Source organism: Ascidia mentula, chromosome 5 (assembly GCF_947561715.1).
Source record: "Ascidia mentula chromosome 5, kaAscMent1.1, whole genome shotgun sequence".
In the NCBI taxonomy this organism is placed as follows: Eukaryota; Metazoa; Chordata; class Ascidiacea; order Phlebobranchia; family Ascidiidae; genus Ascidia; species Ascidia mentula.
In genome coordinates this window covers 19294265-19350142 of record NC_138570.1, presented here as the reverse complement: position 1 = coordinate 19350142, position 55878 = coordinate 19294265, and the positions used below count along the sequence as shown (strand labels likewise).

The window sequence follows — 55878 nt, the reverse complement described above, 5'->3', positions numbered from 1 at the left end:
CCCAAAAAGATGCAACACATAATTCTAACCAAAATCACAAATAACGCAAACGCATATGGGTACTTTATTCAAGCAAATAAATAACAAATGGTTTTGTACTGATAAGTGGTTTTGTGTACAAAGATTTGATGCTGCAGCTCAAGTCGTCCTTAACTATAACTTTAGAGTCGCTTTGTGTAATTGACCGAGGTGTGATTTTAAATCACCAACATTGAGTCATTAGGAGAGAATTTAAAAAAAAATAGAGAAAGAATTTGCACGTTTCACTGCATGACCGCAGCTGATCGCACCTGGTGGTGATGCGTTGAAATAGTCGCATACGAAGATAGGTGTGGAGAATCAGACTGTGCAAGATATTTGTACGTGTGTTAACAAGTTTTGCGTTGGTTGAATGTAAGTTGTCCTCGTAGAGCATGGACAAAAAAGTTTAAAAACCCAACACAGTCTCAATCGGTTACACTAATTCAAAAAAGTGTTGATAATCTAGTGCAACCGGTCGTCTAATCCCGAATAATAAACGAACCAATTTATTCTTTTCACACCGGAATTTGAACCTTGGATATCTTGGCCACGAGTCGCGATCAGGTTTTATTCTAAAGATGGGCTTTTTTGGACCACACGGGGATGTGAACCAAGGATATCCAAGGCACGAATCCCGATGAGTTTTTTTTCTTGGTACGCGGGTCGGGATCTTGGTTAATGCTGCCAATCACCGGCCCTACTAGGAAAATGGGTTGGTCGAAATCATGATTGACCAAAAATCTCTACAACAACATAAACGATAAAAACGAACGAAAAAGTTAACAAATTTTATTTTTTGGCATGTCTTCGATTGAGTTAAGCAAATAAAATATATTTGGATGAAAGAAAACAAGAACGAAATATCAGAACTAAGAAACGTGGAAACAGACATTCGAAAATGCAAATGTAAAAATATCTCTTCCATATATCCTGACACACCATCCCACAGACCCCTGCTTGGAATCACTAACCCGATTCAGACGATTCAGACATTTGGGTTACGAGGGAGAATTCAAACAACATAAATTCCCATTTCCATTTTAGAGTCGAAAGTTTAAAGTCGTCGAAGTTTGGAAAACAACCAGAGAAATATTACGACATCACATTTGTCCGCAATAAAAATCTCCAACACCTCCAAGTGACAAAGCAGCTAAAGAGAGCTTACCGCTAGGATGTAGTACAGAGCCAATCAGTATTTTCTGTTGGAAAAACGTGTTAACATAAAAGTGAACATTTCTTATTGCTAAGGTTCGCCATAAGCTTTTCGAATCATTTACGAATCATTTTATTGAAAACCAGTAGATGATTGCTTGTTTATGATGTTTGTTATGTAGTAATATTATTGATATTTTTACTCTAAATTCATCCCCGTCCTTATTGTCCATGTTGTTGTTCCCACATTTGTTTACATTGTGGCGACTACACTGTTCTCATGTGCATCGAAGCGTGACATTGCCTTTTTCTCGTGTCGCGGTTGTAACTTCATACACGCGTATTTGGAATTGGTCCCCCCCCTTCTTGACCGCGTAACACTTTCAATGAAAACATCGATATTTGGTATTTGTTATTCTCAGTCAGCATTATCACCGTGACAGGTGTGTGATGTTGGTTGGTAACAATTTGATTGATTCTCGCTATTTATGTTGGTTAAATTACTTGAGGTGAGTCTTTTGAGAAACCTTAGACCAAGGGTGACGCTTGGCACCGAAAACCTGAAGGTTAATCCAGCGTCCCCCTGCCCATACTCTCGCATTCCCCATCTTTCTATTGCTGAAATACTTTAGGCAAAATAAACCAATGAATGAATAAATGAGTGAATGAAACCTTACCAGCGCAGCAGCAGAATGCAACATTTAAACAAAATGGAAGCAATTCATATCGCCACCGATCTAGATCAATTGTGTTTGCGAGTCCGCCAATATATGGTATTTTCGCAATCTGATTTTGCTTCATTTAAATTCTCTGACTGACATTTTACCCACATTTAACGTGATTTTGTGAAATCACGTTCGCGCAAGGTTGTATTAAAACTTAAAGTTTCGCAAGTGTGCAAAGTTAAGAAGCAACTGATACAGAATATGGTTTGACAATCAACATTCAACAAAAATAACAAAAACAAATAATTTTATTTGGCGTTAATGGCTACCATAAAAAATAGCTATATATAAGCATTCAAAATAGCATGGACGCTGATGAAATCACAAGGTTATGAAGTGTGGGGTCATGTGAAGGTCACACTCCTCACGGAGAGTTGCAGTCTGTTGTAGCATCGCATACTCAGTTACACTGGGAGGTGATGGGTTGCGAAAGACAACATAGGACGACACGGTTGCAGAAGATTGTAGAAAACACAAAGAAAAAATTCTTACACATTTTCAATAATAAATCATAACTATAAGTGAAACAAATGTTCATTATGACGTCACAAGCTCAGTTGAAGACGTTATTTCGTAGGATATTAAACATCTATTTGTTTCAATATCGCAAGTCACTGTTTGGCCAACGCAGCTTCGTTTGTTTTCAGATTGTTTTCACTTGTTTTAATCACTTTCACCCTTTCCTCTTCAGTGCAGAAATCTTCGGCCATTCGAAAAGCTTGGATTGCTTCCCGGTAATATTTGATTGCGTCACGAAACCGTCACTTTTTCGCGCAAACAACACCTAGGTTGTTGAGGAGGCGTCCGTATACTTGGTGCTTTACTGAATCTGCTCCAAACTTTCTCCTCATCAGCTCCAATCCTTCATTGATGGTTTCTTCCATCAATTGCCAGGAGTCGATTAAATCAAGACTCCGTTCGACGGCATGAATACATTGGGCCACACACACAGTGCGTAGTTTGTCATCAACGTTTGCTAAGTTCTCTATTTGTTGGCGAATGTCCTTGATCAAAGGAATGACGTAATCACCGACAATGGGCTTCCTTGTGACGTCACTTTCCACCATTGCTTTGTTTGTTTCTCTGAATTCCTTCGCACATTCCATCAAACCTTTAGCTGCACATTCGGGGTTGGGATTCTTGGCATAGAAATCTGTTGATATTTGGAAGAACAACAAAGCTTCAAGAAATTTCTTCTCATTTTTGTTTTTGTTTGCGAATTCCCGTAAATCTTCAGCCGTGGTTTTAATTCGAGCTTCAATCAACCGAGAGAGTTGCTGCTTCGTAAAGTTTGCCTCAATATATTTTCCATCCTTCAGCTGCTTGCAATACTTTTCCACCAGTTGTGTTTTGTCGTTGGTTTCACCTAAACAAACAATAACTTTTATTAATTGTCCAGTGATTGGTTTTTGCATCTATCTAAAAGTAATGTTTCGTTATGGCAATATATTGTATGACGTAATCATATTCGACTGTCAACAAATCCTAATATTCACGCGTTGCTTTAAAACAAATACGTTTCGGGAAACAATGCATGTTCTCGCATACCAAGACACGAGATGAAATCGAATCGAGTTTGCATTAGTGTTCACCTGTTTAGGCGTTGCTAATAAGTCCATTGTTGTAGAATAATGACCATTATTGTCATTGTTCATGCAATAGGCCACAATCATCCCAGTCCCCATTTTACTGTAAGTGTGCATTAAGCAAAGTTTTTCTTGTCATCACTATAAGCAGTTAAAGATAATTTGCTGCCATAATTTTGCGGAAGAAATTGACCGTGCTTTAATCTGGGTAGTTGTGTTTGACCTGGCTGAGCTAAAGGTTGCGCACCCCTGGTTTAATGGGTAGAACTGTACAACGGTACAACGGTGTGCGAAGGGTCGTTAGTTCAAACCTCGCCTGCCTATTTTCAATTTACTTCGGCTTTGTCGGAATAAAATGTTTTGGATATTTCCTTAATGTGATGCCAGTGAACCTTTCAACAAACTGTATCTGGGTTCATGTTAAAGTGCTTTTTGTGAGATTGCAGACAAAAAATGATTTGTTTGCGACGACACAGAGGAAAATGCTTGGAAATATTTTAATAATAATTACACTGAACCACTCACCTTGCTGTTGAAACACTTGCTCCAGTGTAAAATGTGTGACGTCACCTGTAAAAAAGTAACAATTCATTAATCGCATGATGGCGCATTTGAGACAGAAAGTTTTTGTCCTAAAACACTGGTTAGGTAACATTGCTTAAAGCGGTAGCACTAATGAAAACCATTATACCCAAAGTACAATATGGTCTAAGGCTATTTTGCTGCACACTATATCAATGTAAGTTGCAAATTTACATTGCTATCTAAATTGTCGTGACTGTAATGTTTGTTGAAATGAACAGTTGAATTTATTGCATGATGTAATAAAGATTAATTATAGCAAGAGCCAAGGTTGGTCTTGCAGACTCAACAAGAAGATAAGTGAAATTCCTGCAAAGCGTGTACCTTGTTGTCTTGGCAATGAAGTTACATGCTGTTGAGTGGATGACATTTGTACTTCAGATACATCGTGTTGTGATTGACCTTGTTGGTTGTCACGTGATGTACTAGGAAGGTCACTGCTTCTTTCAGAGTTTCCGGCTAATACAAACATACAAAATAAACATTACCCACAAAGCACTGAAGCAAATGTAGTGCATTGCTTATGACAAACATCAACAACTAATCACATGTTTCAAAAATCATTTTTACCTTCCGACGAATGAAACTTTCCAGTGAGCGTAGAAAACTGGTGAAGCGGAACGAGTTGACCCTGGTTGGTTGAGATAGGGTCGTTTAAATCCATTTGCCGCACAGAATCTGTCACGTGTTGCAAGATATCAGCTGGGTTTTGCTTGTCTAACAAGCGTTGATATCGGTCGCGAACTTCTCTCATAGGAGGTCTCTTCTTCGGATCCTGATCCCAACATCGTTTCATTTCTTCATCCATCGTTGTGAGGATTTCCCTGTCACCGTCACCCAAGCTTGCTTTCAACTCTTCAATCTCATCACAGTCGGGTCTCTCTCCGTTGATGATTGCAATCCACAGTTTATTTGCATCCAGTGGTGGGTAGGGAGATTCACGGAAGATGAACATGTGGGTCATCACTCCAGTACTATAAACATCGTGTTCTTTCTTCGGTTTCATAGTCATTTTCTTGAGTTTTTCTGGTGCTGTGTATTCGGCAGTGAATTGGATTTTATCACCTTCGACTGGAGCCCGAATGGTGGTCGAACCAGTTACTGCGGCCAAACGAGCGCTGCCAAAGTCAACCTTTGCATGGAGATCGTGGGTTACAAGGATATTTTCGGGTTTCAGGTCATCGTGAACCAAAGGTTTCTCTGGAAACTCGTGGAAAAAAACGACTGCATCCATGGTTTCTTTGAGCATCCGAAGACGTAGAGGAATTTTGATGTCGAGGCTGTGATCTAGGAGTAGTTGTCGTAGATTTCCGCCAGCACAATATTCTGTGACCAAACCCATGCTACAAGACAGCATTGTCCAACCATATGTTCTGACCACGTTTTCACATTGGGCGGTTTGAAGTTTCCCAAATTCGTTCAGGATGCTGCAATCAATATTAATTGCTGGTATATTTCATGAAGACCGTAAACTGGTAACATTGTTTGAATGAATATATCTTTATCCTCCATGTATTACACAACTTGTTATGTCACCCAACTGGCTGTGACCAGCTTACAAATGGTAACTACCCGTATTACCATCAGCACCTGCAGGTTACTTTACTACTTACACACACTTATTCACTTACGTGTTCTTAATAAGTCGCATGTCTCTTATTCCGCCTTGTGCAGTCAGAATTTTCACAGCAACTTTGTTGAGTGACTTGTGTTCACCCAAAAACAACAATTCCAAAGCTTCCACCACCGACAACAGCTGACCTCGGGTCGCACATAATCTCACCAGCATTAATCTCACGCATCTGTGACGAAAACAGCTTTTGCATTAAATCACCGCTTGTACATGCTGACCTCAATAGTATTTACCTTGCTCATATTGCATACTTTGCTCATATTGCATAAAACTCCTACCTTGTTGTGGCTGATCATGATTTTGTTTCAAGTTTGTGCTTCTCAATTCACTTGATTGGAAACTGCTCTGCTACTGTCGGGTACTATGAAATACTTTCCCGTGGACTGAACTCTGGTAAAATCTCGTAACAAGATCATTAAATGTCTTCCACGTCATCCCACCTATTGTTCAAATAACGGAAAGCTTTATGGTTGCGTACAACTGTTTGCTTTCTAGTGACGTCGGAATTTGTGATTACGAGCAGGATTTTTTCGGAATTCGGACACTCTTGTGAATACTTGATCAGAAGCAAAATCTTCGAACCAGCAGAATTTTCCGTTTCTAGTTTGACAACGGATGTATGATCCCGAAAACACACAAATGCAAATATCAACAACAAGTCGCTGGCAATGAAACGGAACTTCAGATATGCGTGTGTGACATTTTGTCAGTCTTGTTAAATTAGTCAAATATATTTCGGTTTTTAAAAGCATCATCAGTGTCTATAAAAAGCGTACTTGGAGATCCTATTTATTTTAACCTAATTTATGCTTTGCTTTTTACACTGATGATGCTTTAAAAAAACCTAAATATATTTGTCTAATTTAACAAGACTGACAGATTTCAGCCTGAAACGAAAGTTTCTTAGAGTGTATATATTTAAAATAAGGTGGAAATCGTCAGGGCAACTTGCAACAGAATGGGAAATGATTCCCAGAATCAATTCACAAGGATTTATTTTAAACTTTACATATTTTAAATGGATAAAAAAAACACAGAATTTGTCCCATTGGCCATAAGGAATAAACTTTGATGCTCTAAATTAGGAATCTTTGTTCACAAGCATTAAATTCTGTATGCACTGGAAATTATAGCACCTGCGAATTAGAGAACACACAAGTACAAACATGGATATTTATCCACATGCATTGGACAAAAATTGAAGAAAAACATGTTTTGTGCAATGAATTCTTGTGACCAAATATTTTTTATTGTTTGAAAAGTGAAAGTCTTTTACAATACCTGACCTAAAGTTGTTGCTGGGAGTCGTAAACCAAAGCCACAAAACTTTTAATTGTGAACCACAAGCGTCATTCGTTATGTTTAAATCGGGTTGGATTTTATTGCGCTCAAATTTATCGGCAATAAAAAGTCGTCAGACTGGTTTAAACGGATTTCTATGTTTGCTTGAATCCTGGTTGTTTTGTGGAAACAAGACTTTATCCCACAGAGGGAAGCTAAAAAACTTTTCTACCTAGAGTCTGAAAAGAGTTTTCGTGTTAAAACCAGGTCAATAAAGTTCGCAGCAAGAGGAATATTTAGGCGTTGTAAAATCTCATTTGAACTCCGGTGTTTGATAAGCTTAACAGAAAGATTTTGTTTGGCAATTTTAAATATTGGATGCGCCCACATGGCTTAGGTATGCGAAACATCAGCAGGTTTTATACATGGTATTGTTCCAACACTTGCTGTGACAACCGCAGCCTATAAACATTGTTCCTTTTACGCAGTTGTTTATATGCAAATCAAAAAAGTACAATATTTTAAATCAACAACTTGTGTTTATTGGCATGTCTTCGATTCAGTTGAGCAAATAAAATATATTTGTGTGAAAGAAAACAAGAACGAAATATCAGAACAAGGAAACGTGGAAACAGATCAAGAGGAAAATATTCGAATATTTAAATGTTAAAATATCTCTTCCATATATCCTGGCACACCATCCCACAGACCCCTGCTTGGAATCACTAACCATGTTTACACAACGATTCAGAAAGTTGGGTTACGAGGGAGAATACAAACAACATAAATTCCTATTTCCATTTTAGAGTTCTGTCGTCGAAGTTTGGAAAACAACCAGAGAAATATTACGACATCACGTTTGTCCGCAATAAAAACCTCCAACACCTCCAAGTGACAAAGCAACTAAAGAAAGCTTACCGCTAGGAGGTAGTACAGAGCCAATCAGTATTTTCTGTTGAAAAACGTGGTAAACACATAAAAGTAAACATTTCTTATTGCTAAGGTTCGCTATAAACTTTTGAAAGGAATCATTTTACTGTAAACCAGTAGATGATTGCTTGTTTATGATATTTATTATAAACTGTGACTTATTATTAGCGTTGTTTTTGACGCTAAGTTTACCCGCTTCGTTTCATTATTACGTACCCCGTCCTTATTGTCCATGTTGTTGTTCCCACATTTGTTTACATTGTGGCGTCCACACTGTTCTCCTGTGCATCGAAGCGTGACATTGTCTTTTTCTCGTGTCGCGGTTGTCACTTCATACACGCGTATTTGGAATTGCTCCCCTCCCTTCTTCTTGACCGCGTAACACTTTCAATGAAAACATCGATATTTGTTATTCTCAGTTGGTTGGTAACAATTTGATTGATTTTCGCTATTTATGTTGGTTAAATTACTTGAGGTGAGGAGTCTTTTGAGAAACCTTACCAGCACAGCAGCAGAATGCAACATTTAAACAAAATGGAGGAAATTCAAATCTCCCCCGATCCCCAATCAATTGTGTTTGTGAGTCCGCCAATATATGGCATTTTCGCAATCTGATTTTGCTTTATTTAAATTCTCTGACTGACATTTTTCCTACATTTAACGGTGATTTTGTGAAATCACGGGGTCGCAACTTAACGTTTCGCAAGTGTGGAAAGTTGAGAAGCAATTGGTACAGAATATGGTTTGGCGATCAACATTGAACTGAAATATTAAAAACAAATGATTTTATTTGGCGCTAGTGACCACAACATAAATGAACTATGTACAAAAAATTCAAAATATCATGGAAACTGATAAAACCACGTGGTTATGGAGTCCGGGGTCATGTGAAAGTCACACTCCTCACGGAGAATCGCACTCTGCTGTAGAATCACATACTCAGTCGCACTGGGAGGTGATGGGTTGCGAAGACAACATAGGACGACACGCGGTTACTGAACAGTGCTACAAATTTCTACGTCCGTTTACAAATATTGCATTGGTTGAACGTTAGTTGTAGAAGATTTTAGAAAAAGCAAAGAAAATATTCTTACAAATTTTAAAGCTAAATCATTGATACATCTGATATAAATGGCCATTATGACGTCACAAACTCAATTGAAGACCGTATTTTGGCCGATATCAAACATAATTCCATTTGTTTGAATATCACACAGTCACTGTTCGTCCAACTTTCCTTCGTTTAGTTTCAGATTGTCTTCACTTATTTTAATCACTTTCACTCTTCCCTCTTCAGTGCAGAAATCTTCAGCCATTGGGTAGGCTTGGATTGCTTCCCGGTAATAATTGATTGCGTCACGAATCCGTGATGTTTTCGCGCAGAAAACACCAAGGTTGTTGAGGAAGTGTCTGTATACTTGGTGCTTTACTGAATCTGCTCCAAACTTTCTCCTCATCAGTTCCAACCCTTCATTGATGGTTCCTTCCCCCAATTGCCAGGAGTCGATTAAACCAAGACTCAATTCGGCGGCATGAATACATTGAGCCACACACACAGTGCGTAGTTTGTCATCAACGTTTGCTAAGTTCTCTATTTGCCGGCGAATGTCTCTGATCAAAGGAATGACGTAATCACCAACAATGGGCTTGCTTGTGACGTCACTTTCCACCATTGCTTCGTTTGTGTCGTTTAATCCAAGCGCACAATCCGTTAAACCTTCAGCTGCAAGTTCGGGGTTGGGATTCTTGGCATGGAAATCTGTTGATATTTGGAAAAACAACAAAGCTTCAAGAAATCTCTTCTCAGTTATGTTTTTGTTTGCAAATTCCATCAAATGTTTAGCCGTGGTTTTAATCCGAGCTTCAATCAACCGAGAGAGTTGCTGCTTCGTAAAGTTTGCTTCAATATATTTTTCATCCTTTAGCTGCTTGCAATACTTTTCCAACAGTTGAGTTTTGTCGTTGGTTTCACCTAAACAAACAATAACTTTTATTAATTGTCCAGTGATTGGTTTTTGCATCTATCTAAAATTAATGTTTCGTTATGGCAATATATTGTATGACGTAATCACATTGTCAACAAATCCTAATATTCACGCCTTGCTTTAAAACAAATACGTTTGGGAAAACTATGCATGTTCTCGCATGCCAAGACACGAGGTGAAATCGAATCGAGTTTGCACTAGTGTTCACCCGTTTAGGCGTTGCTAATGCGTCCATTGTTGCATAACAAAGACCATAATTGTCATTGTCCTAACAATAAGTCACACTGATCTTTAACTCCATTTTGCTGTAAGTGGCATTTGTTAAAAGCATGTGTTGCCACTGAACTTTTTAAAAAAACAGCATCTGGGTTCATGTTAAAATGCTCGTTTTTTGTGAGATTACAGACAAAATATTGTTGTCTTTGCGACAATTTGGGACGGAGGAAAAATGCTGAAAAATATTTTAATAATAATGAAACTGAACCACTCACCTTGCTGTTGAAACACTTGCTCCAGTGTAAGATGTGTGACGTCACCTGTCAAAAAAAACAACAATTCGTTAACCGCATGATGAGACAGAAAGTTTTTACCCTGAAGCACTGGTTTGGCAACATTGCTTTAAACGGCAGCACTAACGAAAAACCAATATACCAATGTTTTGTTACTATGTTGGATTAGATTCAGTACGAACACAAAGTCAATGCATGTTACAAATACACAATGCAATTTGAATTGTCGTGGTTTCAAGGCACGGCGAAATAAACAGTTGAATTGATTGCACGATGCAAGAAAGAATACTTGAGCCTCTTGCAGACTTAACTAGACGATCAGTTGAATTCCTGCAAAGCGTGTACCTTGTTGTCTTGGCAACGAAGTTACATGCTGTTGAGTGGATGACATTTGTACTTCAGATACATCGTGTTGTGATTGACCTTGTTGGTTGTCACGTGATGTGCTAGGAAGGTCACTGCTTCTTTCAGGATTTCCGGCTAATGCAAACATACAAAATCAACATTAACCTAAAAGGACTCAAGCAAATGTAGTGCATTCCTTACAACAAACATCAACAACTAATCACATGTTTCAAAAATCATTTTTACCTTCCGACGAATGAAACTTTCCAGTGAGTGTAGAAAACTGGTAAAGCGGAACGAGTTGGCCCTGATTGGGTGAGATAGGTTCGTTTAAATCCATTTGCCGCACAGAATCTGTCACGTGTTGCAAGATATCAGCTGGGTTTTGCTTGTCTAACAAGCTTTGATATCGGTCGTGAACTTCTCTCATAGGAGGTCTCTTCTTCGGATCCTGATCCCAACATCGTTTCATTTCTTCATCCATCGTTGTGAGGATTTCCCTGTCACCGTCACCCAAGCTTGCTTTCAAATCTTCAATCTCGTCACAGTCGGGTCTCGTTCCGGCGATGATTGCAACCCGAAGTTCGTTTGCATCCAATGGTGGGTAGGGAGATTCACGGAAGATGAACATGTGGGTCATCACTCCAGTACTATAAACATCGTGTTCTTTCTTTGGTTTCATTGTGATGTTTGCTAGCTTTTCTGGTGCCGTATATTCGGCAGTGAATTGGATTTTTTCACCTTCGACTGGAGCCCGAATGGTGGTCGAACCAGTTACTGCGGCCAAACGAGCGCTACCAAAGTCAACCTTTGCATGGAGATCGTGGGTTACAAGGATATTTTCGGGTTTCAGGTCATCGTGAACCAGAGGTTTCTCTGGAAACTCATGGAAGAAAACGACTGCATCTATGGTTTCTTTGAGCATCCGAAGACGTAGAGGAATTTTGATGTCGAGGTTGTTATCTAGGAGTAGTTGTCGTAGATTTCCGCCAGCACAATATTCTGTGACCAAACCCATGCTACAGGACAGCATCGTCCAACCATATATTCTGACTACGTTTTCACATTGTGCGGTTTGAAGTTTCCCAAATTCGTTCAGGATGCTGCAATCAATATTAATTGTTGGAATATTGCGTGAAGACAGTAAACTGGTAACTACACACTATACATTAGTCAAAATTATATCTCATCCTCTATATATAACAACTTGTTACGTCACCTACACAATATACAATGGTTAATAATTATGTCTCATCCTGCATGTATTGCAACTTGTTACGTCACCCAACAGGCTGTGACCAGCTTACAAAGATTAACTACCCGTATTTACAGTCACTTACGTACTTGTACTTTGCATGACTACTTACAAACACTTATTCACTTACGTGTTCTTAATAAGTCGCATGTCTCTTGCTCCACCTTGTACAGTCAGAATTTTAACAGCAACTTTGTTGAGTGACTTGTGTTCACCCAAGAAAACCATTCCAAAACTTCCACCACCGACAACAGCTGACCTCGGGTCGCACATAATCTCACCAGCATCAATCTCACGCATCTGTATAGCAAATCATTGAAATATTGTTTCACCTTAGAAAGCTTAATTAAAAATACAAAACCTAATCATAAATTGTGTCTTCGGAAAACACTTCGCACTTGTATTAGTTCGATAACGATTGATAGCGTGAGATAGTGGGTATTGTCAAACATTCGACTAATGAAAAACTTACCTTGCTTTTGGTTGACATTTTCACATGCACTTTTCTTTCCTTAATTCAAATACTTTTTGTCAGTGAAATACCCACAAGTGAGTTGTTGTAATTTTACTTGTTTGCTTCTACCTTCGACCACAGTAAACTGAGCCCAAAATAAGTTGGTTCCTCTTTGTGGTTGAACGTAGGGCGAATGAATGGTTACGGTTGGGCGCCTCGTTATGATTCTAAGGCAATTTTATTTTTAATTATAACCCGATAAACACGCCCCGAGTCCTTTATATGTCGTCGATACCTTTTTCATCGATAACGCACGAGTACCGTCTTTACCGAATATCGATAACTCGGTGTCGAAAACCAAGTGTTCGGAGGAATTTATTTTCCGGAAAGTTAAGATTTGCATGAGACATTGAAAAATTTTTACAAAAATTTGTGTTAATTGACTTCTGTGTTGCTCGTGTACAGCTGAAAATCTTGCTTCAAATATCAACGTGTGGCTACGTTATCACACTTAAAATTTATCATTATTGTGTGTTTTTCAAAACTGTCGCAAATGGACAAGGGTTAACATATTTTTTATAAATGTCACCTCACAAACGTTAACAAGAAAAACGTGGAACAGCAGGAACGGTTTTGTTACGTGGGGAAACTTTAATCGAGTGTTTGGCAGCGGTAGGATTATACTGGGTGTAGCTTGGAGGCATTTAATTTGGTGAAAAGTAAACGATTTTCTCATTCTTTACATACAAGTTGTAGATTTGCTTTGTTCACTGCCCTAAGTTGGTTCCGTAAATCCGTGAACGAGGCGAGTCAAATAGTTCCGGGGATTCGGATGACTGCACGTTTATGTTGCCGCACGGCTATGTTGATGGTTGAACGCTCTATACACAGGTTAGGTCGGCTGTTAAAAGACTTACGGTGAAGCCGAACGTAAGCAGTCGCTCGCCTGATGTGAACAATTCATGGAACGATAAAAATCAAAGAAAGCAATGCTCTTTCAAATTAATGTGGCAGGCCACTTAAAAGTACATGTTTTCTGACGCAATTCTTGGTAGCTTTTGAAGTGTCGACAACAAAAAGCATTTTTTTTTGTATAGTAGATATAATGTTTTGTGGCCCATTGCATTATTAGAGAATCAAAAATCTGTGATAAACAGTCTTAAACGCATCCCAAACAATCAAGTTTAAACCTTTCAACTAAATGATTCAGTACTCACCAAATTTTATTCCCCTAGTGATAAACACTGTAGATTAACGATTTGCATTTTCGCATTCATATTGGAATGTTCCATGGTTATGACTCAGTCTAAATTAAAGATTTAATCTGTCTCAAGATAGGTATCAAAAGTGTTAATAATTCCCCTCATAAATTAGTTGTAGGCATAATTCAAATAATTACTTCCAACCATGAAATCCGCAATGAATAGTTACCACAAATTGAAATTAACAATTTCCACATTACTTTCTGGTTAGTTTTTATGTCAAAAAACAAAATCAACAGACTGTGCATAAAAATACAGTCAAAACACAATTTGTCATAATGAACCCACAATCAACCTGACAATACTTGAAATTTACTTTTTTGACCCATTTTGTCACCTTGCGAGCAAACGAAACACCTAGATCAGCCGCTAGGTGGCTCCCACTAAATGAAATGAAATGCGTTTATTAATCTCGTGGTTTGGAGGAGACCCACTCTCCCCAACTTTGTTCGTGCTCTGCATTGAATGTCTAGCAACAGCGCTTAGATAGGGCGACATTGAAGGCATACATCTCCACGACAAAGAATATAAAACATCCCTGTTTGCAGGCGATGCCATTGTTTTCACAAAAGGTTCGGATACGGATTTTACTAAAATCTTTCAATATTTGGGGGACTTTGGTGAAATAACAAGGTAAATATGGAAAAGTCCGGTGCCTTTTTCGTTTGCCCGAATCGCTTAAACCAACATAAACCCTTTCAACAGAATGGAGTTCAATGGCCTTCAGGCTCTATTATATATCACCTTAGGGTGAAAGTACCGCTCAGAAAAACAAATAAGGATACGGAGTGAAATTGAACAGAAATTTTTCCCGGCTCAAGAAAGGCAAACATAATTATGAACATACTGCTATTTTTGTTGCCAGACATACTAATTAATCGGAATTGCTCTTTTGGCAATTTATTTCTAAAGTGTTTATTGGAAACCAACGTTTCGTGCAGAAGAGCAATTCCGATTAATAATTATGAACCCTTGATCTACCAGAGTAACAACCCATCTCGGTAAGATAACAATAGGGAAGAGTCTTATTATACCCTTATTAACTTATAAATTCTGTTATCAGTCATCATCACAAAATGTTTTTGGTACATTTTATATGTAATGTGAATCGTTGATTGTTAAGTTGGGTTACAAGGGAAGATACAAACAACATAGTTTTTGTCGAAAACCTCCAATATCACCAATCGACAAAAAAACTAAAGAGAACTTACCGCCAGGAGGCAGTACAGAGCCAATTATGATTTGGTGATGGAAAAGCACGATGACGTAATATTTCTTCAGTTATTTTCCAAATTTTAACGCAATGGCGTTTGGAACAAAGTGAAAAGGGAACGGTTCATTTTATTGTAAACCACCAGTAGATGATTGCTTGTTTGTGATGTTTGTTTATATAGTAATCTTATCGATATTTTGACGCTAAGTTTATCCCCTTCGTTACGTTATTATGTACCCCGTCCTTATTGTCCATGTTGTTGTTCCCATATTTGTTTACATTGTGGCGACCACACTGTTCTCCTGTGCATCGAAGCGTGACATTGCCTTTTTTCTCGTGTCGCGGTTGTCACTTCATACACGCGTATTTGGAATTGCTCCCCCCCCCTTCTTGACCGCGTAACACTTACAATGAAAACATCGATATTTGGTATTTGTTAGTCGGCATTATCACTGTGACAGGTGTGTGATGTTGGTTGGTAACAATCTGATTGATTCTCGCTATATATGTTGGTTAAATTACTTGAGGTGAAGAGTCTTTTGAGAAACCTTAGACCAAGGGTGACGCTTGGCACCGAAAACCTGAAGGTTAATCCAGCGTCCCCCTGCCCATACTCTCGCATTCCCCATCTATTTATTGCTGAAATACTTTAGGCAAAATAAACCAATGAATGAATGAATGAGTGAATGAAACCTTACCAGCGCAGCAGCCGAATGCAACATTTAAACAAAATGGAAGCAATTCAAATCGCCACCGATCTAGATCAATAGTGTTTGCGAGTCCGCCAATATGTGGTATTTTCGCAATCTACTCTTGCTTTATTAAATTCTCTGACTAACATTTTTCCCATATTTAACGGTGATTTTATGAAATCACGGGGTCGCAAGGTTGTATTAAAACTTATCGTTTCGCAAGTGTGCAAAGTTAAGAAGCAACTGCTACAGAATATTGTTTGCCGATAAACATTGAACTAAAATATCAAAACCAAATCATTTTATTTGGCACCAATGACTACAACATAAATGAATTATGTACATTACAAAAAAAGCATGAAAACTGATAAAATCACGTGGTTATGGAGTCTGGGGTCATGTGAAGGTCACACTCCTCACGGAGAATCGCACTCTGCTGTACAATCACATACTCAGTCGCACTGGGAGGTGATGGGTTGCGAAAGACAACATAGGACGACACGCGGTTACTGGACAGTGCTACAAATTTCTACGTCCGTTTAAAAGTATTGCATTGATTGAATGTTATTTTTTGTAGAAGATTGTAGAAAACACAAAGAAAAAATTCTTACACATTAACAATACTAAATCGTAACTATAAGTGAAACAAATGTTCATTATGACGTCACAAGCTCAATTGAAGACGTTATTTCGTAGGATATTTGACATCTATTTGTTTCAATATCGCAAGTCACTGTTTGTCCAACTTTGCTTCGTTTATTTTCAGATTGTTTTCACTTGTTTTAATCACTTTCAGCCTTTTCTCTTCAGTGCAGAAATCTTCTGTCATTCGGTAAGCTTGGATTGCTTCCCGGAAATATTTGCTTGCGTCACGAATTCGTGATGTTTTCGCGCAAACAACACCAAGGTTGTTGAGGTGGGTTCCGTATATTTTGTACTTTACTGAATCTGCTCCAAACTTTCTCCTCATCAGTTCCAACCCTTCAATGATGGTTTCTTCCCTCAATTGCAAGATATCGATTAAACCAAGACCCCGTTCGACGGCATGAATACAATTGGCCACACACACAGTGCGTAGTTTGTCATCAACGTTTGCTAAGTTCTCTATTTGTTGGCGAATGTCCTTGATCAAAGGAGTGACGTAATCACCAACAATGGGTTTGCTTGTGACGTCACTTTCCACCATTTGTTCGTTTGTGTCTCTTAATCCATAAGCACATTCCTTCAAACCTTTAGCTGCAAGTTTGGGGTTGGGATTCTTGGCACAGAAATCTGTTGATATTTGAAGGAACAACAAAGCTTCAAGAAATCTCTTCTCAGCTCTGTTTTTCTTGGAGAATTCCCGCAAATCTTCAGCCGTGGTTTTTATTCGAGCTTCAATCAACCGAGAGAGTTCCTGCTTCGTAAAGTTTGCTTCAATATATTTTCCATCCTTCAGCTGCTTGCAATACTTTTCCACCAGTTGAGTTTTGTCGTTGGTTTCACCTAAACAAAGAATAACTTTCATTAATTGTGCAGTGAATATTTACGTGTTGCTTTAAAACAAATGCATTAGTGAAAACAATGCATGTTCTCACATGTCAAGATACGAGGTGAAATCGAATCGACTTTGCATTCGTGTTCACCGCCAATAAGTCCATTGTTGTATAACAATGACCATTATTGACATTGTCGATGCAATAGTTCACAATGACCTCAAATCCCATTTTACTGTGAGTTTGTATTTAAGCCCATTTGATATTACGCTTAACATCGATACATGCAGTTAGATATAAATTGATGACACAATTTTGCGAAAGAAGTTGCCGTGGTTTAATCTGCTTCATTGTATTTGGGCTGGATGATCTGAAGGTTGCACACCCATGGTTTACTCGGTAGAACAGTGCAGCGGTGTGCGAAGGGTCATGAGTTCAAACCTCGATTATTTTTTATTTTACCCGACTTTGTGGGGACAAAATGTCTCGGATATTCCCTTACTGTGATGCCAGTGAACTTTTCACAAAAAACTGTATCTGGGTTCATGTTAAAGTGCACGCTATTTGTAGGATTACGGACAAAAAACTACTTGGACGATTTTGGACGGAGGAAAAGTGCTTGGAAATATTTTAATAATAATTAAACTGAACCACTCACCTTGCTGTTGAAACACTTGCTCCAGTGTTAGATGTGTGACGTCACCTGTGTAAAAAAGCAAAAATTCAATAACCGCATGATGGCGCATTTGAGACAGAAAGTTTTTATCCTAACCACTGGTTCGGCAACATTAATGAAAAACCAATATACCCAAAACACAATCGGGTGCTATGTTATTATGCGGGACACTATGTCAATGTAAGTTGTACAAACTGCAATTAAAATTGGCGTGGCTTCAATGCCCAGCGAAATGAACAGTTCACTCAATTGCATGTTGAAAGATATGAAGAATTCATGCAAAGCATGTACCTTGTTGTCCTGGCAACGAAGTTACATGCTGTTGAGTGGATGACGTTTGTACTTCAGATACACCATCGGGTTGTGACTGACCTTGTTGGTTGTCACGTGATGTACCAGGAAGGTCACTGGTCCTTTCAGGGTTTCCTGCTAATACAAACATACAAAACCAACATTAACCAAAAAGGACTCAAGCGAATGTAGTGCATTGTTTACAACAAACATCAACAACTAATCACATGTTTCAAAAATCATTTTTACCTTCCGACGAATGAAACTTTCCAGTGAGCGTAGAAAACTGGTGAAGCGGAACGAGTTGACCCTGATTGGTTGAGATAGGGTCGTTTAAATCCATTTGCCGCACACAATCGGTCACGTGTTGCAAGATGTCAGCTGGGTTTTGCTTGTCTAACAAGCGTTGATATCGGTCGCGAACTTCTCTCATAGGAGGTCTCTTCATCGGATCCTGATCCCAACATCGTTTCATTTCTTCATCCATCGTTGTGAGGATTTCCCTGTCACCGTCACCCACGCTTGCTTTCAACTCTTCAATCTCATCACAGTCGGGTCTCTCTCCGGCGATGATTGCAACCCGAAGTTCGTTTGCATCCAATGGTGGGTAGGGAGATTCACGGAAGATGAACATGTGGGTCATCACTCCAGTACTATAAACATCGTGTTCTTTCTTCGGCTTCATTGTGATGTTTGCTAGCTTTTCTGGTGCCGTATACTCTGCAGTGAATTGGATTTTATCACCTTTGACTGGAGCCCGAATGGTGGTCGAACCAGTTACTGCAGCCAAACGAGCGCTACCAAAGTCGGCAACTTTTGCATGGAAATCGTGGGTTACAAGGATATTTTCGGGTTTCAGGTCATCGTGAACCAAAGGTTTGTTTGGAAACTCGTGGAAGAAAACGACTGCATCCATGGTTTCTTTGAGCATCCGAAGACGTAGAGGAATTTTGATGTCGAGGTTGTGATCTAGGAGTAGTTGTCGTAGATTTCCGCCAGCACAATATTCTGTGACCAAACCCATGCTACAGGACAGCATTGTCCAACCGTATATTCTGACCACGTTTTCACATTGGGCGGTTTGAAGTTTCCCAAATTCGTTCAGGATGCTGCAATCAATTTTAATTGCTGGTATATTGCTTAAAGACCGTAAACTGGTTCACATTGTTTAAATCAATATATCTCATCCTCCACGTATAACAACTTGTTAGGTCACCTAACTGGACGTGACCAGCCTCAAAAGCGTAACTACCTGTATTTACAGTCAACAACTGCGGGTTACTTTACTGCTTACACACACTTATTCACTTACGTGTTCTTGATAAGTCGCATGTCTCTTGCTCCACCTTGTACAGTCAGAATTTTCACAGCAACTTTGTTGAGTGACTTGTGTTCACCCAACAAAACCATTCCAAAACTTCCACCACCGACAACAGCTGACTTCGGGTCGCACATAATCTCACCAGCATCAATCTCACGCATCTGTACAGCAAATTATCAAATTACTATTTCACTGTAGAAAACACATTTTTAAAAAAGGAAACCCAATCATAATTATTATCATTCGATAAATACCTCGTACTTGTATTAGTTCGATAACAATTGATAGCATGATACAGTGGTTATTTGCAAACATTCGAATGATTAAAAGCTTACCTTGCTGTTGGTTGACATTTTCACATGCACTTTTCTGTTCTAAATTCAAATACTTTTTGTCAGTGAAATACCCACAAGTGAGTTGTAGTAATTTTACTTGTTTGCTTCTACCGTCGACCACAGTAAACTCAGCTCAAAATAAGTTGGTTCCTCTTTGTGGTTGAACACATAGCTAATGAATGGTTACGGTTGAGCGCCTCTTTATGATTCTAAAGCAATTTTATTTTTAATTATAACCCGATAAACACGCCCCGACTCCTTTATTTATCGTCGATACTTTTTTCATTGATAATGCACGAGTAGCGTCTTAATCGAATATCGATAACTCGGTGTCGAAGTGTTCGGAGGAATTTATTGGCCCAAAAGTTAAGATTCGCAGGAGATATTGAAACATTTGTAACAAAAATCTGTCCTAATTTACTTCTGCGCTGCTTATGTAAGCAGAAAACCTCGCTATAAATATCAATGATTGGCTACGTTATCAAACTTAAAATTTATCATTATTGTGTGTTTTTTAAAACTGTCTCAAATGGACCCCGAACATGTTTCTATACCCACACAAACATTATCAAGAAAATCGTGGAATAGCAGGAACGGTTTTGTTTCGTGAGGAAACTTTAATCGAGTGTTTGGCAACGGTAAGATTATACTGGGTGGAGCTAGGAGGCATTTAATTTGGCGAAAAGTAAACGATTTGTTCATTCTTTACATGCAAGTTGTTGATTTGCTTTGTTCACTGCCCTACGTTGGTTCCGTAAATCCGTTGAACGAGGCGAGTTGAATAGTTCCGGGGATTCGGATGACTGCACGTCTATGTTACCGCACGGCTATGTTGATGTTTTGAACGATCCATACACAGGTTAGCTTGGCTGTTAAAAGACTTACTGGGAGCCGAACGTAAGCAGTCGCTCACCTGATGTGAACAATTCCTGGAACGAAATGAAAACCAAGAAAGCAATGTTCTTTCAAATTAACGTGGCAAGTCACTGAAAAGTACATTTTTTCTGACGCAATTATTTGTATCTTTGTGTCGACATCAAAAAGCAGTTTTCCTTTTTTTCTGTAGTGGACATAATGTTTTGCGACCCATTACATTATCGACCGGCCATCACATTACAAGACTATCCAAAATTTGGAGTTTACCCTTTTAAATAAGTGATTCACTACTCACTAAATTTTTTCCTCTTGTAAAAAGCTGTAGATGGACGATTTGCATTTTCGCATTTGTATCGGAATGCTCCAAGTTTATGACTAAGTCTAAATTTGAAGATTAAAACTATACAACAAGATAGGTTATTAAAAGTTTTTATCAATCCCCACCCCCCAAAAAAGAGGCAGGTATAATTGAATTAATTGTTTCTAAACCATGAAACGAGTAATGAATATTTACCCCAAAAAGAATTTTCACATTACTTTCTGGTTAGTTTTTATGTCAAAAAACAAAATCAACAGACTGTGCATAAAAATGCAGAAAAAACACAATTTGTGATAATGAACCCACAATCAACCTGACAATACCTAAAACTTACTTTTTTGACCCATTTTGTCACCTTGCGAGCAAACGAAAAACCTAGATTCGCCGTTAGGTGGCTCCTACTGATTGAAATTTAATACGTTTTAATCTCATGGTTTGGAGGGGATCCACTCTCCCCAACTTTGTTCGTGCTCTGCATTGAATGTCCAGCAACAGCGCTTAGACAGCTCGACTTTGAAGGCATACACCACCACGACAAGGAATATAAAACATCCCTATTTGCAGACGATACCATTGTTTTTACAAAAGGTTCGGATACGGATTTCACTAAAATCTTTTAATATTTGGGGGACTTCGGTGAAATGACAAGCTGAATATGGAAAAGTCCGGTGCCTTTTTCGTAGGCCCGAATTGCTCAAACCAACATAAACCCTTTCAACAGACTGGAGTTCAATGGCCTTTAGTCTTTAATACATATTATATTGGGGTGAAAGGACAGCTCAGAAAAAAACAAATAAGGGTGAGGAGTGAAATTGAACTGAAATTTTCCCCGGCTCAAGAAAGGCAAACATAATTATGATCCCTTGATCTACCAAAGGAACAACCCTCCTGGGTAAGATAACAATAGGGAAGAGTCTTATTATATCCTTATTAACTTATAAATTCTGTTATCAGTCATCATCACAAAATGTTTTTGATACATTTTATATTTAATGTAAATATTTGTCGTTGATTGTAAAGTTCGGTTACAAGGGAAGATACAAACAACATAGTTTTTGTCGAAAACCTCCAATATCACCAAGCGACAAAAAAACTAAAGTGAACTTACCGCCAGGAGGCAGCACAGAACCAATTAAGTTTTGGTGTTGGAAAAGCATCATGACGCAATATTTCTTCAGTTATTCTCCAAATTTTAACGTAATGCCTTTTCGAACAAAGTGAACATTTCTGTTCTGGTAAATTTCGCTACCAATCATAGGGAACGGTTCATTTTATTGTAAACCACCACAGTAGATGATTACTTGTTTGTGATGTTTGTTTATATAGTAATCTTATCGATATTTTGACGCTAAGTTTATCCCCCTTCGTTTACTTATTACGTACCCCGTCCTTATTGTCCATGTTATTGTTCACACATTTGTTTGCATTGTGGCGACCATACTGTTCTCCTGTGCATCGAAGCGTGACATTGCCTTTTTCTCGTGTCGCGGTTGTCACTTCATACACGCTTATGTGGAAATGATCGCCCCCTTCTTGACCACGCAACACTTTCAATGAAAACATCGATATTTGGTATTTGTTATTCTCACTCGGCTTTATCACTGTGACAGGTGTGTGATGTTGGTTGGTAACAATTTGATTGATTCTCGCTATTTATGAAGAGTCTTTTGAGAAACCTTAGACCAAGGGTGACGCTTGGCACCGAAAACCTGAAGGTTAATCCAGCGTCCCCCTGCCCATACTCTCGCATTCCCCATCTTTTTATTGCTGAAATACTTCAGGCAAAAATAAACCAATGAATGAATGAATGAGTGAATGAAACCTTACCAGCGCAGCAGCCGAATGCAACATTTAAACAAAATGGAAGCAATTCAAATCGCCACCAATCTAGATCAATAGTGTTTGCGAGTCCGTCAATATATGGTATTTTCGCAATCTACTCTTGCTTTATTAAATTCTCTGACTGACATTTTTCCCATATTTAACGGTGATTTTATGAAATCACGGGGTCGCAAGGTTGTATTAAAACTTATCGTTTCGCAAGTGTGCAAAGTTATGAAGCAACTGGTACAGAATATGGTTTGCCGATAAACATTGAACTAAAATATCAAAACCAAATCATTTTATTTGGCGCCAATTACTACAACATAAATGAACTATGTACATTACAAAAAAAGCATGAAAACTGATAAAATCACGTGGTTATGGAGTCTGGGGTCATGTGAAGGTCACACTCCTCATGGAGAATCGCACTCTGCTGTAGAATCGCTTACTCAGTCGCACTGGGAGGTGATGGGTTGCGAAAAGACAACATAGGACGACACGCGGTTACTGGACAGTGCTACAAATTTCTACGTCCGTTTAAAAGTATTGCATTGATTGAATGTTATTTTTTGTAGAAGATTGTAGAAAACACAAAGAAAAAATTCTTACACATTTGCAATACTAAATCATAACTATAAGTGAAACAAATGTTCATTATGACGTCACAAGCTCAATTGAAGACGTTATTTCGTAGGATATTTGACATCTATTTGTTCCAATATCGCAAGTCACTGTTTGGCCAACTTTGCTTCGTTGATTTTCAGATTGTTTTCACTTGTTTTAATCACTTTCAGCCTTTTCTCTTCAGTGCAGAAATCTTCGGTCATTCGGTAAGCTTGGATTGCTTCCCGGAAATATTTGCTTGCGTCACGAATTCGTGATGTTTTCGCGCAAACAACACCAAGGTTGTTGAGGAGGCATCCGTATATTTCGTACTTTACTGAATCTGCTCCAAACTTTCTCCTCATCAGTTCCAACCCTTCATTGATGGTTTCTTCCCTCAATTGCAAGGAATCGATTAAACTAAGACTCCGTTCGACGGCTTGAATACATCCGGCCACACACACAGTGCGTAGTTTGTCATCAACGTTTGCTAAGTTCTCTATTTGTTGGCGAATGTCCTTGATCAAAGGAATGACGTAATCACCAACAATGGGTTTGCTTGTGACGTCACTTTCCACCATTAGTTCGTTTGTGTCTCTTAATCCATAAGCACATTCCTTCAAACCTTTAGCTGCAAGTTCGGGGTTGGGATTCTTGGCATAGAAATCTGTTGATATTTGAAGGAACAACAAAGCTTCAAGAAATCTCTTCTCAGCTCTGTTTTTCTTGGAGAATTCCCGCAAATCTTCAGCCGTGGTTTTTATTCGAGCTTCAATCAACCGAGAGAGTTGCTGCTTCGTAAAGTTTGCTTCAATATATTTTCCATCCTTCAGCTGCTTGCAATACTTTTCCACCAGTTGAGTTTTGTCGTTGGTTACACCTAAACAAAGAATAACTTTCATTAATTGTGCAGTGATTGGTTTTGGAATCTATCTGAAATTAATGTTTCGGTATGGCAGTATATTGTATGACGTAATCACATAGATTCGACTGTCAACAAATCCTAATATTTACGTGTTGCTTTAAAACAAATGCATTAGTGAAAACAATGCATGTTCTCACATGTCAAGACACGAGGTGAAATCGAATCGACATTGCATTCGTGTTCACCGCCAATAAGTCCATTGTTGTATAACAATGACCATTATTGACATTGTCGATGCAATAGTTCACACTGACCTCTAATCCCATTTTACTGTGAGTTTGTATTTAAGCCCATTTGATATTACGCTTAACATCGATACATGCAGTTAGATATAAATTGATGACACAATTTTGCGAAAGAAGTTGCCGTGGTTTAATCTGCTTCATTGTAATTTGGCTTCATGATCTGAAGGTTGCACACCCATGGTTTACTCGGTAGAACAGTGCAGCGGTGTGCGAAGGGTCATGAGTTCAAACCTCGACTATTTTTTATTTTACCCGGCTTTGTGGGGACAAAATGTCTCGGATATTCCCTTACTGTGATGCCAGTGAACTTTTCACAAAAAACTGTATCTGGGTTCATGTTAAAGTGCTCGCTATTTGTAGGATTACGGACAAAATCTGCTTGGACGATTTTGGACGGAGGAAAAATGCTTGGAAATATTTTAATAATAATTAAACTGAACCACTCACCTTGCTGTTGAAACACTTGCTCCATTGTTAGATGTGTGACGTCACCTGTGTAAAAAAGCAAAAATTCATTAACCGCATGATGGCGCATTTGAGACAGAAAGTTTTTATCCCAACCACTGGTTCGGCAACATTGATTAGAACGTTAGCATTAATGAAAAACCAACATACCCAAAACACAATCGGGTGCTATGTTATTATGTGGGACACTATGTCAATGTAAGTGGTACAAATTGCAATAAAAATTGGCGTGGCTTCAATGCCCAGCGAAATGAACAGTTCACTCAATTGCATGTTGAAAGATATGAAGAATTTATGCAAAGCATGTACCTTGTTGTCCTGGCAACGAAGTTACATGCTGTTGAGGGGATGACGTTTGTACTTCAGATACACCATCGGGTTGTGACTGACCTTGTTGGTTGTCACGTGATGTACCAGGAAGGTCACTGGTCCTTTCAGGGTTTCCTGCTAATACAAACATACAAAACCAACATTAACCAAAAAGGACTCAAGCGAATGTAGTGCATTGCTTACAACAAACATCAACAACTAATCACATGTTTCAAAAATCATTTTTACCTTCCGACGGATGAAACTTTCCAGTGAGCGTAGAAAACTGGTGAAGCGGAACGAGTTGACATTGATTGGTTGAGATAGGGTCGTTTAAATCCATTTGCCGCACAGAATCTGTCACGTGTTGAAAAATGCCAGCTGGGATTTGCTTGTCTAACAAGCGTTGATATCGGTCGTGAACTTCTCTCATAGGAGGTCTCTTCATCGGATCCTGATCCCAACATCGTTTCATTTCTTCATCCATCGTTGTGAGGATTTCCCTGTCACCGTCACCCAAGCTTGCTTTCAACTCTTCAATCTCATCACAGTCGGGTCTCTCTCCGGCGATGATTGCAACCCGGAGTTCATTTGCATCCGATGGTGGGTAGGGAGATTCACGGAAGATGAACATGTGGGTCATCACTCCAGTACTATAAACATCGTGTTCTTTCTTCGGCTTCATTGTGATGTTTGCTAGCTTTTCTGGTGCCGTATACTCAGCAGTGAATTGGATTTTATCACCTTTGACTGGAGCCCGAATGGTGGTCGAACCAGTTACTGCAGCCAAACGAGCGCTACCAAAGTCGGCAACCTTTGCATGGAGATCGTGGGTTACAAGGATATTTTCGGGTTTCAGGTCATCGTGAACCAAAGGTTTGTTTGGAAACTCGTGGAAGAAAACGACTGCATCCATGGTTTCTTTGAGCATCCGAAGACGTAGAGGAATTTTGATGTCGAGATTGTGATCTAGGAGTAGTTGTCGTAGATTTCCGCCAGCACAATATTCTGTGACCAAACCCATGCTACAGGACAGCATTGTCCAACCGTATATTCTGACCACGTTTTCACATTGGGCGGTTTGAAGTTTCCCAAATTCGTTGAGGATGCTGCAATCAATTTTAATTGCTGGTATATTGCTTAAAGACCGTAAACTGGTTCACATTGTTTAAATCAATATATCTCATCCTCCACGTATAACAACTTGTTAGGTCACCTAACTGGACGTGACCAGCCTCAAAAGGGTAACTACCTGTATTTACAGTCAACAACTGCGGGTTACTTTACTGCTTACACACACTTATTCACTTACGTGTTCTTGATAAGTCGCATGTCTCTTACTCCACCTTGTACAGTCAGAATTTTCACAGCAACTTTATTGAGTGACTTGTGTTCACCCAACAAAACCATTCCAAAACTTCCACCACCGACAACAGCTGACCTCGGGTCGCACATAATCTCACCAGCATCAATCTCACGCATCTGTAGATGCATGAATGTTAATTATAAAATTAATTTTGTAATTGATTGCTTCACAACACACAACATTACCTTTGTCAAAGTAGACATTTTCACTTGTTGCAGAATAGTAGTTTCTTGTTGTAACTAATACATTTTCGCTGCAATCTATTGTTTGTAATGCTGTGAGGGATAATGTTCAAATGATGCAGATCAGATATGTGGTGAAGAGGCGCAAAGTTCCTTAACGTCATCCTATCCGGCCGATGTTATATTAGTACCATTATATATCCATCGGTACATGTAATTGGTGTACAGGGGCTTAGTATACATTAAAAGTGACGAGCAATGAAAGAGATCGAAAATGTGCAGTAGAATTTTCATGCAGAAATTAATCTCCTGAAAGCAATTCGCTCCCCAACTGCTCGAAATCACCCCTCATGAAAATAATCTCCCCTGTTTAAAGAACTCGGACATAGAAGAAACAAAATTTTATTGCAATCACACTTTTGTCTGAATGGAGGTAAATATTCCACAGACAATCTTCCGGCAGATGACATTTAGCTTGGTTGCGGTACAATACCCATTCCGCTATCTTTGCTGAGCCTTTGAAGTAACTGTGAATAATCATGTTCAAATCTGTCGTATAGATTTCTGCTTATTTGATCTTCTCTTTGACAGTTGCTCAATTCCATTTCAATTGGTTTTTGTTTTCAAGTGTAAATCACAGTTGCTATTACATTTAACCCGTAAAGTACAGGAAAGTACGATAATTTCTTGCTTGATTTTGTTGGATTACGAACAAATCAATTTTCAGGATGCAAACTATTTTGCGCTGTGTCCGCAAAGACCGAATAACAAAATTAGATTAATTAAAATAGAACAGAATTGTAACAACAAATGCACAAAAATAGAATTATTTACATCTGGAGTTGTATTCAAGACTCCCGCAAACCAATATAGCTGATTGTTTTGTGAATGTTTTATTAAATCAGGGATCAGCAACCTTTCATCATCGTGGGCCAAGTCAAGCTCTGCAAGTTCTCAACGGGCCGAACTGCTTTAATCTTCCGCCTCAAATGTGGTTAAAACCGTGCGCGCATTTAATTCATATTTTGCAAGGTTGATGAAAGATAGTTGCGCAAAATAATTTGTCTGTAGTGGAGTAAATGTTTTACAATGCGGTTAGCTCCCCTGCTTAATTAGACGTTCTTCTTGCTGCCCAAAATCCCATTTCGAGAATTGATTCTGCTGTGTAGTGTTCACATTGCACTGTTACATCATACCGACTATTTCTTCTCAGTTGAATTAGGAAACTGATAGGTGCTTGTCTGGTCACAACCAAACACATTGTTATATGAACTTTCCGATGTTTTAAACATGAGGTGACAGCTGTCTATAAACTAAAAATATTCAGTTAGCTAAAAGTATCAACAAAAAATGCACTTTAGATAAACAAGAAACTGGGTTAGTTTAAATTGCTGAGATAACTCGCAGCCAACAAGACTGTGTAGTGATATTACTTTCAAGCACATTAAATTCTCCTCGAATATAAGGCAAACTTCAATGTACCTACGTTATGTAACACTCACATATTTCATTTTTGGACCTTACCGGGATTTGAACCCAGGAGATCTTGGGCACGAATCCCGATCAGGTTTTCATCTTGGTATATGGGTCGGGCGCTTGACCAATGCTGCCAATCACCCGCCCACGAAACAAATATTCTGAAATAAAGATTGCTCACAATTAAGATCCCCTGCGCTACCAAGTGGCAACTTGATCATATTGAGACATACCGCTTCAGGACAGTATAGAGACAATTTAACATTAGTCTAAAAAAGTGAGCTTTCGACTTCGCTATTTCATTTCTCGTGTGCTTACTTGTACCCATAGTTTTCGTAAAGCTTACAGAACTCTGCATTGCTTTGAGAATATTTGTAAACAAACTATTGTCACAGCCTTTTGTGAAAATTTACGATAAAGTTTGAGTAGAGTAAGGGGTTGAGGGCGCTGTTATTAAATGATTGCCAAGATCGAAAGTGAAAAATCCAGCAAGAGAAATCGGCGAGGATCAGTATGAATATCGTGAGTTGTATGTCTGCAACGATAGAAATTTGTTGTCATAAATATATCAGTTTAAAGTCACGCCATCTAATATTCGTGCAGTAAAGCAAAAAGTGCTTCCAACCACCTCCGCCATTGTATCGAACCAAGTTTTCTTAACTTTCGATCGTTTAATTTCAATTGCAACAACATAGAGAAGAGTGACGCACACGAACACACGCAGTTGATGATCGTTGTTGCGAGTGAATATTTCCACACTCTTAACCCTTGAATTTCGAATATTTACGGAAGACGAATGCTGTTGCTATAGCAATTTTAATATAGGGACAAACATCTCAAGAAACTCTTCCAAATCTGACCATTTTGAAATTTTTAATTTCCAATTCCTGCCGTTCCCACAGAAAATATTCGGTTAAATCCGGTCCAAATATAACATTTAAAGCCGTCATCTTATGTCAGTAACCCCGTTTACATGACGGTTTAAGACGGCTTCGAAGCTGACTCGCCGATCCGACTCTCTCGTTTTCGGCGAAGAGAAAAAGGCAAGCGTCTTAAGCCGTCTCGGCCTTCGATCTAACGCGGAGAGTGGTTTACGGGACAGCTTAAGCGATTAAGTCAGCTTAAACCCAGTTGCGACAAGTGCCGCGAAGAAGTTAGGATTAGGTAATTTGTTTATGAGGTTGTGCGTTTAGGGTTTGCTGTTTACAATAAACCTTAAAAGTAATAAACTAGTTCTAGTACAACTACGTGAGTATGCTCTATGCTGCAGGGGCGAGAAGGATGTGCTTACTCGAGTTAATTTTGATAAATACTGCGCAAGTGTTAAATGGATTGTTTAAGCATCAAGATACAAAAAAGCAACATTCGTTTTGAGGACCTAAGTTGCATTTTGGAGACCTGAAGGAAACAAATGCATTGCAGGAATGCTGACACTTGCTTGAAAGAAGAATGCACTTGTGTTAACTGTTTTTATTTGCTGCTGGATGTGCTATAATATAACAAAGTCAATGCAAACTGGTTGTTTATTCATATTTAGGCTACTGGATCTTATTTATGCAAGGATTATGTGAACAACAATCAACCATGAAATACAAAAGCAGGCCTATGTAAACCTTTTCTGTTTGTCAAAAAAATAACAAATATTACAAGAATGCCATGACACAAGTTTATGTTATGTAACTATCACATCTTCTGTATATTTGTTTCAAATTAATTAACATTGGGCTGGTATGAAACATTCCATTCAGTCTTTTCTGACACTCAATTGTACATGGGATTACGGGATTAGAGAGCTTCTGAAAAGGATCCTGTGAAGAAGGACAGAGATAATTAATACTACTAAACATGAAATTTTCACTTGAATGATCTTACTATGGTGTTGTTGTGAACACATTCCAGGAAAATGCAGCCTTTTAGTTTAATCAGATCTAGTTAAATCATCTTTTATATCTGGCAAAGTAAACTCACATTATAATCAAGGACCAATTTGCAGCAAGCAACTAACTGCCAATAACTTTTCTCTGCATGCTTAAATTAGAAATATTGATAATTTATTTAGTACAGAGTCTTAATTTACAGCCTGTCAGCCCGAGACAGCTTAACTTAAGCTGACTTAAAAGCCCCATGTAAATTCGTCGTTTTCGCGCGTCGAATTTGAAAATCACGTGACCCGGTCACGAGTCGACTTGATGCTCAAGTCGACTTGGCCATGTAAACAGGGTTAGTGTTCGAATATATTTGCAAAACAATCTGTAGTTTATGATGTTCTGAGGGCTAATGTTCAAATGACGCAGATATGTGGTGTAGAGGCGAGATATAATATGTAACTCGTAACTCGTACATGCGTTTAATGTACAATAAAACTTATAGCCACCAAAGGATGAAATTAGAAATATGCAGCACAATTTTGTTGCAAAAATCACTCCCCACGAACCTTTTGAACTTTTTAACACAATTCGTGCCGTTATCAGACATGGCGCCTCAAATTCTTTTATATACGTGATCAGTTGGATGACGTAAAGCGTTGCCTTCTTGAAAGTGACGGTTTCGTCCACGAAAAAGCGTTTCGCGTGTCCGGCCGTAGAGAGAGTTTTTCTAGAATTCGATAGGTGGCAGCAGAGAGTTCACAAAAATACAAAATAGCATGGAAACTGATAAAATCACGTGGTTATGGAGTCTGGGGTCATGTGAAGGTCACACTCCTCACGGAGAATCGCACTCTGCAGTAGAATTGCATACTCAGTTACATTGGGAGGTGATGGGTTGCAAAAGACAACACAGGACGACACGCGGTTACTGGACAGTGCTACAAATTTCTACCTCCGTTTACAAGTATTGCCTTGGTTGAATGTTAGTTGTAGAAAGTCCAAAAAATGTTCAATAATAAATCATTACCATAAGTGAAACAAATGTTCATTATGACTCCACAAGGTCAGTTGAAGACGTTATTTCGTAGGATATTAAACATCTATTTGTTTCAATATCGCAAGTCACTGTTTAGCCAACTTTGCTTGGTTTATTTTCAGATTCTCTTCACTGTTTTTAATCACTTTCTCCCTTTCCTCTTCAGTTTTGAAATCTTCGGCCATTCGAAGAGTTTGGATTGCTTCCCGGTAATATTTGCTTGCGCCACGAAACCGTGATGTTTTCACGCAAACAAAACCAAGGTTGTTGAGGAGGTGTCCGTATACTTGATACTTTACTGAATCTGCTCCAAACTTTCTCCTCATCAGTTCTAAACCTTCATTGATGGTTTCTTCCATCAATTGCCAGGAGTCGATTAAATGAAGACTCCATTCGACGGCATGAATACATCCGGCCACACACACAGTGCGTATTTTGTTATCAACGTTTGCTAAGTTCTCTATTTGTTGGCGAATGTCTTTTATCAAAGGAATGACGTAATCACCAACAATGGGCTTGCTTGTGACGTCACTTCTAAACATTACTTGGTTTGTGTGTCTTAATCCATAAGCACATTCCTTCAAACCTTTAGCTTCAAGTTCGGTGTTGGGATTCTTGGCATAGAAATCTGTTGATATTTGGAAGAACAACAAAGCTTCAAGAAATCTCTTCTCGGTACTGTTTTTGATTGCGAATGCCAGCAAATCTTCAGCCGTGGTTTTTATTCGAGCTTCAATCAACCGAGAGAGTTCCTGCTTCGTAAAGTTTGCTTCAATATATTTTCCATCCTTCAGCTGCTTGCAATACTTTTCCACCAGTTCAGTTTTGTCGTTGGTTTCACCTAAACAAAGAATAACTTTCATTAATTGTGCAGTGATTGGTTTTGGCATCTATCTGATATTAATGTTTCGGTATGGCAGTATATTGTATGACGTAATCACATAGATTCGACTGTCAACAAATCCTAATATTTACGTGTTGCTTTAAAACAAATGCACAAACAATGCATGTTCTCACATGTCAAGACACGAATCGAATCGACTTTGCATTCGTGTTCACCGCCAATAATTCCATTGTTGTATAACAATGACCATTATTGACATTGTCGATGCAATAGTTCACAATGACCTCAAATCCCATTTTACTGTGAGTTTGTATTTAAGCCCATTTGATATTACGCTTAACATCGATACATGCAGTTAGATATAAATTGATGACACAATTTTGCGAAAGAAGTTGCCGTGGTTTAATCTGCTTCATTGTATTTGGGCTGGATGATCTGAAGGTTGCACACCCATGGTTTACTCGGTAGAACAGTGCAGCGGTGTGCGAAGGGTCATGAATTCAAACCTCGATTATTTTTTATTTTACCCGGCTTTGTGGGGACAAAATGTCTCGGATATTCCCTTACTGTGATGCCAGTCAACTTTTCACAAAAAACTGTATCTGGGTTCATGTTAAAGTGCTCGCTATTTGTAGGATTACGGACAAAAAACTGCTTGGACGATTTTGGACGGAGGAAAAATGCTTGGAAATATTTTAATAATAATTAAACTGAACCACTCACCTTGCTGTTGAAACACTTGCTCCAGTGTTAGATGTGTGACGTCACCTGTGTAAAAAAGCAAAAATTCATTAACCGCATGATGGCGCATTTGAGACAGAAAGTTTTTATCCTAACCACTGGTTCGGCAACATTGATTAGAACGTTAGCATTAATGAAAAACCAATATACCCAAAACACAATCGGGTGCTATGTTATTATGTGGGACACTATGTCAATGTAAGGGGTACAAATTTAAAATTGGCGTGGCTTCATTGTTGTCCTGGCAACGAAGTTACATGCTGTTGAGTGGATGACGTTTGTACTTCAGATACACCATCGGGTTGTGACTGACCTTGTTGGTTGTCACGTGATGTACTAGGAAGGTCACTGGTCCTTTCAGGGTTTCCTGCTAAGACAAACATACAAAATTAACATTAACCAAAAAGGACTCAAGCAAATGTAGTGCATTGCTTACATCAAATATCGACAACTAATAACATGTTTCAAAAATCATTTTTACCTTCCGACGAATGAAACATTCCAGTGAGTGCAGAAAACTGGTGAAGCGGAACGAGTTGACATTGATTGGATGACATTGGGTCGTTTAATTCCATTTGCCGCACAGAATCTGTGACGTGTTGCAAGATGTCAGCTGGGTTTTGCTTGTCTAACAAGCGTTGATATCGGTCGCGAACTTCTCTCATAGGAGGTCTCTTCTTCGGATCCTGATCCCAACATCGTTTCATTTCTTCATCCATCGTTGTGAGGATTTCCCTGTCACCGTCACCCAAGCTTGCTTTCAACTCTTCAATCTCATCACAGTCGGGTCTCTTCCCGTTGATGATTGCAACCCGGAGTTCGTTTGCATCCAATGGTGGGTAGGGAGATTCACGGAAGATGAACATGTGGGTCATCACTCCAGTACTATAAACATCGTGTTCTTTCTTCGGCTTCATTGTGATGTTTGCTAGCTTTTCTGGTGCCGTATACTCGGCAGTGAATTGGATTTTATCACCTTTGACTGGAGCCCGAATGGTGGTCGAACCAGTTACTGCAGCCAAACGAGCGCTACCAAAGTCGGCAACCTTTGCATGGAGATCGTGGGTTACAAGGATATTTTCGGGTTTCAGGTCATCGTGAACCAGAGGTTTCTCTGGAAACTCGTGGAAGAAAACGACTGCATCCATGGTTTCTTTGAGCATCCGAAGACGTAGAGGAATTTTGATGTCGAGGTTGTGATCTAGGAGTAGTTGTCGTAGATTTCCGCCAGCACAATATTCTGTGACCAAACCCATGCTACAGGACAGCATTGTCCAACCGTATATTCTGACCACGTTTTCACATTGGGCGGTTTGAAGTTTCCCAAATTCGTTCAGGATGCTGCAATCAATTTTAATTACTGGTATATTGCTTAAAGACCGTAAACTGGTTCACATTGTTTAAATCAATATATCTCATCCTCCACGTATAACAACTTGTTAGGTCACCTAACTGGACGTGACCAGCCTCAAAAGGGTAACTACCTGTATTTACAGTCAACAGCTGCGGGTTACTTTACTGCTTACACACACTTATTCACTTACGTGTTCTTGATAAGTCGCATGTCTCTTGCTCCACCTTGTACAGTCAGAATTTTCACAGCAACTTTGTTGAGTGACTTGTGTTCACCCAACAAAACCATTCCAAAACTTCCACCACCGACAACAGCTGACCTCGGGTCGCATATAATCTCACCAGCATCAATCTCACGCATCTGTACAGCAAATTATCAAATTACTATTTCACTGTAGAAAACACATTTTTAAAAAAGGAAACCCAATCATAATTATTATCATTCGATAAATACCTCGTACTTGTATTAGTTCGATAACAATTGATAGCATGAGACAGTGGTTATTTTCAAACATTCGAATGATTAAAAGCTTACCTTGCTGTTGGTTGACATTTTCACATGCACTTTTCTGTTCTAAATTCAAATTTTTTTTTGTCAGTGAAATACCCACAAGTGAGTTGTAGTAATATTACTTGTTTGCTTCTACCTTCGATTACAGTGAAGTGAGCTGAAAATAAGTTGGTTCCTCTTTGTGGTTGAACGCAGGGCGAATGAATGGTTACGGTTGAGCGCCTCGTTATGATTCTAAGGCAATTTTATTTTTAATTATAACCCGATAAACACGCCCCGAGTCCTTTATATGTCGTCGATACCTTTTTCATCGATAACGCACGTGTACCGTCATTACCGAATATCGATAACTCTGTGTCGAAAACCAAGTGTTCGGAGGAATTTATTGGCCCGAAAGGTAAGATTCGCAGAAGATATTGAAACATTTGTAACAAAAATCTGTCCTAATTTACTTCTGCGCTGCTCATGTAAGCAGAAAACCTCGCTATCAATGATTGGCTACGTTAACAAACATAAAATTTATCATCATTATTGTGTGTTTTTCAAAACTGTCTCAAATGGACCCCATTTTGTTACGTGAGGAAACTTTAATCGAGTGTTTAGCAACGGTGAGATTATACTGGGTGTAGCTTGGATGCATTTAATTTGGTGAAAAGCAAACCATTTTGTTCATTCTTGACATGCAAGTTGTAGGTTTGCTTTGTTCACTGCCTTAAGTTGGTTCTGTAAATCCGTTGAACGAGGCAAGTTGAATAGTTCCGGGGATTCGGATGACTGCACGTTTATGTTACCGCACGGCTATGTTGCTGGTTTGAACGCTCTGTACACAGGTTAGCTCGGCTGTTAAAAGACTTACGGTGAAGCCGAACATAAGCAGTCGCTCGCCTCATGTGAACAATTCCTGGAACGAAATGAAAACCAAGAAAACAATGTTCTTTCAAATTAACGTGGCAAGTCACTGAAAAGTACATGTTTTCTGACGCAATTATTTGTATCTTTGTGTCGACATCAAAAAGCAGTTTTCTTTTTTTCTATAGTGGATTTAATGTTTTGCGACCCATTACATTATTGACCGGCCATCACATTACAAGACTATCCAAAATTTGGAGTTTAACCTTTTAACTAAATGATTCACTACTCACTAATTTTTTTCCTCTTGTAAAAAGCTGTAGATTGACGATTTGCATTTTCGCATTTGTATCGGAATGCTCCAAGTTTATGACTAAGTCTAAATTTGAAGATTAAAACTGTCACAACGAGATACGTTATTAAAAGTTTTTATCAATTCCCACCCCCCAAAAAAGAGGCAGGTATGATTAAATTAATTGTTTCTAAACCATGAAATGAGTAATGAATATTTATTCCAAAAAGGAATTTTCACATTACTTTCTTGTTAGTTTTGATATCAAAAAACAAAATCAACAGACTGTGCATAATAATGCAGAAAAAACACAATTTGTCATAATGAACCCACAATCAACCTGACAATACCTAAAACTTACTTTTTTGACTCATTTTCTCACCTTGCGAGCAAACGAAAAACCTAGATTCGCCGTTAGGTCGCTCCTACTGAATGAAATTTAATGCGTTTTAATCTCATGGTTTGGAGGAGATCCACTCTCCACAACTTTGTTCGTGCTCTGCATTGAATGTCTAGCAACAGCGCTTAGACAGCTCGACTTTGAAGGCATACACCTCCACGACAAGGAATATAAAACATCCCTATTTGCAGACGATACCATTGTTTTTACAAAAGGTTCGGATACGGATTTCACTAAAATCTTTCAATATTTAAAGGATTTCGGTGAAATGACTGATTGCAAAGTGAAGATGATTTCGTATGCCCGAATCGCTCAAACCAACATAAACCCTTTCAACAGACTGGAGTTCAATGGCCTTGGGCTCTATTACATATTATATTGGGGTGAAAGAACCGCTCAGAAAAAAACAAATAAGGGTGAGGAGTGAAATTGAACTGAAATTTTTCCCGGCTCAAGAAAGGCAAACATAATTATGAACCCTTAGTTAGAGGAACAACCATCTCGATAACGATAGCGAAAAGTCTTATTATACCCTTATTAACTTATAAATTCTGTTACCAGTCATCAGCACTAAATGTTTTTGGTACATTTTGTGTTTAATGTAAATATTTGTCGTTGATTGTAAAGTTGGGTTACAAGGGAAGATACAAACAACATAGTTTTTGTCGAAAACCTCCAATATCACCAAGCGACAAACAAACTAAAGATAATTTACCGCCAGGAGACAGTACAGACCCAATTAAGACTTGGTGTCGGAAAAGCATCGTGACGTAATATTTCTACAGTCCAAATTTTCACGGAATGGTGCTTGGAAAAAAATGAACATTTCTGTTCTGGTAAATTTCGCTACAAATCACAGGGAACGGTTCATTTTATTGTAAACCACCAGTAGATGATTACTTGTTTGTGTTGTTTGTTATATATCTTATCGATATTTTGACGCTAAGTTTATCCCCTTCGTTTCATTATTACGTACCCCGTCCTTATTGTCCATGTTGTTGTTCCCATATTTGTTTACATTGTTGCGACCACACTGTTCCCCTGTGCATCGAAGCGTGACATTGCCTTTTTCTCGTGTCGCGGTTGTCACTTCATACACGCGTATTTGGAATTGCTCGCCTCCTTCTTGACCGCGCAACACTTTAAATGAAAACTTTTCAAATCTCCCCCGATCTAAATCAATTGCGTTTCCAAATCCGCCAATATATGGTATTTTCGCAAACTGATTTTGCTTTATTAAATTCTCTGACTAACATTTTTCCTACATTTAACGGTGATTTTGTGAAATCACGGTCGCGCAAGGTTGTATTGAAACTGAACGTTTCGCAAGTGTGCAAAGTTAAGAAGCAACTGGTACAGAATATGGTTTGGCGATCAACATTGAACAAAAATATCAAAACCAAATCATGTTATTTGGCGCTGATGACTACAACATAAATGAAGTATATACAAAAATTCAAAATATCATGGACAATGATGTAAACACGTGGTTATGGAGTCTGGGGTCATCTGAAGGTCACACTCCTCACGGAGAATCGCACTGGGCTGTAGAATCGCATACTCAGTTACACTGGGAGGCGATGGGTTGCGAAGACAACATAGGAAGACACGCGGCTACTGAACAGTGCTAGAAGTGTCTACGTCCTTTAACAAATATTGCATTGGTTGAATGTTAGTTGCAGAAGATTGTAAAAAAGGGCAAAGAAAAAATTCTTACACATTTTCAACAATAAATCATACTACATTTGAAATAAATGGCCATTATGACGTCACAAGCTCAGTTGAAGACGTTTTTCGTAGGATATTAAACATTCATTTGTTTGAATGTAACAAAGTCACTGTTTGGCCAACTTTGCTTCGTTTGATTTCAAATTGTTTTCACTGTGTTTAATTACTTTCACCCTTTCCTTTTCAGTGTCGAAATCTTCGGCCATTCGAAAAGCTTGGATTGCTTCCCGGTAATATTTGATTGCGTCACGAAACCGTGAAGTTTTTCCGCAAACAACACCAAGGTTGTCGAGGAGGTGTCCGTATATTTGGTACTTTACTGAATCTGCTCCAAACTTTCTCCTCATCAGTTCCAACCCTTCATTGATGGTTTCTTCCCTCAATTGCAAGAAGTCGATTAAACCAAGACTCCATTCGACGGCATGAATACATTTGGCCACACACACAGTGCGTAGTTTGTCATCAACGTTTGCTAAGTTCTCTATTTGTTGGCGAATGTCTTTGATCAAAGGAATGACGTAATCACCAACAATGGGCTTGCTTGTGACGTCACTTTCCACCATTGCTATGTTTGTGTCTCTTAATCCATAAGCACATTCCTTTAAACCTTTAGCTGCACATTCGGGGTTGGGATTCTTGGCATAGAAATCTGTTGATATTTGGAAGAACAACAAAGCTTTAAGAAATCTCCTCTTAGTTCTGTTTTTGTGTGCGAATGCCTGCAAATCTTTAGCCGTGGTTTTAATTCGAGCTTCAATCAACCGAGAGAGTTGCTGCTTCGTAAAGTTTGCTTCAATATATTTTCTATCCTTCAGCTGCTTGCAATACCTTTCCACCAGTTGAGTTTTGTCGTTGGTTTCACCTAAACAAACAATAACTTTCATTAATTGTGCAGTAATTGGTCTTGGCATATATCTGACATTAGTTTTTCGGTATGGCAATATATTGTATGACGTAATCACATATATTCGACTGTCAACAATTTATAATATTCACGTTGTTTCAAAACAAATACGTTTGGGAAAACAATGCATGTTCTCGTATGCCAAGACACGAGGTGAAATCGAATCGAGTTATTTTGTGTTTATTACGAAATCGAGTTATTTTGTGCGACACTTTGCCAATGTAAGTTGTACACATTGCAATTTTGATTTTCTTCGCGACAAGGCCCAGCGAAATGAAGAGTTCGCTTAATTGCATGATGTAATAAAGAATGCTTTTAGCAAGATTCAAGGTTGCTCTTGCAGACTCAACATAAAGATAAGTGGAATTCCTGCAAAGCGTGTACCTTGTTGTCTTGTCAACGTAGTTACATGCTGTTGAGGGGATGACATTTGTACTTCAGATACATCGTGTTGTGATTGACCTTGTTGGTTGTCACGTGATGTGCTATGAAGGTCACTGCTTATTTCAGAGTTCCCGGCTAATACAAACATACAAAATCAACATTAACCTTAAAGAACTCAAGCTAGTGTAGTGCATTGCTTACAACAAACTTCAACAACTAATAACATGTTTCAAAAATCATTTTTACCTTCCGACGAATGAAACTTTCCAGTGAGTGTAGAAAACTGGTGAAGCGGAACGAGTTGACCCTGATTGGTTGAGATAGGGTCGTTTAAATCCATTTGCCGCACACAATCTGTCACGTGTTGCAAGATGTCAGCTGGGTTTTGCTTGTCTAACAAGCGTAGATATCGGTCGCGAACTTCTCTCATAGGAGGTCTCTTCTTCGGATCCTGATCCCAACATAGTTTCATTTCTTCATCCATCGTTGTGAGGATTTCCCTGTCACCGTCACCCAAGCTTGCTTTCAACTCTTCAATCTCATCACAGTCGGGTCTCTCTCCGTTGATGATCGCAATCCACAGTTTATTTGCATCCAATGGTGGGTAGGGAGATTCACGGAAGATGAACATGTGGGTCATCACTCCAGTACTATAAACATCGTGTTCTTTCTTTGGTTTCATTGTCATTTTCTTGAGTTTTTCTGGCGCCGTATATTCGGCAGTGAATTGGATTTTTTCACCTTCGACTGGAGCCCGAATGGTGGTCGAACCAGTTACTGCAGCCAAACGAGCGCTACCAAAGTCGGCAACCTTTGCATGAAGATCGTGGGTTACAAGGATATTTTCGGGTTTCAGGTCATCGTGAACCAAAGGTTTCTCTGGAAACTCGTGGAAGAAAACGACTGCATCCATGGTTTCTTTGAGCATCCGAAGACGTAGAGGAATTTTGATATCGAGGTTGTGATCTAGGAGTAGTTGTCGTAGATTTCCGCCAGCACAATATTCTGTGACCAAACCCATGCTACAGGACAGCATTGTCCAACCATATGTTCTGACCACGTTTTCACATTGGGCGGTTTGAAGTTTCCCAAATTCGTTCAGGATGCTGCAATCAATATTAATTGTTGGTTTATTGCGTGAAGAACAGGTAACTACACACTATACATTGGTTAAATGATTATCTCATCCTCCATGTATAACAACTTATTACGTTACCCAAAAAAGGTAACTATCCATATAACAACTGAAGGTTTCTTTAGTATTTACAAACACTTATTCACTTACGTGTTCTTAATAAGTCGCATGTCTCTTGCTCCGCCTTGTACAGTAAGAATTTTCACAGCAACTTTGTTGAGTGACTTGTGTTCACCCAACAAAACCATTCCAAAACTTCCACCACCGACAACAGCTGACCTCGGGTCGCACATAATCTCACCAGCATCAATCTCACGCATCTATACGACAAAATCACCTTTTGAATTAAATCACCGATTGTACATAATGACCTCAGCGGTATTGACCTTGCTCATATTGCATGAAACTCCTACCTTACTGTGGCTGATCATGATTTAGTTTGAAGTTTATGCTTCGGAATTTACTTTATTGGAGACTGCTCTGCTACTGTCGGATACAAAGAAACAGTTCTCCATGGACTGAAGTTTTGTAAAATCTCGTATCATGAGTTAATCATTAATGGCTACCACGTCATCCGACCTATGGTTTGCTTAAGGGAGCATTAAGCGCTGTGTTAATCAGTAAATGCTTGTGTAACGTTGATGTCCCCCTACGAAATTAGTTGGTTTCAAACTATATTTGGTACCTCCTTGTTACAAGATACAAAACTTAAACGGGAAACATATTGTTTCAAGGGAAGACCTACGTTTAAGAAAACGTCATTCGTTTCTAGATTGATCACACAAATGTTGATACATGATCCCGAAAATACTCAAAGATTTTTGATGTCATATCAGTGGCGGTTTGTTATATTATGTATGGTATTTTATAATCCATGGCCCCGCAAGCCTCAACCCACTCGAAAGCCGCCATCGACTTTGTTCGGGCCTCAGGTAATAAATTGATTAAGTTTGCTTCGCACATACAGTACTGTTGACTGTGATGTGGTCGTACAAACATATGGTACTTGGTAGCGGGTGTGTGTTTAAAGGGTAACATGTATGTTGTTGCGTTTGTAACCATTTATGGAAGGAAGAAACGTAGTGTTGGAATATTTCCTTTAACTTGTGAGAGCGACTGATTTCACTTCTTGGCAATTCTGTAGTTTGCATCTCACGTGACGTTGACGCTCAACACGATAGCTATCTGAACGTTGTTTAAGCACTGATTACAAAGTTGGTTAAAGAACGATATTTTATTGAAGGTTGCGATGGTCATAGGCGTCGATTTAGGGGTGACTGGGTGACATGATTCTGGGGTGATTCACTTGATTGGAAACTGCTCTGCTACTGTCGGGTGCAATGAAATACTTTCCCGTGGACTGAACTCTGGTAAAATCTCGTAACAAGATCATTAAATGTGTGCCACCCAATCCCACCTCTTGTTCATTTAATAGAAGGCTTTATCGTTGCGTGCAGATGTTTGCTGTATAGTGACGTCATGATTTTGTAACTACGTGTAGAATTCTTTCGAAATTTGGACACTACTGTGAATACTTGTTCCGAAGAAAAATCTTTGACCAAGTAAAAGTTTTCCGTTTCTAGTTTGGTAACGAATGTATGATCCCGAAAACACACAATTGCAAATTTCAACAACAAGTCGCTGGCAATGAAACGGAACTTCAGATATGCGTGTGTGACATTTTGTTCTGTATTTTTTATTCCATGTCTCAGCACGCCCAGAATACAAACAAACCATCAACTTTGTTCGGGCCTTTAGGCTGTAAAGCTTGTCGTCAAACTTAGTTTCGTTATTATTGTTCAAAAAGTAAACTGTGACGTGGAAAAAGTAAACTGTCAGGTTAAATTGCCATACAAACATATGGAACTGGGTTGCACGTGTGTGTTCAGAGGGCGATGTGAAAGTTGTTTCTTTCATAACCATTTACACAAACGAAGAAACGTAATGTTTCATTATTTCCTGAAGGTTGTTTTCGTGATAGAAGCTCATTTACTTGCAATCGCGGCTAATTTCACTTCATGGTAATTCTGAAATTTGTTTTAAAGCGTTTTTGTGGAAAAAATGATTTTTTGCTCGAATATGCAATAAATATGCCAGGGAATGCAAATCTACATGTTAACAATACGAGGATTTCTTGAAGTTGACAAAACGACCTTTTGAGACTCGGCACATTAATGCATAAAAACTGTTTGTTTGTTTAATAGTAAATGAAAAATATCAAACTTGCTGTAGTGTTAGAAGACGAATTAATCCATGCAGCGCTGGCCGGCTTGAAATTAATTTTATCAGTCTTTATCCAACAATGTGAGAATGTGTTGTAATGTTGTGTTGATTTTGAACTTTCCACATTTCAAATGGATAAAAAACTCACTCGGAATTTGTCCCATTCGCCATGAGGAATAACCTTTGTTGCTCTAAATTAGGAATCTCTGTTCACAAGCATCAAATTCTGTATGCACTGAAAACTATAGCACCCGCGATTCGGAAAACACACACATGCACAAACATGGATATTTATCAACACGCCTTGGACAAAAATAGCAGTAAACATGTTTTGTGCATTTAATTCTTGTGACCAAATATATTTTAAATTGTGTAAGCTGCAGACAGATGGCCACTCTTTCGACCTAAAAGGTCTCATCAGTGCAGCTAGTGTGACTATCAGACGACTTTGCTGACCAAACGGCCAAGTAAAGACTTTCACTTTGTGATAACTATACAATCACCGTCATCCGTTGGACACCAAACTAAGTGCATACTTACTGAGAAAACAAGGTTGAAACAGTACAGCCGAGCAATACTCAACCAATAGTGTCGTACGGCCCCGTGTCAAAATAACTTTGCTTTTATTTTTAATGTTCGAAAAGTGGAATTCTTTTAACAATACCTGACGTAAAGTTTATTGCTGGGCGTCGCAAAACTGCGTCGTAAACCAAAGCCACAAAACTCTTAATTGTGAACTACAAGCGTCAATCGTTGTGATTAAATCGAGTTGGATTTTATTGCGCTTCAAATTTATCGGCCATAAAAATAGTTTAAATGGATTTCTATATTTGCTTGAATCCTGGTTGTTATGTGGAAACAAGACTTTATCCCATACATAGGGAAACAAATAACCTTATCTACCTTGATTCTGAAAAGAGTTCTCGTGTTAAAACCAGGTCAATAAAATCAGCAGCAAGAGGAATATTTACGATTGGCGTTGTAAAATTTCATTGGAACTCCGGTGTTTGATAAGCTTAACAGAAAGATTTTCTTTGGCAATTATGACAATTGGATGTGACCACATGGCTTATGTCTGCGAAACATCAGCAGATTTTATACTTGGGTACATTGTTTCAACACTTGATGTGACAATCGCAGCCTAAATATTGGCCCTTGTATGCAGTTGTTCAAAACTGGATATTAGTAAATTTTTACTTGCAAACCAAACGTTACAATATTTTAAATTAACCAATCAAAATTGTTCTGTCGACGAAGTTTGGAAAACAACCAGAATATATATTACGATATCAAGTTTGTCCGCAACAAAAACCTCCAACATCTCCAAGCGACAAAAAAAGTAAAGATACCTTACCGCTAAAAGGTAGTACAGAGCCAATCAATATTTGGTGTCGGAAAAACGTGTGAAACATATAAAAGTGAATATTTCTTACTGCTATGGTTCGCTACAAGCATTTGGAACGGTTCATTTTATTGTAAACTAGTAGATGATTGCTTGTTTATGATGTTTGTTATAAACTTCGACTCATTCTTAGCGTTGTTTTTGACGCTAAGTTTATCCCCTTCGTTTCGTTATTACGTACCCCGTCCTTATTGTCCGTGTTGTTGTTCACACATTTGTTTGTATTGTGGCGACTACACTGTTCTCCTGTGCATCGAAGTGGGACATTACTTTTTTCTCGTGTCGCGGTTGTCGCTTCATACACGCGTATTTGGAATTGCCCCTCCCTTCTTGAGGGCGCAACATTTTCAATGAAACATCGATATTTGGTATTTGTTATTCTCAGTCGGCATTATCACCGTGACAGGTGTGTGATGTTGGTTGGTAACAATCTGATTGACTTAACATGTTGGATTGCTTTTGGAAGTTTATTTTCCCGTGGAGAGACATAGATCTGCCTGCATTGAATCCGAATCCGATTACCTACAGACAATATTCGGTCAAATCCCGACCAAATCTAGCATTTAAAGCCGTCATAAATTTTATGTCAGGGTTCTAACATATTTGCAAAACAATCTATCGTTTATGATGTTCTGAGCCCTAATGTTCAAATGATGCAGATGTGTGGTGAAAATACGCAAAGTTCTTTCATGTCATCCTATCCGGGACGATGCTATATTAGTACCATTAGATATACATCAGTACATGCAAATGATATAATACGTAACTCGTACATGGGTTTAGTATATAATAAAATTTATAACCACTAAACGATGAGATTAGAAATATGCAGCATAATTTTCATGCAAAAATCGTTCCCCTCTGACTATTTTGAACTTTTTTACACAACTAGTGCCGTTTCCATACATAGCGCCTGAAATTCTTTGGTGTTCGTCACCAGTTGTATGACGTAAAGCGTTGCCTTCTCCGAAGTGACGGTTTGGCCACAAAAAAAAGCGTTTCGCGTAAGTCCATGCCGTGGAGAAAATTTTTCAAAATTCGGTAGGTGGGGGAAGAGAGCTTACGAACGTAGTGAACCAAGTTATAGGATGAGAAGAAAGCGGAATGTTGGTTCGCGTTGATAGGAAATGTTGTCAATATACAAAGTGATTCACTTAGAAAACCGATGATTTTACACTGGACAAACGTTTCATCAAAACATTTAAACCCGATGTTTACTCCTAGTTGAGAAGACTGGATATATCCTTTCTAAAACCAACTAAAAACTGTATTACGTGAGCTGCAGATAGTTTTTTTGACAAGTCTCATCAGCACAGAAGCAGAATGTAACATTTAAACAAAATGGAGGCAATTCAAATCGCAGCCGATGTTGATCAATTGTGTTTGCGAGTCCGCCAATATATAGAATTTACGACATCTCTTTTTGCATCATTTAAATTCTCTGACTAACATTTTTCTACATTTAACGGTAATTTTTTTTGAAATTACGGCGTCGCAAGCTTGTTTTGAAACTTCAAGTTTCGCAAGAGTGCAAACTTAGGAACCACTGGTACAGAATATGGTTTGGCGATCAACATTGAACAAAAATATCAAAACCAAATCATTTTGTTTGGCGCTAATGGCTACAACATAAATGAACTATATACAAAGAATTCACAATATCATGGAGTCTGATAGAATCACGTGGTTATGGAGTGTGGGGTCATTTGAAGGTCACACTCCTCAAAGAGAATCGCACTCTGCTCTAGAATCACATACTCAGTTACACTGGGAGGTGATGGGTTGCGAAACAACATAGGACGACACGCGGTTACTAGACAGTGCTAGAAACATCTACGTCCGTTTACAAGTATTGCATTGGTTGAATGTTAGTTGTAGAAGATTGTAGAAAACACAAAGAAAAAATTCTTACACATTTCAATTATAATTCGTCACTAGATTGGAAACAAATGGTCACTACGACGTCACAAGTTCAATCGAAGACGTTATTTCGTTTAACAAATTCCATTTAATTGTATATCACAAAGTCACTGTTTGGCCAACTTTGCTTCGTTTATTTTCAGATTTTTTTCACTGTTTTTAATCACTTCCTCCCTTTCCTCTTCAGTGTCGAAATCTTCGGCCAATCGGTAAGCTTGGATTGCTTCCCGGTAATATTTGATTGCGTCACGAATTCGTGAAGTTTTCCCGCAAACAACACCAAGGTTGTTGAGGAGGTGTCCGTATGTTTTGTGCTTTACTGAATCTGCTCCAAACTTTCTCCTCATCAGTTCCAACCCTTCATTGATGGTTTCTTCCCTCAATTGCCAGGAGTCGATTAAATAAAGACTCCGTTCGACGGCTTGAATACATCCGGCCACACACACAGTGCGTAGTTTGTTATCAACGTTTGCTAAGTTCTCTATTTGTTGGCGAATGTCCTTGATCAAAGGAATGACGTAATCACCAACAATGGACTTGCTTGTGACGTCACTTCCTAACATTGCTTTGATTGTGTCTTTTAATCCATAAGCACATTCCTTTAAACCTTTAGCTGCAAGTTCGGGGTTGGGATTCTTGGCATAGAAATCTGTTGATGTTTGGAAGAACAACAAAGCTTTAAGAAATCTCTTCTCAGTTGTGTTTTTGTTTGCGAATTTCCACAAATCATTAGCCGTGGGTTTAATTTGAACTTCAATCAACCGAGAGAGTTGCTGCTTCGTAAAGTTTGCTTCAATATATTTTCCATCCTTCAGCTGCTTGCAATACTTTTCCACCAGTTGAGTTTTGTCGTTGGTTTCACCTAAACAAACAATAACTTTTATTAATTGTGCAGTGATTGGTTTTGGCATCTATCTGAAATTAATGTTTCAATATGACAATATATTGTTTGACGTAACCACATACATTCGACTGTCAACAAATCCTAATATTCACGCATTGCTTTAAAACAAATACATTTGGGGAAACAATGCATGATCTCGCATTCCAAGACACGAATTGAAATCGAATCGAGTTTGTATTAATGTTCACCCGTTTACAGACTGCAAATGAGTCCATTGTTGTGAAATAATGACCATTATTGCCATACTTCTTACCATAGGTCACACAAATCCCAATTCCCATTTTGCTGTAAGTGTGCATTAAGCACAGTTGAAATTACTCTTGCCACCAATATAAGCAGTTAGATATTATTTGGTGTCAAAATTTTGCTGCAGAAGTTGCTCGTGTTTTAATCTGTTTTTTTTGATCTGGCTAAGCCAAACGTTGCACACCCCTGGTTTAGTGGGTAGAACATTACAGCGGTGGGCGAAGGGTCGTGAGGTTCAAATGTCGCCAGCCTATATTTATTTTACCCCGACTTTGTGGGAATAAAATGTTTGGGATATTGCCTTACTGTGATGCCAGTGTACTTTTCAAAAACCTGTATCTGGGTTCATGTTAAAGTGCTCGCTTTTTTTTGAGATTACAGACAAAACACTGTTTGGTTTGCGACGATTTTGGGACGGAGGAAAAATGCTGGGAAATGTTTTGATAATAATCAAACTGAACCACTCACCTTGGTGTTGAAACACTTGTTCCAGTGTAAGATGTGTGACGTCACCTGTGGAAAAAGTAACAATTCATTAATCGCATGATGGGGCATTAGAGACAGAAAGTTTTTTTCCCAAAGCACTGGTTATTGCAACATTGCTTAAAGCGGTATTATGATTGAAAAACCAACATACCCAAAGTACAATATGGTCTTAAGCTATTTTGTTGCACAATATGTCAATGTAAGTTGTAAATATACATTGCTATCTAAATTGTCGTGATTTTAATGTCCGTCGAAATGAACAGTTGAATTGATTGCATGATGTAATAAAGATTAATTATAGCAAGAGCCAAGGTTGCTCTTGCGGACTCAAAAAGAAGATAAGTGAAATTTCTGCAAAGCGTGTACCTTGTTGTCTTAGCAACGAAGTTACATGCTGTTGAGTGGATGAAATTTGTACTTCAGATACATCGTGTTGTGATTGACCTTGTTGGTTTTCACGTGATGTGCTGGGAAGGTCACTGCTTCTTTCAGGGTTTCCGGCTAATACAAACATACAAAATCAACATTACCCACAAAGCACTGAAGCAAATGTAGTGCATTCCTTACAACAAACATCAACAACTAATCACATGTTTCAAAAATCATTTTTACCTTCCGACGAATGAAACTTTCCAGTGAGCGTAGAAAACTGGTGAAGCGGAACGAGTTGACCCTGATTGGATGAGATAGGGTCGTTTAAATCCATTTGCCGCACAGAATCTGTCACGTGTTGTAAGATGTCAGCTGGGTTTTGCTTGTCTAACAAGCGTTGATATCGGTCGCGAACTTCTCTCATAGGAGGTCTCTTCAACGGATCCTGATCCCAACATCGTTTCATTTCTTCATCCATCGTTGTGAGGATTTCCCTGTCACCGTCACCCAAGCTTGCTTTTAGCTCTTCAATCTCATCACAGTCGGGTCTCTCTCCGGCGATGATTGCAACCCGGAGTTCGTTTGCATCCAATGGTGGGTAGGGAGATTCACGGAAGATGAACATGTGGGTCATCACTCCAGTACTATAAACATCGTGTTCTTTCTTTGGTTTCATAGTTATTTTCTTGAGTTTTTCTGGCGCCGCATACTCGGCAGTGAATTGGATTTTTTCACCTTCGACTGGAGCCCGAATGGTGGTCGAACCAGTTACTGCAGCCAAACGAGCGCTACCAAAGTCGGCAACCTTTGCATGAAGATCGTGGGTTACAAGGATATTTTCGGGTTTCAGGTCATCGTGAACCAAAGGTTTCTCTGGAAACTCGTGAAAGAAAACGACTGCATCCATGGTTTCTTTGAGCATCCGAAGACGTAGAGGAATTTTGATGTCGAGGTTATGATCTAAGAGTAGTTGTCGTAGATTTCCGCCAGCACAATATTCTGTGACCAAACCCATGCTGCAGGACAGCATTGTCCAACCGTATGTTCTGACCACGTTTTCACATTGGGCGGTTTGAAGTTTCCCAAATTCGTTCAGGATGCTACAATCAATATTACTTTCTGATTTATTGCGTGAATACCGTAAACTGGTAACTACACACTATACATTGGTTAAAAGCACATATCTAATCCTCCATGCATTACAACTTATTACGTAAACCAACTGGATGTGACCAGCTTAAAAGGGATTACTACCCGTATTTACAGTCAATACATACAGGTTACTTTACTGCTTACACACACTTATTCACTTACGTGTTCTTAATAAGCCGCATGTCTCTTACTCCACCTTGTACAGTCAGAATTTTCACAGCAACTTTGTTGAGTGACTTGTGTTCACCCAACAAAACCATTCCAAAACTTCCACCACCGACAACAGCTGACCTCGGGTCACACATAATCTCACCAGCATCAATCTCACGTATCTGCGACGAAATCAACTTTTGAGTTAAATCACCGATTGTACATGATGACCTCAATTGTATTGACCTTGCTCATATTGCATAAAACTCCTACCTTGCTTTGGCTGATCATGATTTAGTTTGAAGTTTATGCTTTGGAATTCACTTCATTGGAAACTGCTCTGCTACTGTCGGATGCAAAGAAACAGTTCCCTGTTGACTGAACGATGGTAAAATCTCGTAACATAAGTTGATCATTAATGGCTACCACGTATGGGTTGCTTTTGTGGGCTTTAAGCGCTGTGTTAAGGATTGTACATAATATAACAAATATAACAAGTCAATAGTCTTTGGGTATTATTGTCATGTCAGTGGCCGTTCGTTATATTATTTGTGGTATTTTTTAATCCATGGCCTCGCAAACCTCGCAAGCCTCAACGCACCGCCATCGACTTTGTTTGGGCATTAGCTTATAAATTGATAAAGTTTGCTTCGCACATACAGTACTGTTGACGGTGATGTGGTCGTACAAAAATACGGTACTTGCTAGCGGGTGTGTGTTTAAAGGGCGATGTGTACGTTGTTGCCTTTGTAACCATTTATGGAAGGAAGAAACGTAGTGTTGGAATATTTCCTTTAACTTGTAAGAGCGACTGATATCACTTCTTGGCAATTATGTAGTTTGCTTCTCACGTGACGCTGAAACCCAACACGATATTTCTATCAGCACGTTGTTCAAGCACTGGTTACAAAGTTGGTTAAAGAGCGATATTTTTTTATTGAAGGTTGCGATGGTGAAGTGACAAGGACACAATGCGTTTGTGCGTAAAATGCTTAGCGATTTTTACGGTGCCATCAGCTGCCAACAGTACATGTGACTTAATCACATTGTAAAAATATTTACATTTTTTCCGCCAAGCAAAACAAACAGATCAGAAACAATGTGTCCGGAAAATTTATCGACCGATTTTTGTCAAAGCATCGTTGCACAAAAACCACTCTTAAAACTTTATTTTGGAAAAACTTCCTAAATTCATGACACGGTATTTGCAACGGAGCAAAAAAATGAAAAAAAAAAAAAAAAGCGGCAACGAAACTTGATTTGCATAATTTACACATGCAAATTAAACCGACGTGAAATGAACGCACAACGATTCGTAAAACCTACGATGGTTCGAAAACGAAAAACAAGTCAGCGCACCAGTAATTTGTTAAGTCTATCCGCCCGGTGAATACTGACTGATGTTTTATTACTGACAATTTCAGCGAAAGATTAAATTGTCATTTGGCGGTGGAACCAGATGCAGGAAAAAATATTAGGCTGCTGCCTTTAATACGCCTAATAATATCAACATGCCAGAAGATGTTAGTCGTTGTGCAAACCAAACTCCATAAATCCCACAAAACGATCCTGTCAAGTAACTTGGTACATTAGGTGTATTAACGATGTTTTCTCGGTTAGTTTGTAAAAGCAAAATAATATACTTGTTTGGATTTAGGTATAAAGGGAAAATATTTTGGTCATCATGAAAGGTTGGAACCACACATTAAAGTTACCACGATGTTTGAGACTATTAACACACTTCTGTCCTAAACAACAGCATATGGTGGATGGTGCATGGATACAACCTAACAGAACACAGCAAACACAGAACAGGTCTTGAAAATGGAAATAGTGTTTTTGAAAATGGATTGCGATGAAATGGTTATGATGGACAACGGATTGGTCCTAATGACTCTTTGTTCACAATTTTGCTGCAAAAACAATGACATTTGTGAAAAGAAAAACTCCACAAACACAAAAAATGAAGTTGTCGTAGAAATCATTTCACTTTCTCCGAAGAGCCCGCATACATATAGCCGTGTAGGGACATTTATACACATGCTTTGTCATCAGACACAGCAACAAAAAACGATGCATTAGTTCGTGGAACTTCCGTGGAATCGAACCGAAACTAATGTTAATATTTAAATTCCTGATATATTTGCATATTAGAACTATTTTTTTTTTCGCAGATTAAGAAAGTTTAAATGATTTTTGCTTCCCTGTATTTTCCCATACCAAACACCACGGTCATCTCGCAGCTCTCAACGATCCAAGTTAGTATCATGTGATGGTTTTAGATTTTTCTCGTTTTGATTGATCTTGTAACAAATTAAATGTTTTTTTATGAAATGTTTTGTGAAAAATTGCGAATAATTTGTTTGCAAATTTTCATATGTTCGAAAATTCAAAGCAAAAGACAAATGTAAGAACGAATGTCACTCTCCTGTGTAATGAAATAGTTCCATGTAGGCTGTACTTTGGTAAAATCTCGTTACAAGTTGATAATTAATAATTGTCACGCCACCAAATTATACGCTTACTTTAAGGGAGGCTGTGTGTAAAGGCGAAGGTTTTAATTAAGATTCCTTCTTGTTACAAGACCCGAGACATGTTTAAAGGCAAAACATATTTAAAAAAGTAATCAAACTTCTCCATTTCAATTTCGCTTTGAAGAACTTTTTCCAGATTTTAGCAAATGCAGGGTCATGCAAACTTTAAACGAAATATCTGCTTCCACAATATTTGGTTCCCTAATATTTGTCAAAACATTCCTATTAGCTACTCTGGTAGACTAAATGCATGGAAACTGGGTAATTTTTGGAAGTAAAATTTAAGTGCTAGCGTGTTTGTATCAAAGAGAAAATTTATTTCACGGTTACCACGGCATTTAACGTTCAAACTTTGCAGCAAATTAATGACATTTGTGCGTGGAATATTCCATGTTCATAAACAATAAACGTTTTACATTGCAGAAATCCTCGCACGTTCGGCGAGGAACGCATTTGTATACACCGTTTAATATGCTCATTTAATTACATGCCTTATAGTCATCAGACATGGCAGAAAAACCAATGCACTACAAAGTAGTTCTTGGGATTTTCACGGACTTGGATCGAAACCAGTGTGATTACAGATTCGTTTGCATATTAGAAAGAAGTTTCGAGCGAAAATGAACGCATTTTTCGCTTCGTATCAGAGCGAAACCAACCACCAGCGAATCCATTAAATTGACGTTTCCGGCGGGAATGATCCAAAGACACGGTCTTTCATCAGATGGCAAAGATGTAAGTTAATAACATGTGAAGGATTTTGGATTTTTTTCATGTGGCGGTTGTTCTTGTCCGAAATACTTGAATGCGAAAATGACAACTTATTTTTCTACAATAATTTCTGCACCAACTTGCTTCTGAGACGACGAAGCGAACGTTCCTCAGTTCAATTAAAAATTTTACCGGGTCGTAAATTTTCGGGAGTTTTTTTGAAGCGAAGTCAGACACCATGTTGTTTGTTATCCTGTGCACGTTTGAGGATATACAGCGACAAAGTAATACAAAGCGCTAAAAAAAGGAAGCAATTTCAGGGGCTTTCTTCCAACATGTTGCTGTGATTGGATGGTACAGGTGGGCGTGAAGTAGGCGGGTCATAAACTCTGAATATTGTTTTATTTTCTCACTTATTCTCGGAAAGTTGCAAATAACTGAATAAGCAGAATCCGTTCTACAGATGTCGTAAATAAATAACTACTCTGGATAAGACCTATTAGGTCGTAACAGTGGCCCTGACTGCAGCTCACTTTGGAATACTCCAGTTTAAATGACATGATATTAATCGTTTCGCGTCTTGAATTAGCCGACGGTTGGGAGTAACAGGACTCGTTCTTTATTATTTGCCTGCTTTGGAGGATTATGGAATCGATTATTATACTATAGCAAAGTATTTGACATGTTGGCCTGAAACCTTAACCTTAACTCAAAACCACAAATGCTGGATGTGGTTCCAAACTGTTCAAGGTTTTTTCTGAAACAGTTGCTATGATTGGTGTGCGTGGGTGTGAGGTGGGCGGGGCACTTATCTAGGTTTTGGTGTCTTAGGGAAACTGTTAGTGAGTTGCCAACTCCATCTTAAGTCTTAATAATGTTTCTTCTGCTTCACGTGTTCCGATCGCGTCGACTATGAGCAGAAACCCGAGGTGTATTGAGGTATGAGCTCTGCTGCATGTACATTGATGAACGTAATGGAAATTAGTGTACATTTAGTATTCTATAAAACAGGATACAGCAATGCTGATAGTCGTACGTCACGGTGCTCATTTGTTCTTTGCTTTGGCCGAGGGTAAATTTTAAACTGTTTCGTCGTCATTCGGGGCCCCATAAACATCCTCCAAACATCGAAACTGTGTGGACAAAGTGTAAATTTAAGCAAATATTTTCCCAGATATAGCAAGGGTTTGACAGGTGGTGTGTGCAAGTAAAAACGATTTAAGAAAGTCGATGTATCTCGCAACAGTAAAATACATCAACTATAATCTAATTATTCCAATGTCCAGGAAACGAAATTTGTCGTGCATTTAGCATTGAGCGCAGTGGATATTTTTTCTTTCTTTTAATGTTTAATAAATTTTAGCAGCGATAGCGCGAGTCCTAAGTTTGTTCATCCATGAATTATTGGCCAATGCAACTCATGCTCTACCCGATATACGTTGACATGCGTGCCTAGTTGGGCGTGACGTAGACGTTGAGTTTTGGTTTCTTGGGAAACTTTCTCTGTGCACTCACATCCTTCTTAAGTTATAACTTATGACAATTTCCTTCTTTCTGGCATTCTGGGATCGAGGCAACACCAGCATCAGGACATATAAGATGCACGATGAACTCGATCTACATGTGTATGCAAATAAAGGAAAGAAATGTGCATCCAAAACATCACAGGATCATGTTATTAACCGAATTCCTTGGTGATCATTTACACAAAGCGTTATATGATTCGTGTAGTTGTAAGTGATAAATTTCGACAGGGTCTTACGTTGATTTTGTTTTACAGACGAAAAAAACAAGGATATTCTGTTAGCAATAAATATGAAGACTGTCTTATTTTTCTGTCTTGTGATAACCCTGACCGTGTCAAAATCCAAGCAAGATTGTCCAAATGGTGATGAGTGTTTGGCGAGTTCTCACAAAGGAAGTGTTTCATGTTTCACTCAATCCAACAAATGCTCCAACATCAACGAATCTCTGGAAACAGCCCCCAAACCTAAGAAAGTAGCAATAACTGGGCATGTATTTGAACCTAAAGATAGCAGATACTCTCAAATTTCCTTCAGCTTCTCATGGAGCCTCTCGGGAAATGAATTGAAATCTTTTCAAGCATTCGAAGTTGAAATCTACAAAAGAGGGCGAAATAAAGTTTTCCTCCAGATCATGCGACGAAAGTTTTATTGCTTTCCGAAAAATCAGACTCTGGAAGATCTTCATCCGTTCATCATCTCTGATTGCTATGGAAACAAACCCAATGAAGTCATAAAGTCTGGTGATCATTATATGATTGCTGTAATAAGTTATCCAATGCAGAAGAACAATCCTAACCTCCTTTCAATTCAACTGCTCATGGAGTATGATGTTCCATCATGCGGAGATGCATTCTTCCAAAACACGAAGCCCACCAAGGATTGTAGCCTTGAGGGTTGCAGAATACTTTTGTAAAAATGCTACTTACCATTTTGTGTATCACATCCCACATTCCCACGGGCAAGTTCTGAGGGCAGAGCTTCTTATTCAAAAGGGTTGGACGTATATCGAGTCAAAGTATTTGAGCTCCAACGACTCTCACTACTATTACCAACTTCCCAACGCACTTCCACTGACAGCTGAACTAATTGGACCATCGCGAATCAGGACCCAGATTATAAAGATCAAGAAGAAGGATTGCTTGGAGAAGGACAACAAAAGTTCGACATAATTAACTTCGTCAACCTTTGGCAACACAAGCAGCGATTGCAAATGTGATTGTGGAAAGTTTAAAACATTTACAGGGACAATCTGTAATCGGAATGTCTGGCGTGTTTATCTGTAATTTGTACAAATTATAATCATTCATGTAATCTAGCTTCAATATTGCATGTTCCTCTTGTTGAGAAAAATAAGACGTTTTGAGTCATTGCATATTTATGCGAAAAGAAAATTAAATCTCGCCATGTGATTGTTTTGCGGCAACTAATAAACAAGTTTTATCTGGAACATGCGAACTTGTGACATAATACCAAAATCTACTAATTTTGGTTTGGTCACTTAGTTTTTGATACATATTCACACATACAAATGATCAAACCCTATTAAAATATTACACCAAGATATAAGATACATGCAAATATAGATTAGCAGCACATTTATAAATGTCTGAAGACCCGGAATAACTTCAAAATATAGTCTACATATGGCAGACTACGTTATTTTGCCTTGAAATGTCTTTCTACACAAAAAGCGGTTTAGCCATATTAGTGCTTACAAACTGCGTCATGACTACGTCACAGTTGGATTACGTCAGCAGAGTCATGTTGAAACACACTTAACAACAAAAACAAATCTAAAGTGGCATGCTTACGCTTTTTCATTCCATTTGCACAAGGCCTTCAACAAATTCTTCGGAAAAACGATGTGTTATTTCAAAAAAGGAAATGATTTATT

At 38.7% G+C, this 55878-nt stretch overlaps 2 protein-coding genes and 1 pseudogene across 2 annotated transcripts; all 3 read right to left on the bottom strand.

The window, feature by feature from the left end:
- Positions 1 to 2157: 2157 nt before the first annotated feature.
- On the bottom strand, positions 2158 to 8212 carry LOC145903139 (uncharacterized; annotated as a pseudogene).
- Positions 8213 to 8781: 569 nt separating this feature from the next.
- Positions 8782 to 9789, bottom strand: LOC145903640 (uncharacterized). The gene has a single exon (XM_082991748.1). The coding sequence runs from the start codon at positions 9740 to 9742 to the stop codon at positions 9128 to 9130; it is 615 nt and encodes a 204-aa protein (XP_082847874.1). The 5' UTR covers positions 9743 to 9789; the 3' UTR covers positions 8782 to 9127.
- Positions 9790 to 10155: 366 nt separating this feature from the next.
- On the bottom strand, positions 10156 to 12604 carry LOC145903138 (ankyrin repeat and protein kinase domain-containing protein 1-like). The gene is made up of 6 exons (XM_082991213.1): positions 12477 to 12604; positions 12135 to 12304; positions 10996 to 11852; positions 10750 to 10884; positions 10387 to 10431; positions 10156 to 10163 (listed from the first exon to the last, which is right to left on the bottom strand). The coding sequence occupies exons 1-6, from the start codon at positions 12492 to 12494 to the stop codon at positions 10156 to 10158; spliced, it is 1233 nt and encodes a 410-aa protein (XP_082847339.1). The 5' UTR covers positions 12495 to 12604.
- Positions 12605 to 55878: the final 43274 nt, after the last annotated feature.

Bases quoted from the DNA above. Each gene is read 5' to 3' on its own strand.
- LOC145903640 (XM_082991748.1), bottom strand. From the start codon at position 9,742: ATGGAATTTGCAAACAAAAACATAACTGAGAAGAGATTTCTTGAAGCT.
- LOC145903138 (XM_082991213.1), bottom strand. The intron at 11,853-12,134 runs GTAAGTGAATAA...TATTGATTGCAG, and splicing joins ATGCGACTTATTAAGAACAC to CATCCTGAACGAATTTGGGA. The intron at 10,885-10,995 runs GTAAAAATGATT...TGTTTGCATTAG, and splicing joins AAAGTTTCATTCGTCGGAAG to CCGGAAATCCTGAAAGAAGC.